General features: G+C 36.7%; 1 long non-coding RNA gene across 1 annotated transcript; it reads left to right on the forward strand.

Annotated features, from left to right (window-relative positions):
* Positions 1–2,370: 2,370 nt before the first annotated feature.
* Positions 2,371–38,919, forward strand: LOC139130523 (uncharacterized). The gene is made up of 5 exons (XR_011551892.1): positions 2,371–3,407; positions 12,345–12,476; positions 13,122–13,253; positions 36,932–37,036; positions 37,507–38,919. It is a non-coding gene; the product is annotated as an uncharacterized lncRNA (long non-coding RNA).
* The last annotated feature ends 33,170 nt before the right edge of the window (positions 38,920–72,089 follow it).

Below are 72,089 nucleotides of genomic sequence, written 5' to 3' on the forward strand. Positions count from 1 at the left end.
ACATACATACATACATACATACATACATACATACATACATACTAGCTCTGCATGGCAGGGCTCACTGTGTTACCAGCGTTATGTGGCCTCCCACCACAGCCTGTGGTGGGAGGCCGTATAACGACGGTAACACACAGCCCTGCCATGCACAGCTAACATACATACATACATACATACATACATACATACATACATACTAGCTCTGCATAGCAGGGCTGTGTGTTACCGGCATTATGTGGCCTCCCACCACAGCCTGTGGTGGGAGGCCGTACCGGTATAACGCCGGTAACACACAGCCCTGCCATGCACAGCTAAACATACATACACACATACATACTACATACATACATACATACATACATACTACACACATACATACATACATACATACATACATACATACATACATACATACATACATACATACATACATACATACATACACACATACACACACACATACATACATACATACATACATACATACATACATATATACATACATACACATGCATGCATACATACATACATACATACATACATACATACATACATACATACATACATACATACATACATACATACATCGCATCCCACCACAGCCTGTGGTGGGAGGCCGTATAACGCTGGTAACACACAGCCCTGCCATGCACAGCTAACTAACATACATACATACATACATACATACATACATACATACATTTAGTTGTGCATGGTAGGGCTGTGTGTTACCGGCATTATGTGGCCTCCCACCACAGCCTGTGGTGGGAGGCCGTATAACGCCTGTAACACACAGCCCTGCCATGCACAGCTTACATACATACATACATACATACATACATACATACATACCCCCTGGTACATACATAGTAGCTCTGCATGGCAGGGCTGTGTGTTACCGGCGTTATGTGGCCTCCCACCATAGCCTGTGGTCGGAGGTCGTATAATGCTGGTAACACACAGCCCTGCCATGCACAGCTAACATACATACATACATACTACTACATACATACATACATACATACATACATACATACATACATGTATACATACTACATACATACATACATACATACATACATACATAGTTCATCGATCAAATGCGAGGTGTTTGCCGGGAAAAAGAGTCCCTGCACATACCGGTATGTCATTATCCATAATCGCTGCCATTAACATAGTATATTTCCCAAGGGACACACGGCGACACGCGTATGCATGCAGGTCTGTAAGCGCATATACGCGTGGCCATTTCGACGCGAGCACAGTAATCAAGATATGAAAATTCTTTCAGGTTAAGTTTTTTTATTTCTCTATTTAATGGCGAAATTTTAGTGTCCTTGAGTTCATTTGGGAATTTAAAACAACTGTTGGTTTCAGAATTTTGAATTTCGGCACTCGCGTTATAAAAACAACCATCTTTTCTACAGTTGGTGAAATCGATGTGTAATCTGCCATAGCCGTCAATGGGGTAGCAATATTCATTGACTGCACGGCGAAAACGGAAATTTCAGCCTGACTTGATTTCAACAAAAGTTATCAATAGTGATTGAAATTATAGTTGTAAGGATCAGAAATTATCAAACAACAATCGTATGATTTTAAAATTTTGAATCATGGCATAAAACTATCAATTTTAAACGGTTTTCTTGGGAAGGTGGTTGTTGCTATGAAGTTAGCGCTTGCCTGGTAACCGGCAATAGCAGTGAGAAATAGTGACATTTGGCAACCTGCCGAATCGAATATTGCCAGATTGTCAAGGGAAAGTACATGTAGTTAACAAACTCTTTGAAGTATCAATGTAAATATACATACCTGGCTTCAATAATTATAAACACTCACAACAATCGGAGTCGTTTTGCTTCCGCTGCACGACAAGTGTGGCCTAATTAATATTCATGAGCCAGAAAATAGGGGGATGTTACATTGGACAAAGAGGGTGCCTCCTGGGCCAACGTGGCTCCTTCTAACTTGAAGTTTATTTTTGGAAGAATATTTCTGTGAAATCCATCAAGAAATGTAAATACTCAAAACTCCTTGGTTTAGATATGCTTTGTTTCAAATTGAAGTAAATTTGTGTGATTGTATTTTTGGGTCATTTTCTCCCATTTTTGAGCAAACATCTCTGAATCCTATTGACTGATTTTTAATGCAGTTCACCATGGGCTATGTGACCAGTGCCACAGTTATTATACAACAACTCTGATCATATGGGAGTGACACCGTCTTATTGGCGGTATTTTTTAAATGTCCTCTAGGGGAGGCTGTTACCCAATACAGTCATTTCCACCAACTTTGAATCATAGGGTTCCGTAAAATCATAAAAAACGAATGCTTTTGCTGGGCTTCTTAAACGTCCTGTAAAATTGAATCATGGGAAAATGGCTCCATTGAGCATGTCACAGGTCTAAACCATTATATAATCTTGCAGGTAAAAACACTGAAGACCTTGTGACAGTTCAATGACCAAATGCCAAAGGAAAAAAACTAAAGACACAGGTCCTATTAACTGTAATGTGTATTAAGCGGACCCTCAATGCAAACAAAAGATATACAAATACACAGTGTTCAGCTTGTGAATTCAAAGTGTATGTGTGTAGAATGCATTGTTACTGTTTACATTTTAATTTTAGTCCGGACTAAAATTTATTTATCAATAACAATGTTCATTATACACATATGAGCTGTGCTGATAAGCTATATAGTGGACATTTCTACATGATTTATACGTTTAACAATAAACTAGTTCAGTAAATACCGGTATACAGAACAAAAATGCTGAAAATCACCAAAAGTTATAGCTACTGTGGCTGTAAATCTGTTTCATGGCTGAAAGGCATTTCTTTTGCCAAAAAAATAGCACTGTGTCTGACCGTTCACCAATGTGCAGTTTTCTGGGTACAGAAACAATGTGAGTTATAAGTTGGTTTCCTTGGGATTCTCTGACAAAATGTAAGCACCACACTAGCCTTTTTGGAAGAATCTGAATAGAATGATATCATCCAGGGCTCCAATAATGTACAAAGTTTAATAGAGAAGTATTGTTGTGATGAATGCTGTATATTTACCTGAGATATCTCCCCGATATGGATGGGGATAATTACAGTCACCAGAAACTTCATTTGGACAATCTCACATCTGATAGAATTACATGTGTTGTGAATTTGAATAATTCTGTGTATGTTGTAGTCTATTCAGTTTCTGTTTTTCCAACCACGCTAATTCAGCTACCCACTTAGGCCAGTACTTTCTCACTGATTTTGCTTTTTTCTCGGGAAGGCTATTCGCAACCTTCCTGTGCAGGTTGACAGTGTAGACACTGTATTGGATGATGTCTCCTTGTCTGAATCCAGTGTAGTTATCATCCGGTTATTACAATTTGTCATCCCGATACTCCGTTCAGAATTAAGGTATGTATAAATGTTTAATTTGATTGTGTTAATTAATGAGTACAATGAAATGAAGGTAAAGTGATATCTTAAAAAAACTCGCATGATTTAGTTAGATCAAAATTTTTTGGAATAAACACATGTTTGTTAAAAGGTATAATTTTATGTCATTGTTGTGAATAATAGTAGTGACAACTACAGCGACACATAAATAATATTTCTATCTCACTGGAGTTTCCTCATATAATTAAACAACTAACAGTTATATGTATAAAAACACCATGTAGGGTTTAGGGTTAATTGAATATGTATGTAGGCCTGGTGTGATGTTCAGTACTGTATGGTCACACACATCTTGACTTACACAGCATATAGAGATAATGAGATTTGTGTAGGCCTGGTGTGATGTCCTATGTGGACACACATTTGACCCCCACATTAAACATGTAGAGATTAAATTAGATTTGCGTAGGCCAGGTGTGATGTCCTATGTGGATACACATCTTGATTACACAGTATACATGTTCAGATAATTAATAATATTGTGTAGGCCAGGTGTGATGTCCAATGTGGACACACATCTTGATTACACAATAAACATGAAAGATAATTAATGTTGTGAAGGTTAAGTGTGATGTCCTGTGTGGCCACACATCTTGACCCTCACATTAAACATGTAGAGATTAAATTAGATTTGTGTAGGCCAGGTGTGATGTCCTATGTGGATACACATCTTGATAACACAGTATACATGTACAGATAATAAATAATATTGTGTAGGCCAGGTGTGACGTCCTATGTTGAAACACATCTTTACTCACATAATAAACATGTATAGATACTTAATATAATGCTGTGTAGGCCAGGTGTGATGTCCTATGTGGACACACATCTTGACTCACACAATTAATAAACATGTAAAAATAGTTAATGTTGTAGGCTAGGTGTGATTTCCTATGTAGACACACATCTTGATTACACAGTTACCATAATTGATGTTGTGTAGGCGTGGTGTGACTTCCTATGTGGACACCCCTTTACTAACATTATAAACATATAGATATAACTACATTTGTGTGTAGGCTTGGTGTGATGTCCTTTGTGGTCACACATTTTGACTCGCACTGTAAACATGTACACATTCCTTTTGTGTTGGCCAGGTGTGATGTCCTATGTGGACACACATCTTGATTCACACAGTAAACATGTATCTAGAAAATTACATTTGTGTAGGCCTGGTGTGTTGTTCTATGTGGATACACACATTTTACTCACACAATAAACATTTACAGATGGTCAGATTTGTGTAGGCTTGAGTTGATATCTATAACCATGACTGCAAATTCAAAATACAGGACAGCTGGAGAGATTGTAGTGTTCATTAGATAGTTGTGTCAATAAGTGCATATATGAGAGACCATGACTGCATATTCAAAATATGGGATAGTGGAGTGATTGTCGTGTGCATGTGGATAGTCATGTCAATAAGTGTAGATGAGAGACCATGACTGTACATTCAAAATATGGGATAGTGGAGTGATTGTTGTGTGCATGTAGATAGTTATGTCGATAAGTGTAGATGAGAGACCATTACTGTACATTCAAAATATGGGATAGTGGAGTGATTGTTGTGTGCAGGTTGATAGTTATGTCTCATAAGTGTAGATGGAGAGACCATTACTGTACATTTAAAAATGGGATAGTGGAGTGATTGTTGTGTGCATGCAGATAGTTATGTCAATAAATGTAGTTGAGAGACCATTACTGTACATTCAAATTATTGGATAGTTTGAGAGATTGTAGTTTTGTCAATAAATGTAGTTTAGGGACCATTACTGTAAATTCAAAATATGGGATAGTGGAGAGATTGTCGTGTGCATGTAGATAGTTATTTCAATAAGTTTAGATGAGAGACAATTACTGTACATTCAAAATATGGGATAGTGGAGTGATTGTTGTGTGCATGTAGATAGTTGTGTCAATAAGTGTAGATGAGAGACCATGACTGTACATTCAAAATATGGGATAGTGGAGAGATTGTAGTGTGTATGTGGATAGTTCTTTCAATAAGTGTAGATGAGAGACCATATCAGCACATGCAAAATATCCGATAGTGGAGTGATTGTAGTGTGCATATAGATAGTTATTTAATAAGTGTAGATGAGAGACCATGACTGTACATTCTAAATATTGGATAGTTAGATTGATTGTTGTGTACATGTAGACAGTTATGTCAATAAGTTTAGATAAGGGACCATGACTGTACATTCAAAATATGAGATAGTTGGATAGATTGTAACGTGCATGTGGATAGTCATGTCAATAAGTGTAGATGAGAGACCATGACTGTATGTTCCAAATATTAGTTAGTTGGATAGATTGTAGCGTGTATATGGATAGTTATGTCAATGAGTGTAGATGAGGACCATGACTGCACATTCAAACTATGGTATAGTTGGGGTGATTGTCATGAGTATGTGGATAGTTATTGTCAATAAGTGTAGATGAGAGACCATGACTGTACATTCAAAATATGGGATAATGGAGCGATTGTTGTGTACATGTAGATAGTTATGTCAATAAGTGTAGTTGAGAGACCATTACTTGACATTTAAAAATGGGATAGTGAAGTGATTGTTGTGTGCGTAAATATAGTTATGTCAATAAGTGTAGATGAGAGACCATGACTGCACATTCAAAATATTGGATAGTGGGATGATTGTTGTGTCAATAAGTGTAGATGAGAGACCATGACTGTACATTCAAAATATTAGATAGTGGAGTGATTGTTGTGTGCATGTAGATAGTTATGTCAATAAGTGTAGATACTGTACATTTAAAATATGGGATAGTGAAGTGATTGTTTAGTGCATGAAGATAGTTGTGTCAATAAGTGTAGTTGAGAGACCATTACTGAACATTCAAAATATGGGATAGTGGAGTGATGTTGTGAAGATGTAGATAGTTGTGTCAATAAGTGTAGATGAGAGACCATGACTGTACATACAAAATATGGGAACGTTGGAGTGATGTACCGGTAGTGTGTATGTATATAGTTTTGTCAATAATTGTAGATGAGAGACCATGACTGTACATTCAAAATATTAGATAATTGGATAGATTGTAACGTGCATGTGGATAGTCATGTCAATAAGTGTAGATCTACTAGATGAGAGACTGTGACTGTACATTCAAAATATTAGATAGTTGGATAGATTGTAGCCAGTATGTGGATAGTTATGTCAATAAGTGTAGATGAGGGACCATGACTGCACATTCAAACTATGGGTGGTTGGAGTGATTGTCGTGTGTAGGTGGATAATTATGTCAATAAGTGTAGATGGAGAGACCATGACTGCACATTCAAAATATTGGATTATGGAGTGATTGTTGTATGCATGTAGATAGTTATGTCAATAAGTGTAGATGAGAGACCATTACTGTACATTCAAAATATGGGATAGTGGAGTGATTGTTGTGTAGGTGTAGATAGTTGTGTCAATAAGTGTAGATGAGAGACCATGACTGTACATACAAATATGGGATTGTTGGAGTGATGTACCGGTAGTGTGTATGTATATAGTTTTTTCAATAATTGTAGATGAGAGACCATGACTGTACATTCAAAATATGGGATAGTGGAAAGATTGTAGTATGTAGGTGGATAGTTATTTCATAAGTGTAGATGAGTGCATATCAGCACATGCAAAATATCTGATAGTGGAATGATTGTAGTGTGCATGTAGATAGTTATTTAATAAGTGTAGATGAGAGACAATGACTGTACATTCAAAATATGGTATAGTCTGATTGTTGTGTGATGTAGACAGTTATGTCATAAGTTTAGATAAGGGACCATGACTGTACTTTCAAAATATTAGATAGTTGGATAGATTATAGTGTGTATGTAGATAGTTGTATCAATAAGTGTAGATGAGAGACCATGACTGTAAATTCAAAATATGGGATAGTGGAGTGATTGTCGTGTGCATGTAGATAGTTATTTAATTAGTGTAGATGAGAAACCATGACTGTTCATTCAAAATATGGGATAGTGGAGTGATTGTTGTGTGCATGTAGACAGTTATGTCAATAAGTGTAGATGAGGGACCATGACTGCACATTCAAAATATTAGATAGTTGGATAGATTATAGTGTGTATGTAGATAGCTATGTCTCATAAGTGTAGTTGAGAGACCATGACTGCACATTCAAAGTATGGGATGGTTGAGTGATTGTAGTGTGCATGTAGATAGTTATGTCATTAAGTGTAGATGAGAGACCATGACTGTACTTTCAAAATATTAGATAGTTGGATAGATTGTAGTGTGTATGTAGATAGTTATGTCAATAAGTGTAGGTGAGAGACCATGACTGTAAATTCAAAATATAGGATAGTGGAGTGATTGTCGTGTGCATGTAGATAGTTATTTAATAAGTGTAGATGAGAGACCATGACTGTTCATTCAAAATATGGGATAGTGGAGTGATTGTTGGGTGCATGTAGACAGTTATGTCAATAAGTGTAGATGAGGGACCATGACTGTACATTCAAAATATAAGATAGTTGGATAAATTATAGTGTGTATGTAGATAGTTATATCTCATAAGTGTAGTTGGGAGACCATGACTGCACATTCAAAATATGGGATAGTGGAGTGATTGTTGTGTGCATGTAGACAGTTATTTCAATAAGTTTAGATAAGGGACCATGACTGTACATTCAAAATATTAGATAGTTGGATAGATTGTAACGTGCATGTGGATAGTCCTGTCAATAAATGTAGATCTACTAGATGAGAGACCGTGACTGTACATTCAAAATATTCGATAGTTGGATAGATTGTAGCCAGTATGTGGATAGTTATGTCAATAAGTGTAGATGAGGGACCATGACTGCACATTCTAACTATGGGATAGTTGGAGTGATTGTCGTGTGTAGGTGGATAATTATGTCAATAAGTGTAGATGGAGAGACCATGACTGCACATTCAAACTATTGGATTATAGAGTGATTGTTGGGTGCATGTAGATAGTTATGTCAATAAGTGTAGATGAGAGACCATGACTGCACATTCAAAATATTGGATAGTGGAGTGATTGTTGTGTGCATGTAGATGGTTATGTCAATAAGTGTAGATGAGAGACCATGACTGCACATTCAAAATATTGGATAGTGGAGTGATTGTTGTGTGCATGTAGACAGTTATGTCAATAAGTGTAGATGAGGGACCATGACTGTACATTCAAAATATAAGATAGTTGGATAAATTATAGTGTGTATGTAGATAGTTATATCTCATAAGTGTAGTTGGGAGACCATGACTGCACATTCAAAATATGGGATAGTTGAGTGATTGTTGTGTGCATGTAGACAGTTATTTCAATAAGTTTAGATAAGGGACCATGACTGTACATTCAAAATATTAGATAGTTGGATAGATTGTAACGTGCATGTGGATAGTCCTGTCAATAAATGTAGATCTACTAGATGAGAGACCGTGACTGTACATTCAAAATATTCGATAGTTGGATAGATTGTAGCCAGTATGTGGATAGTTATGTCAATAAGTGTAGATGAGGGACCATGACTGCACATTCTAACTATGGGATAGTTGGAGTGATTGTCGTGTGTAGGTGGATAATTATGTCAATAAGTGTAGATGGAGAGACCATGACTGCACATTCAAACTATTGGATTATGGAGTGATTGTTGGGTGCATGTAGATAGTTATGTCAATAAGTGTAGATGAGAGACCATGACTGCACATTCAAAATATTGGATAGTGGAGTGATTGTTGTGTGCATGTAGATAGTTATGTCAATAAGTGTAGATGAGAGACCATGACTGCACATTCAAAATATGGGATAGTGGAGTGATTGTCGTGTGCATGTAGATAGTTATGTCAATAAGTGTAGATGAGAGACCATGACTGCACATTCAAAATATGGGATAGTGGAGTGATTTTCGTGTGCATGTAGATAGTTATGTCAATAAGTGTAGATGAGAGACCATGACTGTACATTCAAAATATGGGATAGTGGAGTGATTGTTGTGTGCATGTAGATAGTTAGGTCAATAAGTGTAGATGAGAGACCATGACTGTACATTCAAAATATGGGATAGCCGAGTGATTGTTGTGTGCATGTAGACAGTTATTTCAATAAGTTTAGATAAGGGACCATGACTGTACATTCAAAATATTAGATAGTTGGATAGATTGTAACGTGCATGTGGATAGTCCTGTCAATAAATGTAGATCTACTAGATGAGAGACCGTGACTGTACATTCAAAATATTCGATAGTTGGATAGATTGTAGCCAGTATGTGGATAGTTATGTCAATAAGTGTAGATGAGGGACCATGACTGCACATTCTAACTATGGGATAGTTGGAGTGATTGTCGTGTGTAGGTGGATAATTATGTCAATAAGTGTAGATGGAGAGACCATGACTGCACATTCAAACTATTGGATTATGGAGTGATTGTTGGGTGCATGTAGATAGTTATGTCAATAAGTGTAGATGAGAGACCATGACTGCACATTCAAAATATTGGATAGTGGAGTGATTGTTGTGTGCATGTAGATAGTTATGTCAATAAGTGTAGATGAGAGACCATGACTGTACATTCAAAATATGGGATAGCCGAGTGATTGTTGTGTGCATGTAGACAGTTATTTCAATAAGTTTAGATAAGGGACCATGACTGTACATTCAAAATATTAGATAGTTGGATAGATTGTAACGTGCATGTGGATAGTCATGTCAATAAGTGTAGATCTACTAGATGAGAGACCGTGACTGTACATTCAAAATATTAGATAGTTGGATAGATTGTAGCCAGTATGTTGATAGTTATGTCAATAAGTGTAGATGAGGGACCATGACTGCACATTCTAACTATGGGATAGTCGGAGTGTGATTGTCGTGTGTAGGTGGATAATTATGTCAATAAGTGTAGATGGAGAGACCATGACTGCACATTCAAACTATTGGATTATGGAGTGATTGTTGTGTGCATGTAGATAGTTATGTCAATAAGTGTAGATGAGAGACCATGACTGCACATTTAAAATATTGGATAGTGGAGTGATTGTTGTGTGCATGTAGATAGTTATGTCAATAAGTGTAGTTGAGAGACCATTACTGTACATTCAAAATATGGGATAGTGGAGTGATTGTTGTGTAGATGTAGATAGTTGTGTCAATAAGTGTAGATGAGAGACCATGACTGTACATACAAAATATGGGAACGTTGGAGTGATGTACTGGTAATTTGTATGTATATAGTTTTGTCAATAATTGTAGATGAGAGACCATGACTGTACATTCAAAATATGGGATAGTGGAGAGATTGTAGCGTGTATGTCGATAGTTATTTCAATAAGTGTAGATGAGTCCATATCAGCACATGCAAAATATCTGATTGTGGAATGATTGTAGTGTGCATGTAGATAGTTATTAATAAGTGTAGATGAGAGACAATGACTGTACATTCAAAATATGGGATAGTCTGATTGTTGTGTGATGTAGACAGTTATGTCAATAAGTTTATATAAGGGACCATGACTGTACTTTCAAAATATTAGATAGTTGGATAGATTGTAGTGTGTATGTAGATAGTTATGTCAATAAGTGTAGATGAGAGACCATGGCTGTAAATTCAAAATATGGGATAGTGGAGTGATTGTCGTGTGCATGTAGATAGTTATTTAATAAGTGTAGATGAGAGACCATGACTGTTCATTCAAAATATGGGATAGTGGAGTGATTGTTGTGTGCATGTAGACAGTTATGTCAATAAGTGTAGATGAGGGACCATGACTGTACATTCACATATTAGATAGCTATTAGATAGTTGGTTAGATTGTAGTGTGTATGTAGATAGTTATGTCTCATAAGTGTAGTTGAGAGACCATGACTGCACATTCAAAATATGGGATGGTGGAGTGATTGTAGTGTGCATGTAGATAGTTATGTCAATAAGTGTAGATGAGAGACCATGACTGTACATTCAAAATATTGGATAGTTAGATTGATTGTAGTGTGCATGTAGATACTTTTCAATAAGTGTAGATGAGAGACCATGACTGTACATTCAAAATATGGGATAGTGGAGTGATTGTCGTGTGCATGTAGATACATGTAGTTATGTCAATAAGTTTAGATGAGGGACCATGACTGTACATTCAAAATATCAGATAGTTGGATGGATTGTAGAGTGTATGTGGATAGTTAAATCAATGTGTAGATGAGAGACCATGACTGCACATTCAAAATATTAGATATTTGGATAGATTGTAGTGTGCATGTAGATAGTTATTTCAATAAGTATAGATGAGAGACCATAACTGCACATTCAAAATATGGGATAGTGGAGTGATTGTAGTGTGCATGTAGATCTATAGTTATGTCAATAAGTGTAGATAAGAGACCATGACTGTACATTCAAAGTACAGGATAGTTGGAGTGATTGTAGTACAGTATTTGCTTTACTCATGCAGTGATTTATTTTGTTTTATCAACATTATCGGTTAAGTGAGACTTGATTTTTTAGATAGGTATTGTTCCATTCATCAGGCAAAAAGTCAGAGCCATTTGTTCATGCATAAATTGGCAAGTTACACTGTTTATCAGTTGCTCATCTTAGGCCCCAAGCCAAAAGTACCATTCATTTAAAACTTGCTATATAGGTATCTAAAGATAATGTCAGTCCGATAAGAGGAAATGTTGTTGAAATTTGGATAATTGTAATTTTTGCTCAATTTCCCTGTTTTTGGTTAAAAAAAGCCTTTTTTCTCTGAAACCGCAAGTCCAAATTCCAATTCATTTGAAATGTGGTATCACAGTTCATAGGGGTGATCTCAGTCTGATTTGTCAAAATTGTTGTGAAATTTACAGCTACCCACTTAGGCCAGTACATTCTCACTGATTTTGCTTTGTTCTCGGGAAGGCTATTCGCAAGCTTTCCAGTGCAGGTTGACAGTGTAGATACTGTATTGGATGATGTCTCCTTGTCTGAATCCAGTGTAGTTATCATCCGGTTATTACAATTTGTCATCCCAATACTCCGTTCAGAATTAAGGTATGTATAAATGTTTAATTTGATTGTTTAATTAATGAGTACAATGAAATGAAGGTAAAGTGATATCTTTCAAAAAATCACATGATTTTGTTAGATCAAAATTTTTTGGAATAACACATGTTTGTTAAAAGGTATAATTTTATGTCATTGTTGTGTATAAATAGTAGTGACAACTACAGCGACACATAAATAATATTTCTATCTCACTGGAGTTTCATCATGTAATTAAACACTAACAGTTATGTGTATAAAAACACCATGTAGGGTTAATTAAATGTGTATATGTAGGCCTGGTGTGATGTTCAGTACTGTATGGTCACACTGTTTATCAGTTGCTCATCTCAGGCCCCAAGCCAAAAGTCCCATTCATTAAAAACTTGCTATGGAGGTATCTAAAGATAATGTCAGTCAGATAAGAGGAAATATTGTTGAAATTTGGATAATTGTAATTTTTGCTCAATTTTCCCTGTTTTTGGTAAAAAAGCCTTTTTCTCTGAAACCGCAAGTCCAAATTCCAATTCATTTGAAATGTGGTATCACAGTTCATAGGGGTGATCTCAGTCTGATTTGTCAAATTGTTGTGAAATTTACAGCTACCCACTTAGGCCAGTACATTCTCACTGATTTTGCTTTGTTCTCGGGAAGGCTATTCGCAACCTTTCCTGTGCAGGTTGACAGTGTAGATACTGTATTGGATGATGTCTCCTTGTCTGAATCCAGTGTAGTTATCATCCGGTTATTACAATTTGTCATCCCAATACTCCGTTCAGAATTAAGGTATGTATAAATGTTTAATTTGATTGTGTTAATTAATGAGTACAATGAAATGAAGGTAAAGTGATATCTTTCAAAAACTCGCATGATTTTGTTAGATCAAAATTTTTTGGAATAACACATGTTTGTTAAAAGGTATAATTTTATGTCATTGTTGTGTATAAATAGTAGTGACAACTACAGCGACACATAAATAATATTTCTATCTCACTGGAGTTTCATCATGTAATTAAACAACTAAAAGTTATGTGTATAAAAACACCATGTAGGGTTAATTAAATGTGTATATGTAGGCCTGGTGTGATGTTCAGTACTGTATGGTCACACTGTTTATCAGTTGCTCATCTCAGGCCCCAAGCCAAAAGTCTTATTCATTTAAAACTTGCTATGGAGGTATCTAAAGATAATGTCAGTCAGATAAGAGGAAATGTTGTTGAAATTTGTATAATTGTAATTTTGCTCAATTTTCCCTGTTTTTTGGTAAAAAAGCCTTTTTCTCTGAAACCGCAAGTCCAAATTCCAATTCATTTGAAATGTGGTATCACAGTTCATAGGGGTGATCTCAGTCTGATTTGTCAACATTGTTGTGAAATTTACATAATTGTGTTTTTGAGGCAATTTTTTGCCACTTTTGGTCAAAAAATTGTTTTCCCTTAAACCACAAGTCCAGTTCATTTGAAGCTAGGTATAGAGGTTCCCAGGTGTGATATCAGTCAGATTGCCTGAAATTATGGTGAAATGGTTTTTTCTTGATTTGGTAAAAAGTCTTTTTCTCTGAAAGTGCAAGTCCAATTCATTTAAAACTTGGTAATGTGGACCTAGGGGTGATCTCAGTAGGATTTGTCAAAATTGTAGTGAAATTTATATAAATTATAAAGTTACACAATAACATAATGGCAAATGTACATAATTTTCATGAATTTTCATTCAAGATCTTGTTTGCTATTCGCATCTTACATTTCTAATTCATAACACTCGTGAAAAAATGTTCAAAACAAATGTGGGAACAGTGTCCATGACGCTATTTTTTAAAAATACACTTTAAAATTACTCTAAAGCTTCAGCTTTCGATGCAAAAAATTTCACCAGCAAGTTGAAAGATTGTGTTCTATCTGAACTCGCGGCTTGCAGCATTTGCCCTTGTTATCTGAACACCAAAGTTAGTAATTACTTAGCAACTTGGCAGAGCATTCAGCTTTATACCAAGACATTTGCCAAAACAAAGTCTAGTGTGTGGGTGTGGGAAGTCTGATACAACTCAGTAGGCAGCCCCTCTGAGTAAACTGATCTATTTATGTTGGTCAAACCATTTTTGACTGGCAATATTACAAATGTAAATGGAAGAATTTTTGAAGGGGGAAGTAAATACTGTGAGTAAAACAATAATTTGTGGTTACTTTGAGAATACATCATCCAATGCTCAACTGTGTTTGGACTGTGTAAGTGGTAAATGGTTTATAGCAACAGCCGCTTATCAGTTGACTCAGTAGGGCTACCTGCTGAGTTGTCTAAAACTCTGAAGCAGTAAAACAGACTTTGGTTTAGGGAACTCTGCTGCATATTGCTAAGTGCTCAGCCAAGTTTCAGGGTATTTTGGTGTTCAGATTCAACTGTAACAATTTAAAATTCAAAAGCTACCTAATCTCTGCTAACATTGTAGCACTTTTGACTTGGTTTCTAGTGAGGATTATCGGGATTTGAACAGCTAATACCTTTCATATAATACCTTTTTTGTTGATGAGAGCATCACACTGCATGCCCTTGGCGGTATATTTTTTTCTGTACGTAGCATAAACCAGTTTCTTGTTCTGCTCCCTGAAGCAGACTTGAAGGCATATTAGTCTTCAAGCCCAAGCAATGCCAACTTTTTGCTATTTTCTCAGTATTTTTCTTACATGTCTCAACTCCATTTTCTTGTTCTACTATTGATACCTTACAAAAGCTTCAATCATAAGTTTCTTAAGAAAGCCTGTACATGAGTAATGGCCACTATTATTATTGACAAATGAATTTAGTCTATAGACTTTAATTCATTTTAGATCTTGTAATGTCATGCGTCCGTCCGTTCACACAGATATCTCAGACATGCCATGGTCAATTTCTTTCAAACTTTGCACAAGGATATTACCCTACCCCATACAGATGCACGTCAATTAATTTGTTTCACAATGGAATTAAATTTGGCCGTGTTAGAGGACTCTTTAGTTTACTCTCCATAGACTTCCATTTATCAGGCAGTTCTCCATAGACTCCTATGTATAAGACAGTTCTCCGTAGACTTCCTTGTATAAGGGCCACAAAAAATAAAAATTTACTTTCTCATCGTATTCATATTGGAAAAATGATGCAGTGACACAGTTTTATTACCTCAATTTTAGAGCAAATAAGGCTAGAGTGCTAATTTTTGGTACACATTGCGAAGCATGGTGTCAAAACATTTCGCCACCATGTCAACTGAGGTCAAAGGTCATTGGCCTTAAATATCACACAAATGTGAATTAGCAGATAACTTAAAGGGCCAGATAGTTCATATTTGGTAGGTTACAGCACCTAATGGTTAACTATCTCATACCTTATTAAAGGGACATTATTTGCATCTTTGACCTCATATTGTTGCAAACAAGCAGTAGCCGACCACAGACAACTTCCATCCCATTTGCGTACACCTTTAAAAAAACCCTTGGGTCTGAGGTTTATGGAGGTTACTGTTAACCTCAGAGTTGGCAGGTTGACCTGCGATCAGTAACCACACTGCAAACTGCTATCTGGGCCACTGTAAGCATCCGCGTGTAAAAAAAATAAACCACACGAAGTGAAAGTCAAAAGTGCAGTATTGCAGTTTCGGGATTCCCTATTACTAATCCAGTTTGCTCAGTTACATTTTGACGGTCAGTTTTTGATGGAGATCTTGACGGCCAATCCTGCTCTTAGATACACCATTCTTTACTGCTACAGAGCACATTTTAGAATGGGCATTTCAAATGCCTACCAGTACCAGCTGACAACGACAAGGTCTATAATTGCGGATCTTTTTCATCTCGTTTGTTCCTCCATATGCATATGTAGACTTGCCCAAAGCCTTTGTGCATAGAAATGTGAAAACAGAGTAAAATGACGGGATATTTAACTTCAGTAGACAGTCATGTTATTGTCGAGGTGATTGCGAAATTGAGCAATGTACCGGTACTTTGGCGACTGACACTTACATTATGTACCGGTACATTGTTGGGTGAAAGCTAACTCTGCGTGGCAGGGCTGTGCCAAACCGCTGGCAGCACCTCGGTTGCGGCGTGCAGTTTTCTCCACCAAAAACAACCCATTTTAATCCAAAACTTGCATTGAGTTTGTTTTCAAGCACACCCACCTCGCCTGGGTGCACGATTAGCCCTGCGTACAGGTCTGTGTTCCCAGCGTTATAGGGCGTGGAGGCCGTACGGAGGGCTTTACTCATGTAGGTACATGATGTGCTCAGCTGCGCTTCTTACGTAAAGTCCACTTTTGGGAGTGGGTCGGAGGCACAGAGGCCGTAAGCGAATGGGTCTAGGCAACTGTAACTGTGATGTACTCACTTTTGGTTCGAAATGCGATTCAACTGATACAAATAATTACACGATGCACAGAGAATAACAACTTTCAAACAGATCTTGTGTGTCGAGAGGTGACTCCAATCGCGAGCAGTATCAATGACAGTACTCGCCCGGCGCGGTGTCACAATGTCACCGATGCTACACACCGTGCAGTGTTCAGTCCGAGTGTGATGTTTCCAGGTTCAACAAGTGATCATGTCGTGTTTGTAAAACGAACCAACGTATTGACAAGAAAATGTCTAAAAATCTTAAAAATTGACGAAGTTTTGCTAATGATCAAATGCACAGGAAATGCATTACATTGTACCTGTTTCACTATTACCACAGCAATCTGACATCGATCGTTTTAGTTTTACCATTGAACCAATTGCGTCTATGGTTTCATTTGTTCCACAGTCCGTGTCATCGATACTAAAATGAAACTTAAAAGCAAATGCCCTGCTTAGTTTCACTATTTGACAGTAGTTTGTGATACGTGCATTTGTTTATGCACCGTGTGCTCCTCGATATCCATTGTGCTGAAGTTAGTATGTAGGTCACAGGCCTTTTATGTTCCAGCTGTACTTTGATGGTTGACGTATGCGTAGTAATATTGGTTATGTGCAGGGGTTCAATCATGGCGGTTGGTTCAAATCGTGCTGACACCCTTACCAACATTGAACCTTGCCGTAAAGAGCAAGAATGTGGTTTTACATATCCTTGAAGCCATCCATAGTCACAATTTAGGTCTTCCATTGATTTGACAGTTGATTTCAGTCATCGAAAAAATGAAAAAAAAGTCAAAAGATACAAATAATGTCCCTTTAATTATTATGCATATATCTAATTCTAGGCTAACCAATAAGGCTACAGTGCTTATTTTTGGTACACAGTGCGAAGCACGGGATCAAACCATTTCGCCGACATGTCAACTGGGGTCAAAGGTCAATGACCTAAATATCACAAAAATGCGAATTACTAGGTAACTTAAGATATACTGTCACCTGTTCCAATTGTGCAATAGTTACTATGCAAAGAGAAAATCTAACCAACCACAGAGTTTAAGCGGGTGGCCACTTTTTAAAAACAGCGCCCTCACATGGGCATTTTGAATACCAAGGAATGCCCTGACCATACATGGGGATATTTAGATTACAGGTGGTTGTATACCTTTAAAGGGCTAGATGGTTAATATTTCATAGGTTACAGCACCTATTGCAAATTAACATATACCTCATAGATTATGTACATACCTAATTCTAGGCTAACCAATAAGGCTAGTGCACTAATTTTTGGTGCACATGCAGACACTCTCGAATCTGGGTCCGAAATTTGCATATTTCTAAACTATGCAAATAATATGTTAATGAGGTTGGTCATCCGCAGGTACAATCCAAGCATTAGGGGAACGCTCCATTAACTTAGAAGTACCCGACTAACCCGAGCTTGTTATCAGAGGATTAATCTCTATGTCAACATATGCGAACAGATTACCTTTTAGTGTAAACAAAACATTAGCACTGCCTGAACTACTTTTAGCATGGCCAATGCCAGTCGGCGCCTGACTTGATGATGGCTCCCTTGTCCGGCATTCTGGATTTCCGACCAGCGTTAAAAGTGCCGTCTAGCACTTGCTGTTACTTTGAGGTCATCATTTAGTTCATAAAATTGCATGAAGAGTTTACAAAAACAATGGTACTATAGAATCCCTTTCAATAAAATGCTGTTAATTAATGTACGCTGATTTTGCATATAGAAAGCTATTTTAGCTGGTTGAGGGTACGTTCACAAAGATCATTGCCCTTTGAGCTAAAGTTTTCCTGTCGCACAATATCTCTGTACGATCGAAAGGAGACAACTGAAGATTTTTTGCTTTGTATGAATGTTTATTACCCTATAAAAGAAAGTACGGTAGCGAAAATCAGCACAACAAAACAGGACTTTTACTAAAACGTACTCTTTCAATTTCAGTTCAGACTCAATGAGTGGTATTGCGGAAAGGTGCATGCAATGCAATGAAAGTCACGAGCAAACTTTGGTGTCAACGGATCCAGTCTTTGAATTATCAATGAACACTCACTTATTTTTCTGGTCAAAGAGCCAAAGGCTACTTGTCCATCGCAACAAGCCCCTCTGTTTGCAGCGTGTTCACTTTTAGCCAGATGCCGGCCAAATTGACCGGCTACTTCCGTATTTTGGCCAGCTACTTTTCAGCGATGTTTCGCTCTCTAGCCCCGAAATTCTGGTTTTGATGATAATATTTTGATATTTTTGTTGTCTTGCAAGCCGGAGATAACATTTCAGAAGTGCCGATGTGGCTATATGTAGTCTAGCAATTTACGCCCACGAATAGCGGACCATTGCCGAATAAAGTCGACATTTGTTTCTCTCAAATGCGAAAGAGAAGAACGAGTCTCAAACGCGGAAGAGAAAGTCGACGCTTGAGAGCTTTGGTTTTCTGCGTAAGAGTAGGGCCTTGTCTGATGGGTTTGGTAGGTTTTTGATCAAAAGTAAAGCGACCAAACGTTACTGAGTCTCATTTTTATGTAAAACTGTGAAAGAGGCTCCCCACCTAACTATCCAACTATCTTGTGAATTTTGCGTACGGTCTCTCGCTGCTGCCTCAGCTGAACTCGGCTACATACTCGGGTATGTAAATTTGGTTTTATCCCCAAGTAAATCGTCTTGTGCAGAGTTCATAGTTTGTATACATATTCATAGTGTATATCTGCATTCTGATTGGAAGTTTGAATGCTTTCTGACCTTGCCAACGAAAACGACGCAGTGTTTAATGCTGGCGTGCAGCACTGAGTAGGGGCAAATGCGGAAGTAACTTGTCTACGAGTATTTGCTCTAGCGACTGTTTATTTGAAGATACCAGGCTATCATTCTTCACAATGATACTTGTTTTGCTATTTACTTCCTTGGTAGGAAGTATTAGTGAATTTATGTCATGAAACCCGTTTTTATACCATTTGTGCACGGCAACATCGCCGAGGGAAGTGTACGCCGTACAGCATGTACTGTGTGGGTTTCACACTGTGTTGTATACCGTACCGGACTATCGGCTCCATGCGTGAATACGTGATGACATACCTATTAGACATATGAATTTATTAAGCTTAGAAGCAGTCATTTTTCAGTCTAAATTAAAATGTTTAAATTCAATGAGAACGCAGTTGAACTTTATGTATATACACATGTGTATCATTTGTTTTAATGATCAGCCACCTTGGTGTTAGTAGTAACATGGATGTACATCCATGGTAGTAATTGTACAGACAACAGTTTGTGAATGACAGAAAATTGATCAGGATATACATCAGTCATCGGAACTGTCTCCATCTTCTTCTTCGTCATCTTCATCTGTGTATTCTACTACTTCAACCATGTTTTCTTCAGCAAGATCATTTGATATTGATCTCATCAATTTCTTTGATTTCCAATGCTTCTGTGGTTTGCCCTTTGTTGGTTTTGTCAAAAACAATGTCATCAATTAAGCTGTCACTCTGATCTCCAGTATTGGCACAATTTAAACAATTGCATGCACCCTGGGCCACAAGCATTATTTGACTTTGTACATTTGCAAAATTATTTTTGCACCCAGATTTTTAACATTACACCCTTTGGTATAGAATGCCATCCTTTCCTGTACTTGGGACAAATTTTCTGGTGAATCCCATATGGGTGATAACTTGTTACCATTGACAACATAGCCAGAGTTGTCATATCCACGTAAGACAATCTGGCCCCTTTCTGACTGTGACCATGAATCAGAGATGAAACAAGTTCTGAGCCAATGGTATTTTAAAGCTGTTGGGTTTGGAATTAGATCCTCCTCCCTCTGAATTCTAACTTGGATGGTATTTCTGATTTTTTCAAGCCACTGAATATGTAATTCCAATTCAGTGTCAAATGTTTCATCTCATTTCATGGCTTTAAACTGGTCATATGGGCTGTCATGTTGTGATTCAAACTCACTGTGATGTTTCTGGTAGTAAATAGTTCCAATTAAAAGAAAGAGAGATAGGCCTTTCTCCCAGATGCCACTCTCTGTGTCTGCAAGAGTGCCTGAGGTCGCGGTGGCAATTCCACCAGAAACAAATTCTGAATATTGGAAAAATTCTTTCTGAAATGCTGCTTTTCCACAGCCAACAAAAATGACAAAAAAGTCACAACCAGATGTGATATAGAGAGTTTGGAGACATTTTGCTCTTATGTCTTGATCAATTTAAGCAAGATCTGGATCATTTGCTAAGGCTTTAATTAATTTATTTAAATGTACATATGACTGATCATCTGCACATGCACTGAGCTGTATAAAGATGTTTCTGTCTGATAGCTCAGATGCCATCAGAGGTAATCCGATGTGGTAAACATCTGTATCTGGCGAGTATATAAGTATGTTCTTTTTTACTGAAACAGGGACATGGCGCCATATACGTGTATCAGTTTCTTCATGATTTGAAAAATATGCAGGGTATTCATGAGAAGGGTAATTTCCACTCACAATTATTGCTTTGTCTTTCTTTTGCCCATCAAAACCCCCCTGCAATGACAAACTCCTTGTCAACTCCAAGGTAGGGCTTCAGAAAGTCTGGAATTTCTTCACACAGAAAATTCACCAATAACCGCTTAGTTTTTCGTCACCAAAAAAACATCCAATTTTCTTTTGGAAGTACTGTTTGCAGGTCAATTGATTCATATATGCTGTACATTTTTTTGCTTTACCATCTCTACGCGCTCTTTCCAAGTCTTTAGGACTTGGTAAAGTTTCAAAAAATATAATATTACAAATTGATCGGATCTTCAACGTTCAAAATTTAGTTGGGGATTTACAACACACGGCAAAATAGATGGACACCAGCAAGGGATGTCAGCAAATTTTTTTATTTGCTTCTGCTTGTGACAAGAACAAGTCTAGATATGGATGTCAGCCTTACCTAAGAATACTTTCAATGATGTGTCAGTCACATTTGACCAGCATGGGTAAAACTAATCTTGTAGACAAAATCTGGATAATTCTATGCTATAGATAAGTACTTTTAATAAAAGGGAAACCCTGATTTCTCTGCCTACACAATATGCATTTTGATTGTTATGATAATGGTTTAATATACTGTTTAACTCTTACACTGTTTAAACTTAGTAAACCAATCACCAGATAAATGAGTACTGGTATTCTTATTTCCATTTTGGTAGGGGCGGATTGTTCTGGGGAACACCATAGGAAACACTCTATGATTAAATTAATTCATTGTTTGATTTACTGCACAAGTTTGATGAAATTCTCAATTTTCCATGTTGTCAGCACACTTGTAAATGTGGAACAAACCACAAAAAAAAAACAGTTTAAGACTTCACTGGACACAAATAATGACACCACTGCTCAAGTGTCATCAGGCTAGGCTGACAAACTGAATCAATACAGAGCATATCATGCTAAAATACAGCAGCTAATACTGAAAAATTCTGAAATCTTATGCATTTATGTAACTCAGAACTGCAAAGTAAACAACAAAACCAACATCTTGTCCACACCATTGTTAAAAATAACAGTGACTGACAGGCAAAAATAACAAAACAGCAAACATGGAATTTTATCCATTTTCATATTGGCCATTAAAGGGACAAAGTCACTCATTTTTGACCAAATTTTGGTCCTTTTAATTTCTGTTGTATATATGCTTTTCTGCTGCTCACTGAAATAGGCTAAACTGCAATCTCTGGTTGTCACAGCTCAACTCATATGCATGCATGGAAGGTATTTACCAAAAATTTTAACATAGTTAATTTCACATGTTAATGTGTCTTATTAAAGATGAAAATTGAATTGCAATAACCAGAGAGTGAGCATATTTCAGTGAGAATAATCCATCAAAAGAAATTTAAATGGCAAAATAATGTCAAAAATGAGCAACTTTGTCCCTTTAACTTGGAACATATCTAGTACAGATTCTTGTAATTCAAGTGTCAAGCAGCATGACCATTACACTATTGAAGTATTAAAATGGTGGCAATGAATATTTTTTTAAAATTGGTGCATTGACAGACAGTACTGTAAAATGTTGACAAAAATAGCTTTGTCCAAAGTATCATAATATTAGCCATTTCTGAACAGGATGTAAGATTACACCACCATGTGAACTCACAAATATTTTCAATGAAAGTGCAGTCCTCTGATGAGTGACGCCGAATCATGTACCAGTATGTTGTACACCATGGAGGCAGACACCAAGCATAGCATTATGTGAAAAAATTTAAAGTCTTTGTACTAGATCATGACTGCTTAACAAGATTGGCAGTCTGCTTGTTTCAAAGCTATTTAAAAGCTTTCTTCTGGGCCTATTTGATATCATACTTGACCCTCTGGACTTGACCTGCAAGCTTGGTACGTACATTGTATTCTGGAAAATGCCAGTAACTTTTACATTATTTTAAGTCAGAGATTCGTCATACAAGTCATTAATTTCACTCAATTATTTCTGTCTGTTCTTCCTGACTGTCAAAATTGATTGAGGGTCTAAGTATTGAAAGTACTTAATTTAATGATGATTTTCATAAATATGTTTCACTTACAACTGGACTAAATTGTCACAACTTCCAAGTGTGACTGTGAACATCATTCTGTATATATATACAAATAACTTCAACGCATTCAAGTTTGTTTACAAGTGTCGCGCTGTACCAAGAAGTTCTCTGGACGTACACTGTACATTTTAGCCTATCATTTTCAGGAAATAAAGGTCTGTATGTTTAAATGATTGACTTCTTGGTTTATGAAAAATATATTAAGGATCAAGTTGTGTGTTCGGCGTTATACAGCCTCCTACCACAGGCCGTATATTGGACTTTATTTCCTCTCCCGCAGCAGCTTCATCCAGTGTTTGGTGAGTTTTGCAATTTCTGCTTTACCACACTCCTTAAGTGTGTTGTTGAGCAATAAAGTAAAGTATAACGCTGGTAATTAACGCACAGCCCTGCCAAGCAAAGCTAGGAGCTACCACACTCTTTTGGTAGTACCGTGGTATCAAATATTGCCTTACGTAGCTGCAGTTTCGAAGCTGAAGGTTTTGCCTTTTTTCAAATTTAAGCTTTTAGTTTTTAGGATTGATCAAGTTGACGTCCTACCTAAACACCAGTCCAAATATTGAGGTACAACAGCAATATTGCCCTATGCTAGGAGGATACAGTTGTACCGTATGTGCACCACTGTCGCTACGCGAAGGCTACATGTACTTACCCAGAAGAGCTCTCCCTACTGGGTGCATAGGCCTTTACGTTGCGATTGTGGTTGCACCTGTGTGTGATGAGTATGCCATTGTTGGAGGCAATCAAAGCAGCCAATAGCTGAATACTCTAACCATTCTCCTAGGGCTTAGACTGCTACACCAAGTCAATGGCATATATCATGTAAAGTAGGCAGTAAATATGTGCCCTTTCACTTTGGCTTTGAAGTGCAGATGTGGAATGCTGTGATTCAATAGGCTGTCCAACAATTCATATAATGAATGCCCAAATTGGCTTATAATGGAGTAGAGCACACTTATACTCCACTAAGAATGATTGTAATAAATAATGTTCTTCAAATGTTTTCTTTTATATTAATGCACAATTGTGCCTGCCATTTTTCTTATGAATTATAATTTAACATTTATCAAAATATTAGTGAAATTCATAATTTTGGAATGTATCACGTTGACCATTGAGGGAATACTGCAGAAACACGATGTGACATATTGATCTCCACAGCAATATAATTTGTTCAATGTACAATATATTGAGCAGTTTAATCTCTACGTGGGGAGGAAATAATGGAAAGTATGTTTAAAATGTATTCCTGGTACAGATATACAACTACATGTGTGTGCATGACCCCATTATTCACTGAATTTATTATATTTCCAATAGACCTGTGTAGTCAGAGAACTGAAAATACATGTACATGTGCTCATTGCACTCATATCAAATCCAATTTTACAAAATGTACTATGTGTTCGAGTAGACAATGAAAGTTTTGTTCATGTTGCCCTGTTTGTGGGAAAGGTCAACAGAAAGGCTATTCCTATTCATGCAATATTTTAAGCAAACAATTCAAAGTATCGTAATAGATTGAATGCTATAGTGTGAAATTATGATGTTTTAACATTGAAAATACTTTGTCAATTTTTTGTGCCTCATTTCTTTGCATTTTAAACATATCACAGAAAGCACAGCCTAGATAAGAGAGGATAGACTGATCCTGATTTGACACAGAAGTGGCAAACACTATTTCATGATAATCAAGTCTTCTTTTGTCAATTTTTTGTGCCTCGTTTCTTTGCATTTTAAACATATCACGGAGAGCAGCCTAGATAAGAGAGGATTAGACTGATCCTGATTTGACACAGAAGTGGCAAACACTATTTCATGATCAATCAAGTCTCCATATTCTGAAATGACATTGGGATTTCACATATTTAACCAAGTTCAATCTGAATAGTGATCAACATGGCTAATTCACTGTATAAATTACCCACATTAAATTTCAACAAATGTCATATATCCTGCCATCAACAACACAAATGAACACTATCCATTCCAAAGATAGTACCCACGTAGTAAAGCCAATATAAACTTGAAAAATGCCACAAGTAGCCATACCAATCAGATGACTGTACCTAAATATTTAATTTTACTAAAATCATTTTTCTAGAATCAAAATTATCAATTATCACACCAAAGCTTGCTCTTAATTTCAAACGATAGTATCTCTAAAAACTAAAATTCATGTACCTAAAAAGTGACTGATGCAGGGTGGAGCTTGGCCTTAAACTTTAAAGGGAAGTGACTTATGCAAGAGAGGGAACTTTGTTGATCAACAAAAAGTGGAATGAGAAATAATATTGTCAAATAGAGGTTCAAGATTGACTACATCAGTAGAACAATGTAAGATATTGTGGTAATATCCAGCAGTGTTTTTGTTAAGGGCGGTACCTATAGGTAAATGTTACCAGGGTTCCCCAGTCATTTTACCAGGGTTAGCCTTGGTATATCTGTGCAGTCTTACTAGAGGACAACAGAAATTTATCCAGGGTTCCCATTGTTCCCCAACCTTAGCAAAAACACTGTCCAGTGTTTATTAACAAACCCACTACAGGTACAATGTGCAGCCAGAATGCCATGAATCATAATATCCTTTTAATATGGTGGGTCAGCTGTGAAACAATAGATTGGATTTGCTATAAACTTAATGGCGATAAGAATGGCAACAAGAGAGACAATCCTGTTTAAGATAATGGTGGGGAAGAGATACACAGCGAGTTGGGAATGAGCACTTAATAAAAAGTAAGAGGCAGTGTGTGAGTGATGTCATGTGACCATAATTGCCTACACAAACAATTTTTTTTTCTTCTTTAGTGCACCGACAACAAGCCCAAAAATTTGTGTCCCCCCCTTAGAGGATTCAAAAAATTGTGACCCTCCCCCAGGCTCAAAAATTTGTGACCCTCCCCCAAATCCCCCTGGCCCTCCTCCCTGCTAATTTACGTCCAGTCCCTTATGGTATAGATTAAGTAGTCTTTGAATGTTTGATGATGGGATCTTACAGTGTTTTTGTTAAGGCTGGTACCCCAGTAAATGTTACCGGGGTTCCCCAGCCATTTTACCAGGGTTCCTCTTGGTATCAATGCAATCAGATCAGGGGACACAGAATTGCTACCGGGGTTCCCAAATCATTTACCTCTTTTCCCAACCTTAGCAAAAACACTGTCTTATTGGCGCACACTGAATCAAAACATACCTTCAAGTATTACCATTTCAGCTGTCCAATTCTCAGGCAGTGCCTCACTTATGATGCTGCATGTGTCATATCTTTTTTGTAATACTTAAGTTGTGTTTGATTTTGAGCTTTGATGGTGCATAGACCCATCTGCATCACAGATTGCACGTGGGAGGGGAATAAATTGCACAAAGCCTTCTATGGCACACCAGATTTTATTGAGTGAGCAATTTGCCTTTTTAAACAGGCGTCAACTATTTTTTTTGTCAGCATCAGCTGTACGTGTTCTCCTTTTTACTACAACCTTCCCTGAAAATGTTTTTAATTTTCTCCTCCTCACAGGAGCTTCTGTACTAGGTTTATGTAAAAGCCTAGTAGAGATGTAGTCTGCTAGAGCTCTTTGACCTACTTCATAAAATGTCATCAAGTCTTCCTGAACAACTTTTCCAAGATTTTTTTCAGGGGTTGCAGCAAAAACAGAGCTCTCACAGATTTTTTAGCTCCGCTGTCAGCGACGCAGAGCTTATCAAATAGGTTGATTTTCCGTCGTCGTCCGTCTCCATCGTCGTCGTCCGTCGTCGTCGTCCGTCAACAATTGCCTTCTCCTCTGAAACTGCAAGTCCAATCGCTTTGAAATTTTATATGCAGTTCACTTGGGGTGACCACACTTAAGTTTGTTCAAATCGTGGTGAAATTTGCATATTTGTATTTCTGGGGCAATTTTTGGTGTTTTTGGTAAAAAAATATTCTTCTCTGAAAGCGTTTTTCCGATTGCTTTGAAATTTGATATGCAGTTTACTTAGGGTGACTTCAGTCAGATTTGTTCAAATAGTGGTGAAATTTGCATATTTGTATTTAAAGGCCATTTTTGTCATTTTTGTTAAAAAATCTTTAAAAATCTTCTCCTTCAAAACTACCAGTCAGATAGCTTTGATATTTGGTACATATGTCCCTAGGGATGATCTATTTCAGATTTGTTCAAATTGTGCAGAAATATGCAAAATTGCATTTTTAAGGCAATTTTTGCCATTTTTGGTCAAAAAATGTATTTCTCAAAAAGTACTGGTCTAATACTTTTGAAATTTGGTATACACTTTTGTATAGATGAACTGAGTAATATATATTGAATTTCTGATGAAATCTGAAATTTTGTATTTTTGGGGCAATTTTTGCAATTTTTGGTCAAAAAATGTGTATTTCCAAAACTATTTATTTGATAGCTTTGAAATTTGGTATACAGGTTCCTACAGATAAACTACATGATATTTATTGAAATTGTGATGAAATCTGCAATTTTGTATTTTTGGGGCAATTTTTGCCATTTTTGGTCAAAAATGTGTATTTCCAAAAACTACTCATCTGATAGCTTTGCAATTTGGTATACAGGTTTTACAGATCACCTTAATGATATTTGTTGAAATTATGATGAAATCTGCAATTTGTAATTTTGGGGCAATTTTTGCCATTTTTGGTCAAAAAATGTGTTTCTCAAAAATTACTGGTCTGATAGCTTTGAAATTTGGTATACAGGTTTCTACAGATGAGTTCAGTAATATATAATGAATTTCTGATGAAATCTGTAATTTTGTATTTTGGGGGCAATTTTTGCCATTTTTGGTCAAAACGTGTATTTCCAAAACTACTCATCCGATAGCTTTGAAATTTGGTATACAGGTTTCTATAGATGAACTAAATGATATTTATTAAAAAATAATGATGAAATCTGCAATTTTGATTTTTTGGGGCAATTTTTTCCGTTTTTGGTCAAAAAATGTGTTTCTCACAAAAAGTACTGGTCTAACAGCTTTGAAATTTGGTATACAGGTTTCTATAGATAAAGTTATGAACTAAATTTGATCTCTTGAAATTATGATGAAATCTGCAATTTCATTTTTTGGGGCAATTGTTGCCATTTTTGGTCAGAAAATTTTATTCTCAAAAAACTACTCATCAGATAGCTTTGGTTGACATGTTCTTAGGGATGATCCGATGTGATATATTCAAAGTATGATTAAATCTTCAATTGTATATTTTTGCAGCTTATTTTAGCCACTTTTTTCTGGCCTCTGCATTGAGCTATCAAAGATTTCCACCTTCCTCATCAACATGTGTAAAAAATAGTTATTCTCTACATAAACACAGCGGAGCTATATCGGCCGCTAGGTCGCTTGTTTATAATACACTCGGCACAACCCTTCATCAGTCTCCCTCATTCCCTTCTGCATTTATCTGTATCTGTACACTTTTGCCACTCTTTTCGGGGGTTATTTCAGAATGCAGATTTTTAAGGCATGAAGCCCTGAAAGGCAAATACTTTGCCATGTTGTCAAGCAATTCAGGAGAGGGCTTATGAACTGCAGTTTTGACACTTAAATTGATAAGTTGTTCATGGGCTTCATCAAGTGCAAGCTCTCTCCAGCTGAAGCCAGTTATGCTTGTTGTAAATCCCCCAGACTGCAGGTGATCTAGGATGCAAGATGGTGCTTGCAGCAAATCATGGAGATGCCTGGTAGGAGACGAAGATACTAGGTTGACCAATCAAAAGCATGATACAAAGGGGCTAGCTGCTTGATTGATGCCATTCTCAGTTGCCAATTACTGCTACGGAAAGCCATGTAAAGAGAGATATAAGCAAAACAACCTCTGTGCTCGGGAAACAATATCTCACACAAAAAGATCTCATTCATTTTACTTTGTATCACCTGCAGTCCAGCCAATCTGGCATTAGCCTGATACCATGGATTTAAGGGCATATTTTCATTGTCAAGGTCACAGAGGTCCTAGTCACTATCAAGCCATTCTGTGTGTAAAAGCAATGAATACAGACCATCCCCTTGTCAAATGATTCGAAAAGGTTCAACATTCTGATACTTTGAGCCAAATGTGTACAATAGCATTTTGTCATGGGTATATATATCTGAACAGGACATTTCAGGGCATAGCATAGACAGAGCAGCTCTGCGTAATCACCAGGTACTGTACTGAGTTTGACCTTTTGTGACCTTTCAAAAAGTAAAAAAAATCAATGGTCAACAAGATGTTTTGTTCATCGCTTGGCAATATTTTCTCAAAATACGTGTCTCATCACTAGCTGCCAAGCAAGACAGCAGTATAATTTCTTATCACAAGTTCTAGCTATTTCAACACAGCTAGACTTGTAGGATCTTGCTTTAAACTGCCCTGATGGGCTAGTTTTCTGAGTACAGGATGTGCAGCTATTGCAAAACACTAAAACAGTGAAGTGGACTGACATTGGGTTGACCTACATCAATATTTTCAAGACTTGTTATGACAAAACTATCTGGGGTGAAGCAACCGGCAAAGTTTTCCTTGTGGGGTACTCAAAAACTGTCCTATTCATGGTATCTCTGGCCTTAGACTTTGAACAAATCATGCCAAAAGAGTTGCGTAGGGTAATTAGGGAGCCGTCATATTTATGGCCCGGGGGGGGAGGTCGGAGGAATCTGAGATGGGTTCACTCAAAAAATCGTAAGTTACAAGGGTAGGGAAAGACACTAAGGGTTGTCCGATTGCCCAGGGCAAGGGAAAGTCACGTTCGGGCAATTGAACCTCCGATGCCAATTGCCCTACGGGACAAGTGGAAAAAAGTAATTACCTAGAAATCGAATTCACGAGAGCGATTTTCTAGCGAGGAACACGGTATCATATTATGTCATTGTGAACATTTCCATAAGATTTTTTCGTAAAATTGCATGAAGAATTGATGAAAAGAATCATATAATCACTTCCAATAAAATGCAATTCAAACAATACCACCGGTTAAATACCGTACGCTGATTTTGCATATGAAAAAGCTGTTCAGCTGGTGGAGCGTACGTTCACCATAGTTCATTGCATTGACTGTGAGTTACGGTGTCTCACAATATGTCGATACGGTAAAAAAAAGAAACACACAGCAGTTTTTGTGCTTTGTATGAGCGTTTATAATAAGGTAAAAATAAAGTGCAGTGGTGAAAAATCACCACAAAAATGGGACTTTTACTAAGACGTACTCTTCAATGTTAACTTGTTGAGTGACAGTGGATGGCATCGTGGCAAGACCGCATGCAATGAAAGTCATGAGCAAGCTTAGATGTCAACGGGTCCAGTCTTTGAATTTTCAATGAACACTGACTTAATTTTCAGGTCAATAAGCCAAAAGTTACTTGTCCGTGGCGACCATTGTAACCTCTCTGTTTGTGAATTTTCCCATTCTAAAATGACTGTCAAGAAGCAATGGGAGCGAGATTGACATCGACAAATTCAGCTTCCAAAATACATTGAAAAAACCGACGCCTTAGGTTGCTGGTTTAAATTCTATTTAGTCTCTGTATGAGCATTAAAGACCACCGAGGTTATAAGAAAAACATAGCCTCTAGCCTCTTGAAGAAGGACAGACTCTTTTCTAATAATTTTAGCGCAATAAAAAGTGACATTTTGTTCAGGGCTATATCAGTGATATCAGTTGTATTTTTGATACTGGAGGCAATGTCTTCAATGACTTGCTAAAGGTCATTATAAGTCTTGAGAGATTGCACTTGATGTTTTTTTCATTTTTTCAACAATATGGTAAAGTTGCATGTAACATTTTCCACACAGTTGACTTTTTCCATCAAAACTAAAATTCATGTAGTCACCATGATCATGGGAGAAGCCATTGATTAAGTCAACATTTGAACGGAAACCGCACATTCGATGTAATGCGCTTTCTACAATCTGGCATGCTGCAGTATTTTCAGTTTTTTTCCATCCATGTATTGAAGTGTTCTGGACAAAGACACACTATGTCAGGAACGGAAGTATCGATATCACTGGAGTAGAGATTAAACTGTGTGAGAAAGAGGTTTTTGTCATCAACATCAGTGGAGTGTAAACCTGGGCCAGTTAAAGTACAGATTAAACAATAGGCCAAACCCGGAATTCGAATCGACCACGGTACAAACAAAGCCATGTGCGCAAACGCGCACAGACGTACGTGTATTTCTATACGCGTTCAGTACACATGTGGGTTTGTTTGTACCGGCATCACGTGATTATTTGGGCGTTCTGAGTATGTAGAATGGCGTATGCATCGCGTCCTTTTTATTCCGGAGTAGAACCATGGCCTCTGTGACATCAATTATTGGTGCTTTCTCATCATCCCCTCCATCTCTTCCAGAAAATTCTTTATCTATATAAAGCTAGGCGACACGCATTGCAGAAACAATACTGTTCATTCATGCCCCTAGATTTTAACCAGCTCGGACATATTCCTCTGGTTTTCCCACAACATGGTACCATCTGTTTTTGTTTTTTATCCCACATTTACCACATGGACCACACTTATTCTTATCTGGATGAGTTTTTGCTTTATGTGACCTCACATCTCCAAGTCCAGAGATATTGATCAAAAGCACTTTCTTGTGCAATGTGTGTGACTTGAAACAGCAATACAATGGCTGGTCTTCTGAGAATAACTTAAAACTATGGTAGTCTCCTGTAAACCGAGACTGTGGGCCACCTCTTTCTGAATATCACATGAAAGCGATGATTTTAAAGGAAGAATAAATTCTTTGCCTTCTAGCACAACAGTTACATGGTGCTTTTCAAATTTGTGGCATCTTTTTAGCACATACTGGCCAAGTCTGGACAACCGTATTTCAATATCAGAGAGCAGGCCAATGTTACTTTTACTTTCCATGACATAACTGCATCAATCCTTTTTCAACAGTATCATTTCTTTGACAATGAATGTGTTTTTTGTGCACTGAGCATCCTGTTTCAAACTTAAAACCCTCGACTATGGAGTTTCTGACAATGTGAAACAGCTTTTGAAATCTTGACCCAGGCTCTGTGTACACTGTTTAGATTTCCCAGGCTCTGTGTACACTGTTTAGATGTTTTTTCAGGGACAAAGAAATATTCACATGGTTCAACCTTTGTGCTGTTGCATATTGCAGTCTTTGAGTCACAAAATTGGCAAAAAATTTAATATGCCACTTTTGCGATTGGCCTGTAATATTATTAAGTTGCCCTCCATTAAGAAGACTTGCTGCCGCAAGTTTTACTTCTGTCAGGGGCAACCTTCCATGCTCTGTGGCATATGGCATACCGTAGTTTATGCAACTTCTCAATAAAGCATCCTTACTTGCACTGCTTGATATGGCTAAGGATCCAAACACTCTCCTTTTTTCAACAAAATAGATTTCTTTCAAACATTTAATTCTTATTTTTCAAAACTATGACAAATGATTTCAAAGTACGTGAATTTCTTGTGGCCAAACGTTACCATAAACTCAAACTGTTAGTAAACATAGATACAGGTACAAAATACCGGTGAATATTGTAAGCCATGTGCCATTGCCAGAACGGGCTGTGGTAGGTTATCAGCCACAGTATATCTGCAACAAAATGTAAAGACACATGTATTTCGGTAAGTGGATCATACTTAAACAAACAAAACCATCATTATATATATTCTTGATCACAAATTTTGCTCAAAAAATAAAAGATTACAACAACTGGGATACTGAAAATACGCAATGATATGTGATACCAACGCGTCTCAAGCTGTTTGCGTGTGCATGGCCACCATATTTATTGGATTTAACGGTATTCAACACCGAACAGACCTCATTCAAAGGCGTGTTAAATTCATATTTGTCCGTTTTGAACACCAAAACTTTGCAGAAAATCATAGTCATGAGATTCAAATCCGACCAAACCTGGTTGCAAATTAAATTAAATGTCTTGCCAACGCAAGCGACGAAGTGCTGTATAAGGCGAGGTCAACATGTCTACAAAAATCGTATCTGGTGATTTCTACAAAAGATTTGCCCTGATTGTTGAAAAATTTACATAGGTCACGACTGGAGGCAATATAAATGGCAAGGATATGGAAAATTTCCATAAATACTAACCTTTTGCAGTGTTTTTTGCCGATTTTTCTAGCCGTGAAACATGGTGTAACGGTCATCGAAACTAAAGAGAGGGCGCCCTTCATTTGAAGGAAATCCCTTATTATGCATGAAATGAAGGCCCAACTTCGAGAGTGCGGAAACGTTGGATCAAACCATTTCGCCAATATGTCAACTGGGGTTGAAGGTCATTGACCGTAAATATCACATAAATATGAATTACTAGGTAATTTAAACGGCTAGATGGTTCATATTTGGTAGGTTATAGCACCTTATGATGAACTGTCATACACCTCATCAATTATGCTGGGGTCAAAGGTCATTACCCTTATATCACATAAATGTGAATAATTAAATAACTAAAAGGACTAAATGGTTCATATACCGGTATGGCAGGTTAAGGCACCTAATGGCACACTATCATATACCTCATTAATTAGTCCCCACAAACGAACTCCAGGGACTTATAGATTGAGTTCCGTCTGTAAGTCCGCGCACATGCATGCCTTCCCCTGTTCACGCAGATATCTCAGACAAGGCTTGGTCAATTTCTTTCAAACTTTGCACAAGTATAGCACCAGACTCCATACAGATGTACGTTGATTTAATAGTTTCACAATATGACCCAAGATGGCCACCTAGCAGCTAGTTTTTTACAAGTTTTTCATGTCTTGAGCCGTAACCAAGACATGTGTCAACTGATGTCTTTCAAATTTGGTGCAAGGACATTAACCTATGTCGTACATATGCTTGTAGATTTTTCTTCTGATACAATCCAATATGGCCGCCAGTGGCCATTTCATTACAATTTTTTCATGTCTTGAGCCATAACCAGTGTGTCTCAACTGATATCTTTCAAAATTGGTACAGGGACATGGACCTATGTCATACATATGCATCTCTTTTTGTTAAAATACAATCCAATATGCCCTCCAGGCAGCCATTTTGTTACGATTTTTTCATGTTTCCAGCCGTAACCCACAGCGTAACCCAAACATGTCTCAACTGATTTCTTTGAAGTTGGTACAACGACATAGACCTATGTTATACATGTTCATGTTGATATTTATTGTGATACGACCCAATAGAGTTACCAGGCAGCCATTTTGTTACGATTTTTTCATGTCAGAACCCTTTTCCTGCCAAGTCCATATTTCACCATCAGGTCAAGATGGTTAAAATTAATGAAACACAACATATGGCGTATTTTAACATAATACTGTACATCAATTGAAAGCTGTTGAAAACATCAATACTATAAACTTTATTTTTTTTACTAAAGATGCTATAACAGACCAAGCCAAGTGTGTGAAAATACTTCATGTTTTTGGCTCAATACCCTTTTTACTGACTTGGCTGATGGGGAAGTAATATTTAGTCTTAATACTGTCTGGCAGGAAAAGGGTTAAGCCATAACTCAGACATGCCTCAACTGATTTCTTCCAAATATGGTACAAGGACATAAACCTTTGTAATACATGTACCTCTCAATTTTGTTGTCATATGATGCAATTGATAGCTGCCAGCTGGCCATTTGTTATGATTTGTTTATGCCTTTAGCCATAACTCAATACGTCTCAACTGATTTCTTTCAAAATTGGTACAAGGATATTAACCTGTGTCATACATTTTTATGATACAATCCAATCACACTTATTTATTGATGCCTCGACATGAAAACAATCACTGGATTCACAGTACAATAGCCGCTATTGAACCACTCTTTTTTGGGAGTGGAGATTTAGCCGACTGGTTCTGTCTCAGGCCTCTCAGCTAGGCGACTGATGCCGTATGTTGTGGGTTCGCATCCGATTGAAAACTATCCGTATTTTCTATCCTGGGTCGTAACACTGCTGGTGGACAGAATTGTCCCCGAGGTTATTGTTCGCCCAGTTAAAGCGATGAAATTTGTTTCTTAGCTTCGATAAAGTGTGTATGTGCGATGTATGATAGTGAGCATGCGAGCGTGAGTGCTTCACGAACTCTACAACGTGTTGAAAGGTCTCAGTCAGAAAAATGTAACAACTTAGCCGGCTATTGAACCACTCTTTTTTGGGAGTGGAGATTTAGCCGACTGGTTCTGTCTCAGGCCTCTCAGCTAGGCGACTGATGCCGTATGTTGTGGGTTCGCATCCGATTGAAAACTATCCGTATTTTCTATCCTGGGTCGGTAACACTGCTGGTGGACAGAATTGTCCCCGAGGTTATTGTTCGCCCAGTTAAAGCGATGAAATTTGTTTCTTGGCTTCGATAAAGTGTGTATGTGCGATGTATGATAGTGAGCATGCGAGCGTGAGTGCTTCACGAACTCTACAACGTGTTGAAAGGTCTCAGTCAGAAAAAATGTAACAACTTAGCCGGCTATTGAACCACTCTTTTTTGGGAGTGGAGATTTAGCCGACTGGTTCTGTCTCAGGCCTCTCAGCTAGGCGACTGATGCCGTATGTTGTGGGTTCGCATCCGATTGAAAACTATCCGTATATTATACAGACTTCATTTGAATGCTCTATGAAGACTGATGTCACAATTCTGAATGGGGACTATGTCATTGACAATGACTTCAACAATAACAATGGTGATTACTACAGAATGGTGTGTTGATAATTACATCAAGCAATTGTTTGCAGAATACAACGAGGGCCACTGTTATAATACACACAAAACTGAGACAATACACCTTGAAAGTTTTTCAAGAGTTACTGGGGCTTTAATCTTCTTGACACAGATCAGGTCTGAAAAATTATCATTCCAGATTTGATGGCATTTGTAAATGAGAACAACGAAACTAATATATTGACACAACATATGTTGACTTGTAAAAAACTGGGTATGTTGGAATTCACTATGGAGAGCAAGAAAATGGCATTGCCACACACACCCACAAAAACTGAAAATACCAAGCAATTAAAGGTAGTGGCCTGCCTGTTAACTTTGATAAAAAAATAAGTGCTGCCCTGTGCTCTACTTTGTGAGGACTAGGTGCCATCTGCTTCCAATGGTAACAGAATTCACGTATTTTAACTTCAGTGCCTTCAAAAATAACAGTGTAATTGATTCTAGCACTTATAAATTGCTTTGATTGATTGATTGGTTGATTGATAGATTGATTGATTGATTGACATATCAATTGACAGCTAAATACTTCCATAAAATACAGGGATATACAGAATCTGTGGCAGTCATATAATTGGAAATTATTTGTGACAGCATGATTTATCTCTCTCACATATTATGATTACTGTCGGAAAGATGGCAATAAGAAATTAAGATTTCATCTTGAATATCCTTTGTATACGGCTAGTTTTCAATCGGGTCCGAACCCACAACATACGGCATCAGTCACCTAGCAGAGAGGCCACAGAGAGAGCCGCTCGCTAGTGCAAATTATCTGCAAAAAGCAAGTTCAGTATTATGTGTTGCATGGTCTTACATGATGGTGCTCTTTCCTATGATTATTAGTTGCGAGTGAGAATATGCAAAGGAACACTATCCACCCAGGGAGTCATATGGAGTCCTCTGCAGAAAAGAACAAGAAGCAATGTGAACATGATGAAACTTCTGAAGGTCAGTGATAGTCAATGATATACTGACATATATGTACCTGTAACCAGTAAACATCTATTGGATGACTTGCCATGAAGGTGACATCACAAATCTGTTCCTTGAGCATGTAACAGTAGATCAACAGAACATCATGTGCATAGCATAGAGTTTAATATTATTTGATTGTCTTCCTTGTGTAATACCTAGGGGGAAAATAGCTTTCCACATGAACCTGTGACCCCACAACTGTTAAATCAGCTAAAGACAAACAGATACTGGTGTGCAGCATATTGAGCTGCCTTGTGGGGTTTGTTTGTATTTATGTAGGGATTGCGTTAACCCCAAATTTTGCTTTGCAGACTCCCTATTTCGCACTAGGACCCCTACAACTTTTAGTGAGGAAGGGTCCCATTCTTCAGAGAAATACAGATATTTGAATTTTGTTAAGGCCTGATTTTATGAACCATTTTCTCTATATTTCCTCACTATAGTTCGAAAAAAGCCTGTTGGCCAGTAAGTACCGTGAACTGAAGCAGAAGGAGCCGCCATTGACAGCTATTTCATGTCTCACATCAGAGATAATTAAACAGTCACAAAGGCCGAAGCTGAACAGTATGCTTAGCAAATGAGAAAGTTCTCAGCAACAGAAATTTGAAATTGCTGCAACGGCATGTAAAAAGCAGAGCAATAGCATATGAGAGGAAAGCAAAGAAAAAATTGTAGAAGACGTATAATGATAGCTGTTTTGCTTTCAGATTGTTAGATTACCTTGACACTGAGTTTCTGTATGTAAAATGTTTTTCAGAGTTAATATTGTGGAGTTACCCCATGAGGTTAACCACATGGTAAATTCCTAGCTCCGTTGCTTTCGGTGTGTTCGAAGACAAACGAGACATTTTTCTGATATAAAAAGTGAAGATATGGTACCATATATATTTTTCTTTTCGAAATTAGCCTTTTTGGAGTTTCCTCATGAAGGTTCTTTTTGGCCTTATCAAGAACCCAACAAAATTTGGAATTTGACATGCAATGACTCTCATAAGGTAACTCCAAAAGTGTAACTTTGAAAAAAAAATATATTAAATACCATATTCTTCACTTCTTTTCTTTCAAAAATATGCAAATGGTTGTTTTAAGCACATCAAAACAAACAGTGTTAGGAATTTATCATCTGATGAATATCTTAAAGCAACTCCAAAATTTTAACTTTGAAAAAAATGTCAACATGAAGCACTATTAGTCTTCAACTTGTTATCTTCCAAATATTCCCAACAGTTTCTCTTTGAACACAGCAAAACCAACAAAGTTAGAAATTTTATATGTGATGAACCTAATGAGGTAATGAAAAAACTGTAACTTTGAAAAAAAAAGTATCTGAAGTGCCATACTCTTCACTTGTTATCTTTCAATAATGTCCAAACAGGTTGTCTTTGAACACAGCAAAACCAATAGAGTTGGGAATGATAGAATCTCACACCCCCAAGGACCTTGGATCAGATTTTGTCTCACACGAGCCGCAGGCTCGTGTGAGACAAAATATCCCCAACTGGTGTGAGAAATCTGATCCCAGGTCCTTGGTGTGTGAGATTCTTTTTCTCACATGACCACAAAATGCGTTAAATTCACATTGGACATGTACAACATTTTCCAAAATCGTGACAAGTCTATCATTTGCCACTGTACTTTGACCTGCTTACTTTGTAGTTCTGTCTGTGTGTTACTCGTCGTGCCATTGGATAACATTTTGCGCGTGGAACAAAACAGACTGTTTATCATCCAATCAGAGCTCGTGTAGTATTTACTGCAGAGTGTGGGACGGTTTCTGAGAGTGTGGGATCAATTTTTCCCACACTGTCGATCCCGCACTCCCAGCGGCCAGAAATGTGAGAATTTACCATGTGATGAACCTCTGAGGTAACTCCCATAATTTTAACTTGGAAAACTGTTAATTTTTTTTCTATCTTTTAATTTAACATGTCCAAACAGTGTGTATTTGAACACATCAAAACCAGCAGACATAGGAATTCATAATGTGATTATCTCATGTTGTAACTCCAAAATTATAATTTTTGGGGGTAAAAATACATGAAGTACCATATTCTTCATATACTACATTTGTTGGCTTTGAAAAATGTCCACTGTTTGTATTTAAACACATCAAAAGCAACAGAATTCAGAATTTACCATGTGAAGAACCTCATGAGGTAATGCCATAATATTAATTCTTGACAAAATGTTTACAACAGGTACCATTCTTTTCAACTGTTATTTTTCAAAATTTCAAAATCCACCACTTAGCCCTTGAACACAGCAAAACAACAGGGCTGGGAATTAATTACCAAGTGTTAGCCTCATTAGGTAACTCAATAATTAACTCTGAACTAAAATGTTTACATGAAGTACCATACTTTTTACTTGTCGTTTTTCTAAAATGTTACAAAAAGTTTGTCTTTGAAAACATCAAAACCAACTTATCTTTCATAATTTCAGAAGTTCAAATGGTTTGTCATTGAACACTGCAAAACCAACAGTGTTAGTAATTTACAACGTGATGAACCTCATGAGGTAATTCCAAAATTTTAACTGAAGCAGAAGAAGCCGCCATTGACAGCCATTTCATGTCACACATTAGAAAGAATAAAATAGTCACAAAGGCCGAAGCTGAAAAATGCTTAGCAAAATAAAAATGTTTTGAGCAACAGAACTTGAAATTGCTGAAATGGCACATGTTTAAAGCAGGGCAATAGCATATGAGAGGAGAGCAAAGAAACAGTTGTAGGAGATGTATAATGATAGCTGTTTTGCATTCAGATTGTTAGATTACCTTGACTCTGAGTTTCTGTGTGTACAATGTTTTTCAGAATTAATGTAATTGTGAAGTTACCCCCTGACGTTCAACACATGGTAAATTCCTACTTGGTCTGTTGCGTTTGGTGTGTTCGAAGACAAACTGGATATTTTTGAGATATAAAAAGTGAAGTTATGGTACCACATTTTTTTCAAAATTAGACCTTTTTGAGTTTCCTCATGAGGATTCTTTTGGCCATATCAAGAACCCAACAAAATTTGGAATTTGACATGCGATGACTCTCATAAGGTAACTCCAAAAGTGTAACTTTGAAAAAAGGATATGAAATACCATATTCTTCACTTCTTTTCTTTCAAAAATATGCAAACAGGTTGTCTTTGAACACTTCAAGACAAATAGTGTTAGGAATTTACCATGTGATGAATATCTTACAGCAACTCCAAAATTTTAATTTTGAAAAAAAATGTCAACATGAATCACTATTAGTCTTCAACTTGTTATCTTCCAAATATTCCCAACACTTTCTCTTTGAACACAGCAAAACCAACAAAGTTAGAAATTTTATATGTGATGAACCTAATGAGGTAATGACAAAACTGTAACTTTGAAAAAAAAGTATGTGAAGTGCCATACTCTTCACTTGTTATCTTTCAATAATGTCCAAACAGGTTGTCTTTAAACACAGCAAAACCAATAGAGTTGAGATTTACCATGTGGTGAACCTCTTGAGGTAACTCAATAATTTTTATTTGGAAAAATATGTTAATTTTTCACTTGCTATCTTTTAAACATGCCCAAACAGTTTGACTTTGAACATATCAAAACCAACAGGAGATAGGAATTCATAATGTGATTATCTCATGGTGTAACTCAAAAATTATTATTTTTCGGGTAAAAATACATGAAGTACCATATTCTTCGTATACTACATTTGTTAGCTTTCAAAAATGTCCACAGTTTGTCTTTAAACACATCAAAAGAGTTCATAATTTACCATGTGATTAACCTCATGAGGTAACGCCATAATATTAATTCTTGACAAAATGTTTACAGCAGATACCATACACTTCACCTGTTATTTTTCCAAATTTCAAAATCCCACCACTTTGTCTTTGAACACAGCAAAACAACTGAGTTAGGAATTTACCATGTGATAACCTTATTAGGTAACTCAATAATTTTAACTCTGAACTAAAATGTTTACATGAAGTACCATACTTTTCACTCGTTTTTTTTAAATGTTGTAAAAGTTTGTCGTTGAAAACATCAAAACCAACTTATCTTTTCAAATTTCAGAAGTTCAAATGATTTGTCATTGAACACTGCAAAACCAACAGTGTTAGTAATTTACAACGTGTTGAACCTCATGAGGTTATTCGAAATTTTAACTTTGAAAAGAAAATGTTTACCAGCGGCACTATAGTCTTCACTTGTTATCTTCCAAAAAATTACAAACAGTTTGTCTTTGAACACATCAAAACCAATAGAGTTAGGAATTTACCATCTGATATACCTCATGAGGTAACTCCACATCCTAAGTTTGAAAAACAAAATATGTGAATACCATCTTCTTCATATTCTACATTTATTATCTTTCAAACTGTCTGAACAGTTCTTCTTCCACAAAGCAAAACCAACAGAGTTAGGAATTAACCATGTGATGAACAAAATTAGGTAACTCCAAAATTTGAATTCTGATTAAATGTTTAAATTAAGTACTGTACTCTTCAATTTTTTCGCTCAAAATTGTTCAAACGCTTTGTCTTTTAACACAGCAAAACCAACGTTTTCAGGAATTTAGCATGTGATGAACCCTCATGTGGTAACTCGCAATTGATAACATAGACAAAAAATATATGATGTACCATACTCTTCACTTTTTTTTTCAAATAGGTTGTCTTTCACATGTAAAACAGTTTTGAGAGTTACATTTAGCCTTATCGAATTCTTGTTCCTTCATTTTTATGTATTAGAGTTCATGGAGTTGATGAAGATTTTATAGCTTACTTTTGCTTTACCAATGTGAGCTTATTGTATAGGCTGAAGTTGGCATCAGTATGTATGTATGTCATGTCTGTCCACTCAAATAATTTGAGAACCGTAGTACCTATAGACTTGATATTTGGAGTGTGAATGCAAGATGTGTAAACGCGCGGATGATATTTTCGTTTGGTGATTTCTTCAAAAATATGCAAATTAGATTTTAAAAATGCCATTTTGGTAAAAAAGATTCTTCTCTGTTATCGCAAGTCTGACTCATTTGAAACTTGGTATTGAGGTCCCTAGGGGTTACATCAGTCAGACTTGTTCAAATATTGTGATTAAATTGCATAATTGTATTTTTTGGGCAATGTTTCCCATTTTTGTTAAAAAAATCTTCTTACTGAAACCATAATTCCAATTTATTTGAAACTTGGTATGGAGGTTTCTTCGGGTGATCTTAAGTCGGAATTGATGACATTGTGATGAAATTTGCATATTTGTAGTTTTGGGGCAATTTTTCCCATTGTTGGTAAAAAAAAATCATCTCCTCTGAAACTGCACTCTAATTGGTTTTAAGCTTTGTATGTAGGTTCGTAGGGGTAACCTCTGTCATATTTGTTTGAAGTGTGATGAAATTTGCATAATTGTATGTTTGGGCAACTTTCCAATTTGTGGTTTTAAAAGTCTTCTTTGAAACCACTGGTCCAATTCATTTGAAACTTAGTATGGAGGTTCCTAGGGGTGTCATCATTTCAATTGTCCTATATATCACAAAGGGTCTATATTGGTCCCAAGGCCGCTTGTCCACTTAAGTATGTACACTGATAGTTGATAACACCTTCCAATGTGACGTGCCTCCCACGCCCAGTGCCAAGGATAAAAGATATTAAGCTTCTAGGCCAGATGTCATCTTTATCTTATTATAGATATTTATGAATAGTTCAAATCAAATAGTGAACGTTCATCAGTACCCACACTTTGATATGTCTGCAAGAACTTTTCAGGATACAAAAGCTAGGTTGCTGGTTTATATCACTCTCAAATGTACCAATTCAAAACATGTGAGCACAGTGTCCCTGACACTATTTTTTTAGTCCCCGCGGACTAAGTCCGGCTGGGACTTACAGATTGGGTCCCGTCCATGTGTGCGTCCGTCCGTCATCAACAGTTTCTCAGACACTGCTTAACCAATTTTGTTCAAACTTGGCACAAAGGCATAGCACTATGACCTACAGATGCACATTGATTTATTTTGCGATACAATCCAATATGGCCACCAGACGGCCATTTTATTAGAATTTTTTCATGTACAAAGCCATAACTCACACATGTTTCAACGGATTTTATTCAAAGTTGGTACAAGGACATTAACCAATGTCATAGATATGCACATCAATTTGTTTTGTGATACGATCCAATATGGCTGCCAGGCGGCCATTTTATTTACGATTTTCCATGTCCTGAACTAAACTAGACATGTATCAAGCAAATTTATTCAAAGTAGGTACAAGGACATTGACTTATAGTATACATATGTACTTCGATATAAATATGTACTTTGATTTGTTTCTCGATATGGTCCGATATGGCCACATGGTGGCAATTTTGTTATGGTTTTTTTCATGTCGAGAGCCATTGACTTTGGCAAGTCTCAACTGATTTTATTCAAAGTTTCTACCTGGACATTGACTTATGTCATACATATACGTGTTGATTTTTTAAACAGTAAGATCAAATATCGCTGCGTGGCGGTGGTTACGATTTTCTCATGTAGTGAGCCATAACTCAGACATATTTCCACCAGTATCATTCAAAGTTGGTACAAGGACATTGACATATTTCATACATGCTCGTCAATTTGTTTCACATCATGTAGCAGTATCATGTCAATTATTGAAGTTTCATAATTAGGCTGATATGTCAAGAAATACTGCATTAAAGTTCATGAAACTTTGTACAGATGTTAAGGTCACATTGCTTTAACAGTGAAAAAGACATTTATCAGTGTCATTTTAATTAGTTTGTAATTGCATATGTAATGAACTTTCCTAATTAGAGTGATATATCCACAGATACAACCTCAAATTAGATGAAACTTGATACAGATGTTGATCTCATAGTGTTGTAAATACTGCATTAAACTTTTATGAAATATGGTACGGTGATAATCTATTAGTGTTAGAATAGTATGAAAAAATGTTTTGCAACATCCTGTCAACTAATTCCCGGTGACTCATTTAATGACCTTTGGATAGTGGTCTTCATTGGTTTTATGTTTTTTCATTACCATGGAACTCATTCTTGGCCATTGAGTGCCATCTGTATCAAAGTATTTTTATCACAGGACCTGTAATCAAAGTACCCATTAACAAGTGGGGACTGTGTCATCAACGATGACTTGTTCCAAAACAGAAAAATTACGGCTGTGAAAATTTCTTTCTTCGTCGGCAATTTGCAGTAAAAATATATGATTAATAGTTATTCATGTTTATACCAGTATCCTGTTATTGTTTTTCAAGTACAGCCAAAAGAAAAGTTTGTTTCTCATCCTCATTCATGTCAATATAGATCTGCCAAGTGAACCTTTTATTTCTTCATCTCAAGAGGAAAATTTAAGTGAAAAAAGCTGTACAGATATCTCACTGTTATATTAAGCTGTCAAAATTATGCATTAGTGCACAAAAAATCAAACCACAGAACTGTTGCTGTGCAACAAAATCCCCTCAGGCATCACTGCTGTGCATATATTTCTGCATTCATTCCTATGTTGTTTTCATGCCTTTTGTACGTTCTTGTTGGTTGAAAAATAAAAAAAAGTTAGAAAACTATGTTGCTGCATCATTTTTTGCTCACGTGTTCACACGTGAGCATATGGTTTAGCTATGTCTGTCTGTGTGTATACATGATATCTCAAGAACGGCTGAAAAGATTTCAACCAAACTTGGTACACATGTTCAGAACCAAAATGGCTAAAAAGGTTTTGATGGGCGTGGTTTTCATGTTAATGAAGCTATCACAGTTTAATTTTTCTGATACGTGGTTGTGTATGGGAAGCATGATGACTATAGTGTTATACAGCATGATTTACTGCACCAATCACCTTGAAACTTACCATGCCAGCTATTATCTGAATAGCAATATAGCTCAAGAAGCATCATGCCAAATAAATTCTTATTGAGAAGTGAGACATTGGGCAGTACCATGTTAATTACAAGCTAATTTGCATATTTAATCAATTTAACAAATTAGCACTGTAAATCAGGAACTTGTACTCTAAACTCCACGAAACTTGCTGGTGCTATTGTTTGTGTACATTTCATAGTTTATAATTAACCTCAAGCTAATTTTCATATTTAATGGGATTATGTAATTAGCACTCAAAATCAAAAACCTCTGAACTCCATGAAGTTTGTTAGAGATATTATTTGTGTAAATATTAAACTGTAGCTAGAGACTTTGTTACAGGTTTTTATCAACTACAAGCTAATTTGCATATTAAATGGGTTTAAGCAATTACCACTTAAAACCAAGAACCTTTACTCCGAACTCCATTTAACTTGTTTGAGATATTATTTGTGTACTTATTAAACTGTATCAATAGACTTTTCACAGTTTTAATCAAAACCCTTGCTTCTGACGCCATGAACTTCCTGTCGATATTGTTTGTGTACATAGTTAACTATATGAGAGACCTTTCACATTGCAAATCAAGAAAACGCCAGAATATTGTTTGTACCTATCTAAAACTGTATGAAGAGACTCTCCAAAGTTTCCTATCAACAAATTTGATATTTTGTATTTGTGATCAAACGTGAGCATTTTCAGTTCATATCTGGTTGAAAGATGTCAAGGATGAAAACACCTTTTTTTCTGCCAAGATAACATATCAACTGATATCAAAAATAAGACCAACAAATCATTCATCATGTGTGTAGTTGGTTGCTGTCAGGTTGAAGTTACATTTTATTCTTAATCTGGTATGTTCTTGTTAAAACACACAACAAGATCTTACTTTGTACTATAAATACCATGAGTGTATAAATGGCCCCACCTTTCCTCTTACAGATACACACACATGGTCTTACTGTGTACTATAAATACCATGAGTGTATAAATGGCCCCACCTTTCCTCTTACAGATACACACACATGGTCTTACTGTGTACTATAAATACCATGAGTGTATAAATGGCCCCACCTTTCCTCTTACAGATACACACACATGGTCTTACTGTGTACTATAAATACCATGAGTGTATAAATGGCCCCACCTTTCCTCTTACAGATACACACACATGGTCTTACTGTGTACTATAAATACCATGAGTGTATAAATGGCCCTACTTTTCCTCTTCCAATACAACATATGGTCTTACTGTGTACTATAAATACCATGAGTGTATAAATGTCCCCACTTTTCCTCTTAAATTCGTTGCATATCACATTCAATTTTGAAATTATAAACTTTTCCTTTTTGTCAACCAATATACCATCATCTCCAGCTTATGATATATATATTTCATAACATCTTAGATACAGTAGAGCATTCAATGCATATGAAGACTTTTGAGTGAGACACGGACTGTTAGCACAAAAGTTAGTGAGGCAAGGATTCTCAGAAAGTAGATTGGTGAAATTGGTGATGTACATTGACTAGTCATTGCTGCAGTGCTTTCTTTTCATCTACGTCCCTATGTTCACTCTTCTGACTATATACACTGCATGAAAACGCAATAATACAGATAAATTCACATTGATGAGTTGACTGTATTATTGAATAATACACGTGAATTCACATGAATCCACGTGAATACAGGCTTGCTGAATACAAGCAATGGATTAATAACTGTATTCACCTGTATATGCACTCTTCAGCTAAAATACAGGCAATAATCCATGCAAATACAGTAAGTATTATTGGCTTTTCATGCAGTGATAGAGAAAGGCGGTACTAAGAGACTCCAGGAAAATGATAAAGTAAGAGAGTGGATGACCACCAATCAAGTTCCTAAATATTTTGCCAAGGAAATAGCAACAACAATGGAAGTTGATGTGGTTCTTGTCAAATTTGACATATGCAGAAAAATAAACTCTCAAAGGCCTTACTATGTACTATATTGTAAAATGGCCACACTTTTACTGCTTATGGGGTGCATATAAATCACACCCATCGGATCCATAATTCAGGTCAGCCCAGGATGGCTTCATAAGTCTACACTGCTACAGAAATGTCATTTATGCTTATTTCTAAAAACTTTTATGATTTATGTGTAGTCTGACTGGAATACTTTAGAATTATTTTGTTTTTGTGGTTCTAACACTAAAGCAACATAGGGGTCCCATAAGTGTCATTATAACTGGCGTCTCACAAGTCATAGTACACGTGTGTGTGTGTGTGTGTGTGTGTGTGTGAGAGAGAGAGAGTTTTCTTTCAATAAATGAGAAGCAATTTGATATTTTCTACTCGGCAAACTTACTGACGAACATCAACTCATATTCCTTAACTGTAAAATGAGCCTCTTAGGGTGGTCGGAACCGCGCTAGGGTCCTATGGGACCCATACCACCAGTATAAACACTGGAAGGTACATGGCCGAATGTTGAAAGATTTCCATGTTTGTCTACATATATATCGTAAAATGCACGTGCTGCAGCTATATATTGACTTGATGCATGTAGATATCGTGCATGAAATTTAAATAAGAACTTCGCACAGGCGCAGTTCCAACCGGACTCTTCCCTTTAAATTTTTAATCTTTCGAAAAACAGTGGTGGTTTTTAAATGTGAATTATAAACTCTTTATTTCCAAAGATAAATGTACTATATCATGTCTCAGATTTCGTCCTTTCATCAATCAACCATCATTTTACTTTCAATCAATCGATCGGATTGAACCCTGCAGCGCAAACGTGAACTAGACGGTTTGTTCATCTTTCAAGGAAGCACAATCTCTCCAATCAAAATCATGCCGTCTGCAGAAGTGAAGATTTGCATCCTGGTATGGTTTCTGTTTTGGCGCTGGCAAGAAGTCTCACTTTTCTGATCAACGTAACGTACACCTTACAGAAGCGTATCACAATACTTGAATGATCATCTGATCCTAAACAGGGAAGGACTTGCATTTGGTTTCATTTCGTGGTAATTTGTGACTCAGACGTAATCGTCATGATATTCGGACTCTCAAACTTTTACAATTCTTTTCTAATCTACCAATTGTGGGGGCTCATTCACAGAAGCTCTTGGAGAAAGAAAAACTTTCACTAGCTTAGGTTTTCGAAAATCTCGATATATTTTCGATTTGTAAAGTAAAATTGACTGGTCATGATCCTGTTCCGTGTAAGTTTCAGATACCATTTAAACAGGAACTTTCCCTATAAAACCCGGACTATCGTAAATCTAGATGCAAATGTAAAAAAACAAGCGACTCATCACGGACCAAGATCATGACCTGTGAGTCTTCGCTTTACAAATCGGAAATATAAATGTACACCTTTTCTGTCGCAAGTATTTTCAGTATTGTCGGATTTTTGTGACTCGATATGGCTGTACACAATATCATTCACTACCTAGATATTTAAACTCGTCAATAGGAAACTTGTTGTATAGCAATTCTGTCACCATGCACTCCCAAGAAAGTCAAACTTTCGGTTTGGTTGTTACAAGTTTAGTTCGATTTTGGCAAGCCTATTAATGAAAATATACGAGCAAAAGATGTAAATACCTTTGAAATGATTTATTTGTATACCGTATAAGAACGAGTTACGACGCTTCACAGTGTACTCACTTCACGTTTTCCCTAAACCTTTCACAAATTCCTTTCTAAGATGATAAATGCAGCATATTTGACGTCTAAGGACATATATAATTCTTGCAAATAAACTGAGTGTATGGTTACTACATCCACCTTTTATTCATAGATGTCGTAAAGCTGCTTGCTGTATGCTTTGAACTGTTCAAACTCGACCGAGCTTGGAATCGAACAGTAACGCCAGTATTTTGACTCGATTTTTGCGGGCCAAATAACTTTCGCGAAGGGATGATGAGGTTGTGATGCAAAAGACGGAAACACTCACTTTACACACTCCAGCGTATGTTTTACACCTATACGGCAATACTAAGCTTTAAGATTCTCGTTCGTAAAATTTTGAAAACTTGTGTCGACATCCTAATATGTCCATTGTTTGTATAAGTGTACCATAACCGCTCCTTTGAATTGGAATGGTCAAACAGCGAAATAATATCAACAAGTGATACGGTTACGATCGCTCTTTAGCTACCAACTTTTTTTGAGTCGCATCGAGGAGCAAGCAAGGTCGATTTCAGTCGATTTCGTCGCTAATTTCGGAACGTCCTTATGAAAACAGTCATAACCACAGTATGCATGTATGATTAAGGGCGCAACTCGTCAAAATACGGACACATCACTCGAATATGACGCGGTATCGCCCAAACTTCGTGTAATAACCCCTAATAAATTGACAGTTATGAAGTGTTGGTATACCATGTGTAAAGGCCGAGTTACACGAGGCAACTCGCCGAGCAACACAACGAGCAACGCGGTAGGCAACGCATCAAGCGACGCGACTGGAACAGTTACACGTGGCAACTCGTTAGGCAATTTGTCGCTAGTTTCATTGCAAAAGATTATGGTGCGTATGCTTGAAGAGCGGACTGTGTTTCGTTGCGGCCCATTATCAAAACGTTCTCTAGACCGTGGCAAACAGCAATATGACTCGACCACAAAATTAGTAATATTTCAAATCGCCGAATTAAAAGAAAATCCTACTAAATAATTTACAGATCGGATTAATGAAGGATATTTTCAATCGGATTAATGAAGGATATTTTCGAAAAATCTTAGAGATGTGTCGTGATAATCAACATATAAAAACTCCAACTAAATAATTGTACAGCTAGAACTATTTCGAATATTTTTATAGAGACATGATTGTTATGTCGAGATGGCTTCACGGGTATGCTTGATTGGTAACATAGGGTATAGGGACAGAATTAACAGAAGCAGGGTGGTACGATTGAAATATTAACTGGTTGCCTTGAAAATTGCTTGATTTTAATGCCAGAACATATATAAAAGTGATAATTATTATTTTCTAAGAATTATTAATAATTCAATATTAACGGGAAAATGGTTTTCCCCCTCCCGGACCATAATGGACGAAAGAAAACTTTGTACCAAATAATGTACGATACGAAGCCGAGTACACTATGGTCCTGGAGGGCGTACACTATTTCCGGTTAATAGTTTTATCATTGCCAGGGAATTTAGAAAACATCTGAGGCCACAATACGATACATTTGGATATTTTATCAGTAATTATCTGGGGAATAACGTCACAAAATGATGACAATGATTTGATTTAATTTTATCTAAAGATTAAAATTTTACGGCACAGTGAAACAGCAATAAGCTCAAACTAGAATGAGAAATTTCAAAATCAACTTTTCCGCGACGCTGAAAAAAAGGCTAGCTTTATGAGGAGAGTGGTCACGCCGGCCGCGGCCTCCCGTTGTAGAAACTTGAAAATTTGGCTATTGAAATGGTGTCATTTTGTAGCACTTTCGGTGAATTTCAGACATGTAAAAGCCATGAATATGAACCTACAGTATTAGCTTTTCTGCAACACAAAAAAGGATGGATACTTTATAACAGATCATGGTGCGATGCAACGGTGGAGTGTTTAGGGACGGGTGTCGTCAAATGCGTTCAATGACAGAATATCGGTCGGGTATCGATTAAAGCCAATCCTGGAGTATTCGTATCAGTCATCAGTAATGCACCAAATAACGATATATTTTTTAAATAAATAAAAAATAACCTAGATATTTTGAGGTTTGCCAAAAGTTCTTATGAACACGTAACCCGAAGTGACAATCGTTTGAATGATGGTATATGTTATTCTGGGGAACTTGGAAATACTCTCCGAATAAAATTTGAATTAATAAAAAATATATCAAATTATTAAAATGTAAATTATCAGCTCATGGTTAAGGTTAACGGGTACAAAACATTGTCGTAAAAGAGGCGATACGGTATGTTCATTATTCTAGCAATTTCGTTTATTTTTTCCATATATAATCACATTTTTATCTACTAATTACAGTTCAATACAGAGTTTAAAAAGAAAGGTTACAATCCGAGGCAATTGCAACCAAATATGTGCTTACCAAATAAATGGAAAGACGGTCCCAGAGACGGAAAGACGGTCTCCACTTATCTGCCTTGAAATAGGCAATTTTTGTTCTCTTTAGTAGTTATCCCTCATGGTGAGAATGACCTTGTGTAGGCGCAAGCATAATGACACTTGGTACATTCGTCGTTTCGCAAAACATCTCGCAAATTGTCCGTTTTGGTGTACAATATACTGGAGCCTGGCATGTCTATATGTGCTCGTCGGTAAATTAGGGATGAAATAATTTCGATTAATTGAATCGGGTTTAAGAAAATATATTGACATTTTTCTTTGATGTATAGGCCTAAGAGGAAAATACTTATATCACGATGACGTGGCGACGCTCGAGCATATTAGTCAGAAAGTTTTACTTCCACATTGTCTTTCGTCGGGCTGATTGTATTCTCTGTATCGTCCCGACCTGATCGATGCCTTCGATACGTTTAAATATCAGTCCATATATAAGGACAACAGAGAATATTGATGGCTCCTTAGAAGAAATTCTTATTCAGCAGTTGATCTAATATTGAAGCGGTTATTCACTAGTTTACCGAAGATTGAAGTAGAATTGATAGAGAGGGTGGATAATTTTGTGATTTGTCTATAGATTGATTGATTTATTGACATATTGATTGGTTGATTTCTTACAGTTTATAGTATATTTCCTGTTCGAGTTTAGTAAATTTAGTAAATCACTGTTCTGCGCATGAGTAGAGGTCAAAGGTTTCTTAAGGCGACGCGACGCAGTGTATACACGGGGCAACTCGTCCAAGCGACGCGTCGCCTGAAAAACCGACATGTCGGTTTTCTGGGTGACGCGACGATATCATACAAACGAAGCAACACGGCGGGCAACTCGCGTTGCCTGTCGTGTTGCTCGTAGCGTTGCTCAACGAGTTGCCTCGTGTAACTCGGCCTTAAAAGAAATATAGGTTTAATAAAATGAATATTAATGTAATATTATTAATATTAAAAGTATTTAAATGTCACGAATATTGATGAAGACGTCATATTATTACCTGGTAAAAGCTACATGCTTCCACTACCGTTAAATGAGTAGTTTGCTTTGCGCGACCCACATTACCTGGTTTGAACCCCTTCTCTCAAATCGACGACAGCTACATACAGGACCCAACTACAATCTTCCACAATCTATAGAATATGACGAAAGGAAGAACGGGATTCTTGCTGATATTTGCAATCGCATTCCTCTGTACATATGTCCTTTATATGATGTTGTTAAGCCAGACGAGCCAGCACCTTCCAGCTACACAACGGACATGGCTGAGAAAAGTTCCGTCAGCGCTCACGAGATGGATACCTGTGCACCACGTCATACAGTGGGATCAAATTGAGAACCGAGGTGAATACGACGAAAATCTTGACTGGTCCATCGTCGTCCTAACAATGAATCGGCCGGCAAGTCTACAAAGATTGCTGAATTCCCTGCAAGAAGCTGAATACGATGGCGACACCGTACAGTTAGTAATCTGGGTTGACTATCGCGACGGAGATTCACATGACGACACTCTTCGTATCGCGAACAGCTTCCATTTTCGACATGGGCCGAAGCTTATTTATGAGAGAAATGAAAATGCTGGCCTAGCAAGAGCATGGTTCGACGCGTGGGTACCTAAAAAGGATAGTGAATATGGATTGGTTATCGAGGACGATGGTGAAGTTTCGCCTTATTACTACAGATGGTTGAAACAAGCCTGGTCTGCCTACAAAACTTATCCTGGAGTAGGTGGCATTTCACTGAACCGACAAATAGTGAGGGCCACCTTCGAAGGCGGTTTTTTCAAGCCCATTATAAATGACTACAAACCCTTCCTTTACAGGCTGGTAGGAACCCCCGCGTTCTCGCCTCATCCTGTACATTGGAAACCGTTTGTAGAGTGGGTGAGGGAATCGTTTTACAAGATGGAACCGCTGGTTGAAGGCTTGAGAACAACTCACTGGTGGCTGACGATCAACAAAAATGAGAATATCTGGACGCAATGGTTTATCTACTACTGCTATCACCACGACCTATCCATCCTCTACATAGCATTGCCAAACAAACAGTCGCTGGTAGTTAATTACGTCGAACCCGGCGAGCATCATCCGAGTAAAAAAGCAGGAGGGAATAACTCTATCGCGGCTAATGAATGGAATGAATACCTTCAGAACTTTCCCAAAAAGTTAGTACATTACGATTGGGACACTTCGCCAATGGTTTGTCCTGAAGGTTCTGATTGCAAATACTGGGAAAATCCGACCTTCGTAACACAGTAATATAAAAATGACGCTTGCATCGGTGTCAGGTATATATATATATATGATATCATCTCTGTTGAAGCTTGGATCTTTGAACTAACGCTAGCTATGTAAACTACCAATCTCTTTTCGGCCGGTTCGAATATTGTACCAGTATCTTTGGAAAACCGCGGTCGCGACGTACAACATGGGGCCTGCGACTTTCAAAAGTTAGCGACCTGCGACCTGCGACTCTTAGATTATATCTAGATGCGAGTTGCAAATTGGAATCAAAACTCGTGATCGATCTCCGTTTCGAGCACGTACAACCTGTCTAGATACACAATGTGTTAAACTGTGCTCTAACACTAATGCAACGCTCACTTTTCTCTCTCAATGCGAGGGGAACACACATGAATGTTCATGAGATAGAACGATATTCACAATGGCGACTGATACGGACGGTCTCCTCGCATACAGAGAGAAAAGCGGGAAGTTCAAAAGCGTACTTCAGCAGATGGTGTATCTAGACAAGTTGAGCGTGGTCGAAAACGAAGATTGATCACGACTTTGGACTAACAATCAGCTGTTTTCGGCGGAGAAACTCTGCACTCCGAATCTGAGGAGAAACCAGCGGTTTTGCTTATTATGGCAGTCAGCAGGACTGTGGTGGTAGGCCTATAGCCGATAACACACAGCCCTGCCACGCAGAGCTAAAAGTATTGAAGTCAGGAAACCTAACATATAAATCGATTCGACACGATTTAAATACTAGATGCATGAACGAGGGTACTACGACCCAAGGTCACGGAAAAACATGGCAGAGGCGGGTTGCATGCAGGTCGCATGTCGTGACCGGGCTTCCATAAGTATCAGAGGCAAAAATTAAAAAACTGTACGTTCAACTTCATTCAGGTTTGAACATTGGCACGTGCAGAAGTATTTTCTTTGTTATTTTAAATGCACGTAACCGTATTTTCATAGATAAATCAGATTTGACGCTCCTTGTTGTCTACATAGCTCTTATTATTGTATAGTAGAGATAACACATACACACTGGAATTTGATCATACATAATTCCTTCATGGATACAAATGTTTCTCGATGAACAGTTACCTTACGTTAGCGAAGGATTGCGCTGCCTGTTGAATTAATACCGTAATAGTTACGGTTGAATGTGCCTAGATTGCAAATATTATGACCCTTAATTTTTCACAATACTTTCATAGTCTACCGCTTATAGGGTCTCATTTTGAAGCTTATGGAGTAAACACAATTTCACTGGCATATTTTTATGAAATAGAAAATCTATTTTCCCTACAGAGCAATACAGGGATAGTAGCTATTTTAAATTTGAAGCGGGAAAATAAGGGATTATTTTAATTTTGGTAACACAGTGTACCAAAATTTGCACGATGACCCACATTTTCATTAAAAGGAAAAATTGTTCAGGAAAGTTCGAGCACTAAGATTAAGTCTTTCGATTTCGAGGTGCGTTCTACCTTAACACAATTGTCTGGGTTTTTTTTCGATGCAAATAGCACAATAGAACGGAATCATATTCGTGCCATTTTTGTTGGAAAAAACCTAAAAATCTCGTGATAAAGGGTTTCTAAAACTTTTAATTACGAGTTTTTGATTCTCACAATTACAATTTTTTGATTCTCGTAATTACGAGTTTTTGGTTCGAGTTTGATCTATCATAACTACTGGTGTTGATTGTTTCAATTGCGAGATTTAATCTTTAATTATTGCTATATATTATTGTAGATCATTTAATTATTGTTATTTACTTTCTCATAATGATTCATTATCGTTCAACGAATAACAGGTGCTTGCATGAATCTTAATTTGATAAGGTGTATTAATCAAATGCAGTATACGCGTATATGAATAAGTGAATAAATGATCTTTGGACTGGTACACGGCTACATTTGTACCGATATTCAAACATTTATCCAGCAGTTCAAACTTCATATCAAGCGTCGCGGCTGAGTTTGTTTATTTGGAAACACATTTTTTTTATTGAAAAATACATTAGTATGCCATTACGCACATATAAACACATTTAAATTTATTACAGTCTTCTCCGACAGGCTTTCAAGCCTCTGAGATAATCTTCATATTACAAATGCATAGCACTGAGATGTTAGGTTTCACATTCAGCATACACTAGCAGTTTTTCTCATGAGGGTTTCGTTTAAAAGTTATAAGATTAGCATCTAATATCTCTTGAAATTCTTGAACTGTCTGTGTTTACGATTTTTATATACTTCTTCGTCAGCGTCCGCCAGTATGAAAATCGTAGCTCACACAGATTTCCAACCGTCCCATTTTTTCCATATTGCTTACAAAGATGAACACTATAAAAGCGCGTATATTGAGGCAGATAATGAGTAGAATTTTCTCCAGTGAATATCGTTGCAATGTTTAATATCACTATACAATGCAACAAGACAATTGAATTGTGTATGATCTTAAAATTGAGTACAGCCCCTTTCAACTTCCTTAGAAAAGAATAAAAATGGCAATACAAGCGGAAAGACTACTATTATTTTTTAAAGATTATTATTATAATTATTGATATCGTAGATATGATAAACTACTAATGAAGATCAAATCTCCAAGCGAAAATTAGACGAATGATCAAATCTCCAAGCGAAAATTAGATGGAATGACATGAATACGATGAAATTTTCACATGAGTCCCTAAATATTGACATTGATAGATCATCACTTTGTTCACATTCTGACTTTTATAAAACAAAGTTGAGATTTAGAAATTTACGCTAAGCTGAACAAACCTTGTGAATTCTAAAGTAATCAAATGCAACAATAATGAAATTTATTACGAGTTTTTAAATCTCGTAATTAGGAGGTTTTGATTCTCTTAATTACGAGTATTTTCATTCGTGTAATAATGACTATTTTATTCTCGAAATTAGGGGGTTTAAATCGCGTAATAACACGTTTTGATTTCTCACAATTACGAGTTTTAAAAACGAGTTTTTGAGACGTGGTTTTTTTGCTTTCATAATTAGCAAACTCAATAGCCTCATCGAATTTTAATTGCACATTGGCCTAAATTATGATGAAATCTTGGTCAATCAGGTGGCCAGGCATAAAGTTATCATCAGCATGAGAAATCTACACTTCTTCAGGAGGAAACATTTTAGTGATATTTGTGATGTTGCTGAGTTTATCTAGCTCCAGACCCAAGGATAAAATCAGTTGCCGGATTACAGATGGATATATTTAAAATGCATACAAAGTGGATTTGCTGTCACATTGGAAATGGTAAAAAATTTGCTTAGGCTTCTTGATCCTGTTGGAGTTGATCTTAGAAGACGACGCAATTTGAGGCCAAAGCAGTACTACAGTAAAGGACCAAACTTTATGTGGCATATTGATGGTTACGATAAACTCCCGTCATACGGCATGCGCATTAATGGGTGTATTGATTGGTTTTCTAGCTTACTTGTATGTCTAGAAGCATACACAATAACGAAGACACAACAATAGTATCAAGCTATTTTGTTGAAGCCGTGAAAATAAGGAAGGGGTGCCCCGCAGAATACGAACATATATGAATACATAAAATCGATACATTGAACAAATGCAAATTTGTTTGAGAGGATACCATAACAGACGCTCTGGCAGGTCACAAGAGTTTCATCTATGGATGTAGCACTGGCAACCTAAGACTAAAACACTTGTGCATGGAGTATACTGAAAAAGCAGAATACGCAGTTGTGGATTAATCTGTTCGAAAACATCAGAGATGATGGACTGTTTGATTAAAGTTTCCTTGATAAAAGTCTTATCCAGTTCTATTTTCTTAATTTTGTACAGGTGAGAGTAATACTGTTTGAACATAATAAACACGTCTTGACAGGATGTTATTTCTTTTCTGTCTTTATATCTTATCAAAGAAACTCACAAAATATGCAAATGAGCTAACAGTCAGCCACAAATCATTTGCATTACAGTGGACGGAATTTCATGTTTGATTTATGATCAAGATATTCAAAAGAAAAGACACATATAGAGTGGAGTATGTCACCATATCACAACATTCTTTTCAGAGCACCAGATTTCCTCTAGATTGTACTAAGCCTTACTTTGTCAATTTCAACATTCTTGACAAATTTCTATGATGTATGGTTTCGTTTGTTGACAGATATGCATCAAATTGCAAAAGATCATAAATGAATGAAAGATTGATTTATGCATATCTAACTACTGAGCAAGCCTTATCATAGCCTAACTGTGAACTAGCTGTCAGGATTTTACTTTGAAATTTTGATCACAGATATGGAACTCATTTGCTGTCAACTACCAATGAATTTGGATAATATTGTACTGCATATTACTGGAGGTTCAGAAAAATAAACTCATGACTACTCTATGTGAAAGTGCTTTCTGAAGCTTGTGATTCTCACCATAATTTGACTTTGCAAACCACATGTTTTAACACAACAATCAGAATACCTCTCTGCCCTTAATAATACCTTTGATGATTAATACGGATACGGCAAGCAGAGTCAGTATCATAGAGTGTTTGACAGAGATAACGATACACTACACTGTAAATTTAAAAGTGCTTAACTGAGATAAACACTTTGAAATGACAATATCGAATTGGTGTTTAAAACACCGTACTATACAGAAATGTAGACACTAAAGAAACAAAAAGGTGATTAAGTCATGAATCTGATTGTGGGGAGCTTTACAATTTAAGCAGTATTTGGTTACGAGAAAATAACACTTATAACAAACAAAATTAGAGATACAAAATTTGCATTCTTTCTTAGTGTCAATGAAAAAAACTGCCTTTGCTTCATCAACCTTTACACAATACCCATTTTCCCAAACCTGCAATTAAGACAGATTTGAATTCAGAACGGAAATGTTGGAAGTTTTCATATGATCTTGACAGCTCAAGCACACACCCACAGGTGTGAGCGAGTGGTCGCCGTGCCAACCCTCCCAAGTCAACAAACCGCACCGCATCTCTTGCTCAACGCTTTGGCAAGCACATGTAGTATGGCTATTATCTTCTGAGGACGATGCTTCTCATCTTGTCGGAAAAGACCCGTATATATAGGTGTCTATAGGAGTGAAGTATTTGCATAATAGCATACTTATGCATCTTTAACTCTAAATGTATTGGATATCTGGACAGACAGAATCTATAGGCCATGCATGGCATGATGCTTGGCGTGACTTTTGATCTCCTCGATAAGTTACTGAATATCTACAATTGTAAACCATGTAATAGTCCAAAGTTTGTTCATTCATTTATTCATGAACGAGTGTACTATACTTGCTTACTATGCCTCATCAAATCAACATTCACGCAAGCCTTGGTATTCGTCGAATAATGATCGCTAATATGAATAAAGAGCTGAAACACCAGAAAGAGTAAGAGTTATTATAGTTTAAATCTAATAAATAAGATAATCAAGCTTTCCAAGGCTCATACAGTCATCACAAGAATTGACTCGGAAATCTCGTAATTGCGAGAATAAAACCCACGTAATTAAGAGAATAAAATAAAAAACTCGTATTTACAAGATTTTAAAACTCGTAATTATGACAACAAAAAATGTTTAATTACGTATTTTTTTTATTTTTTCTTACGAAAATGGCACGAGTACGCTTCCTTACAATAGTACAAAAAACAGATAACAAGTGAGTTAAATTTTGCAAGCAATTGGCTACCTGGGAGACTTTTAAAAAAATTATGTTTACTTGTCACAGCCGGAAACTCCAGTGTGATTAATTTAAAACGATGGCCATTGTGTCAATAATCCGCCTGACTGATACCCCAGCAGTATCAGAAAATATCAGAAACGAATTATACGACTACTTTTAAAATTATACGACTGGATGGCTTTGTGTATTATCTTGCTTTTTGGCGTAAATGTAAATCACATACATATGGTACACGAATGGCCTCGCATAAAGAAGTCTGCATTTACGCAGTAATCGGAAGCGTAACCAGCGATTTTGCTTATGTCAGTCAGCCGGGCTGTGATGGCAGGTCTATAGCCGGTAACACATCCCTGCTACGCAGAGCCAAAATTATTATAGTCAGGAAATCTAACATATACATTTATATCTGCTCGACATGGTTTTAATACTTGATGCAAAAACGAGGGTATTACTTCCTAAGGTGAGACATGACCGAGGCGGGTTGCATGTGAACATAAGGCACGTGAGAAGTTTTTTTTGGTTATTTGAAAAGCACGTGTCATAAATATCAAAACCGTATTTTCACAGTTATTCTAGATATGACGCTACTTATTGTCTACATAGCTCTTAGTATTGAATAGTAGAGATAACATATACACACCGGACTTTGTTTATACATAATTCATTCATGGATACAAATATTTCCCGTCGTAAGTCTTCTTTTTCAGATGTTCTCTTGACCAAACAACGTCGATGAACAGTTGCGTTTAGAGATCGGTGCCTTACGTTAGCGAAGGATTGCGCCGCCTGTTGAATTAATACCGCACTAGTTACGGTTAAATGTGCCTAGATTGCAAATATTATGACCCTTAATTTTTCACAATACTTTCATAGTCTACCGCCTATAGGGTCTCATTTTGATACTCATAGAGTAGATTAAAGTGGCATATTTTTGTGATATCGAAAAACTAGTTTTCCTATAGAGCAATACAAGGATAGTGGCTATTTTGAATTTGAAGCGGGAAAAATATAGGATGACTTTAAAAGTTGGTAACACAGTAACAAAAGTTTGGACGAAGACCCCGAATTTCATTCTTAGTGTTGACAGGAAAAATTGTTCAGGAAAGTTTCAGCATTAAGATGATTCTTTCCATTTTAAGGTGCGTTCTACCTAAACACAATCGTCCGGGTTATTTTCGATGCACATAGCACAAAAGATACCAAAAATGGATAAAGTTTGCAAGCATTTCGCTACCTGGGTGATTTTTAGAATGATTATGTTTGCTTATCACAGCCGGAAAATCGAGTGCGATTAATTTGAAACGAGGGTCACCTGATGTCCATAATACGTCTCATTAATACCCCGGCAGTTACAACAAATAATATATACGAATTATACAACTGGCTTTGTATAGTTAATCGCACGAGTAGGTGTGCTGTTACAGTTGTAATCACCACACTTATGGTCAGGAACTTGTAAACATCACGAGGCCGAAGGCTGAGTGATGTTGACAAGTTCCTGACCATAAGTTAGGTGATTACAACTGTAACAGCTCACCTTCGAGGTGCGATTAACGACTTTTATACCACTCCAGGTCATGTGACCTATTGTTCTTGCCATCCATTTATCCCTGAAATCACGACTGCCAACTATTGTTCTTATTTAAATTAGTAATCAGTCACACTTTTATTCACATGTAAATAAGTAATCACCACATTTTAATGAAATAAATCATTATCATATCAATAAAAGTGTAGTGATTATTAAAAAAAAGTAAGCCCGATTACTAATTTGCATGAGAACAATAGGTCCAGACGAGATGCCTAAAGCATTCTCACACATTCAATAACACAATAAAGACAATTTTACAACTGATATGTTATAACATTACATTTTATAATTTAATTTTAACTTTCTTTGAACCATGCTCAATATAAGCAATATGATTTGTTGATGAAGATATGTCTATAGTTTTTGATTCGGCGTCTTCTTGGGTTGGACCAATCCTGTCTCTTTTGTTATGTTGTTTCGTAGCAACTTAAGAAACTGGTTTACTTACAGCTTCCTCTGATTTAACACTAGATGAAAATGGTACACGTATTCGACACATGCTTTTGTGGTGAGATCGACAAACATTTGAGGCAACTAAACCGTCATCTGATCTGTGACCTGTTTGTTCTTTGATAAGCTGCTCATCGAATCCTTGATGGTACAAGATGTTGCCACATTCACCTGAAATTATCAAACACAAAACATATGTCACAAATAGCATGGAAATAAGTACAGCCTTTTTATTTAATACGTTTGTGGAATAGAGGAAAGAAATTCTTTGATATTGCCACCCCGGGATTGCCACACACACAACATAATATTTTGATCAATAAATTTAATTTTATAACTTACAGAATTCGTTTTATGATTGTATAAATATCTTAGTAAAAGAATAAATTACCTTGCCAGAATGCCCAGTGTGATGGCCTTCTATCCAAGCCATCTCGCACATTTGCATATTTATGCAAAATTTGAACAAATCTGAAATAGGTCATCCCTAGGACCTATTTATCAAATATCAAAGCTATCTGACCTGTAATTTTGAAGAAGATTTTTTAACAAAAGACGACAAAATTGCCTTAAAATTACAAACTTGCATACTTTATCATAGTTTGAACAATTATAACTCACTAGTACAGCGACGGAGAAAAAGAAATCGTTACAAAACCAGTGCCCATGCGACCAAGACACCAAAGGTTGGCTGAACATATCATTGACAAACCTATTAAAACCAGATATGAACTGAATATGCTCACGTGTTTTACAACAGGTTCATTAATAGTAGTACGCTTCACAGAACAATAAGATATATGTTATCACTATATGAAGCAGGTTTTTTTTACAACATTGCACAGTACTCTCAGATTTTAATCACTAATTACAAAACTTTATTAAATATGTAAATGAGCTGTTAATTAACTTGACACTGCTCAATGCTTAATGGGACAATTAGATATCCATCAGATCAACATTTGTAGCACGTTTCATTTAATTTAATGCTGTAATTTTAGAGTAATGTCACTAATTACAAAGTTCATTAAATATGCAAATAATCCCTAAATTAACTTGACTCTATTCGATGATTCATAGCACGATTAAATATTTATCAAATCAATATCTGTAGCACGTTTAACAAAATTTGGTGCCGTAATTTCAGAGTTATATAGCTAATTACAAAAGTTTATTAAATATGCAAATGAACCCTTAATTAACTTTACACTACTTAATGCTTTACAACACAGTTAGATATCTGTCAGATCAGTAAATGCAACAGTTTTCGTCATATTTGGTGCAGTTATTTCGGAGTTATATGACTAATTATAAAACTTCATGAAATATGCAAATGAGCTAATTATTAACTTGACACTGTTCCATGCTTCTCAGTACAATTGGATATTTATCAGCTCAACATCTGTAGCAAGTTTCATCAAATTTAACGCTGTAATTTTGGAGTAATATCACTAATTACAAAGTTCATTAAATATGCAAATAAACCCTTAATTAACTTCACACAAGTAAATGCTCTACACCACAATTAGGTATCTGTCGGATCAGTATCTGCAGCAGCTTTCATCACATTTGGTGCAGTTATTTTGGAGTTATATAACTAATTACAAAACTTCATGAAATATGCGAATGACCTATTTGTTAACTTGACACTGCCAAATGCTTCTCTGTACAATTAGATATTTTATAAAAAAAAATATCTGTACTCAATTTCAAAGACTTGGGTGCCGTAATTTCAGAGTTATATACCTAATTACAAATTTCATTAAATATGCAAATGAACCCTTAATTAATTTCACACCACTTAATGCTTTACACTACTGTTAGTTATCAGTCGGATCAGTATCTGCAGCAGATTTCGTCATATTTGGTCAAGTTATATTGGAGTTATATGACTAATTACAAAACTTCATGAAATATGCAAATAACCTATTTATTAACTTGACACTGCCCAATGCTTCAAAGTATAATTAGATATATATCAGATCATATTTGTTGCAAGTATCATCAAGTTTGGTGCAGGAATTTCCGAGTTATCTCACTGATAACAAAAATTCATTAAACATGCAAATGAGAAGGTAATTGACATGACACTCACAGTACCATCATAATGTTCTGAGATTGTCATCTGTGAAAAGTTTCATGAAATTTTGTGCAGTATTTCTTGATATATGTCTTCACTGTCATTACCGTCTCCATAGGGAAACCATTGTACGTAAAAAACGATATTGCATAACTTCATTAATATGCAAGCCACACTAACCAAAATCTAATCAGTTCTTGCAAGTAGCATATGGTACCTGTGTACCAAATCTGACTTGAATCCGTTCAGGCGTTTTTGAGTTATCGTGTAAACAGACAGACAGACAGACACACACACACACTAACACAAACACACACACACGGACAGACAGACAGACATCGCTCTGACAATAGCCCACGTGTTTACACATGTGAGCTTATAATATAATCCATAACAAGAATGTGTCGCATTTTGACTCGTTGCAGCGCAGCTCGTCAAAATACGGACACATCACTCGAATAAACGCGGTATCGACCGAACTTTGTGTAATAACCCTCAAAACGCTTGCAATGAAAAATCAAGAGGACTTTTGAAAATGATAGTATTGAACTATTACACAATAATTGAAGGAGGAGGTAATCATACATACTTATAGTCAGTTCTTCATTCCGTTCAATTGTCAAACTTATTTATACACAGAAAATCAGACTTAAGTGAACGAACAAACAACTAACAGACAAACATTAAATAATTATAAGTAAGGAAAATACACACAGCTGCTTTAAAATAAGAGAACAACAAACTGTAGTAGTAGTAGTTGTGTATTATTGTGACTTGCAACTCTCTGAGTTGCCTAGCCCAATGGGCTTATAAGTCACCATTCAATTAAGTTTATTAAGTACGAACATTTGAAGGTGTCAAAGAAACATAAAAATATACAAATGAATGAGAGTGAGCACGAAAGTAAGGGCAGTACACATACAAAACTTCTTTTCGTCTATAAACAAACTGCCTAACAGGCTCAGAAAACAGGTGTTTTAGTTTATCTGTGATAGGATTATCCAAAAAGTGTGTCCAGAATTATTCCAATGTACATACGTCTTAGCTCTTGGTATTGTTGACATTCAAATACAAAGTGGCATTTTTAACATGTTGATCCATCGTGCTCTTTTTCTTCTCTGGTAGAATCGTGTTCCAGTCAGAATAAATGACAAAAGTACTAAATTTTGTAGGATCTCACTCAACACGATGGTCACTCCTTGAAAGCGCCCTCAACCTCCCTGTAAAACAAAAATGCATCCAGCAGTTTAAGAACCCATACACAACATGCACAAAATTTACGTTTCCTTGTGTCTACACTGATTCATTGTAGTTTCAATATGAGAACTTCATTGTTATTTAAATCCAGCCTGAGATCCTGTGAGGGTCGAGATTTTCATCAAACGATTAGGGTTCGTTACCCTCTTACGCAGCCCTTGCACCTGAAATCGTTAATGAGGTAAAGTGAGTCTCCCAGTTTTGCGTTAATTGCAAATATACTATGTCTAAAAATTCCTTTTATGCTAATTTTTGTGTTCCTTATTTTTTTCCTATTAAAGCTTATGAAAGAACTGTACAAATACGTTGTGCCATGTCTATCAGATGAGAGCTGTAGGTGAATGCCTTTAATCTAAGTTGTAACCTAATCAATGCACGTACAGGCAAAGGGCGATTTTGAGGACGACATGAGTCCCTAATGTCAATGTTGGAATTTCGATATCGTCATCTTTACGACCCTGGCGTCAGAATGAATGTTATGAAATTGCGGTGGCACTAAAATATCCAATGATTGTAAGTGCGATGAGGTGTAATCTGCATAGTCCGTTGCAAGGTTATAATCATATTTACCTTTTCGGTTCAGCTTCTGAATTTGATAAAATGAAAAGTACAACATTACCAACTTTGTAGAATAGAGAACTGGAATGTTCTAAACTTTAATTGACTGTGGTCATTGAAAAACGTCAATTTGGAAAGAGAAGGACGATTGCAAGTATGTTTCAACATTCTATTGTTTATCATGAAAGTCAGGACCACAATCCCCTAACCACAGGTTTCGTTTTTGCTTTGTTCTGCGTACTGTTCACATTAGTTTAGAGTAAATTCAAGTCAAATCTTTAACGTATCGGTCGCACATTTCAACCGTGTGACCGAATTCACTGGCGAGTGTGTAAACGAAGTGTTCGCTCACTAAATGTTGAAAAGCAACAGGTTTTCATTTGATATATGAGAATGTGATATTGGTTTAAATCTCGAAGGTAGTTGTGGTCTTGAGTTCACAATAAGTTAATGTTCATAAATAAAATCATGACATATTATCAACTTGCTTGCAAGTTCTTTTTCTTCTTGTTTGACTTCTGAAATGTTTTCATACGATACTATTTTTCCTACGATAATTCGATTTGTCATATGATCTGATACAAGCAGGTACTTGACATTGACCTTCGTAGCAAAGAGGACAACTTAGCAAGTACGTTCTTTTGAGACAAACTGTCAATAAATCCTGTTCAGTTGTAGCAATGAAAAGGAGGTTTCGTCGTCTGTTCATAATACACGTCTTCAAAAAAAACTTAAGTAAACATTTAAAACGTTTAAAATCAAGCCGTTACCACTAGACAAAAGCTCGTTTAAGTTCATCAATAAAATGTTTCGTCTTTACAGCGTATGTATAACCTGGACTTCTAAACACACTTGTTAGTAATCCCAACGTATATATATATATATATATATATATATATATATATATATATATATATATATATATATATATATATATATATATATATATATATATATATATATATATATAATATTTGTTTCATCGACAGAGAAAAATATCCAACATGGAATTTTAGGAATCAAGTCATTTCTGGCCATGCAAAAATTCTCATAAACTCTCTCTCTTCTCTGTCTCTCCCTCTTTCTCAATATCTCTTCCTCTCTCTCCTTCCTCTCTCTCTCTTCTCTCTCTCTCTCTCTCTCTCTCTGACGCCATCTCTCTCTCTCTTACGCCATAACAGGGCGTAAGTTGCTTCACGTTTTTGAAATGATATGCATATATATATATATATATATATATATATATATATATATATATATATATATATATATAATATATATATATATATATATATATATATATATATATATATATATATATTGATGTTAGCCCCCTTCGTTTTTTTCAATATACCCAGATTTTTTTCTGGATGTACCCACCTTTTTACTAACCCAAACGATTTTTTTCTCTTTATACCATAGAACCCTCTCCCATTGTATTTACCCCTAACGATTTTTTTTATCTTGGATGAACCCCCCCCATTCGTTTTTTTAACCCCAACTATTTTTTTCTGGATCCTTACAAATATTTAAAACAATTTTGAAACAATCGACGAGCCGTAAAAGTTTCCGGATTTACAAAATGTTTACAGCGCGCACTACTTACTTACCGGTTCTGGGGCCTCGTTGTCATTCGCATGGGAAATTTCGTACATTTTGACGGTTTTTGGGTTTCGTTGATAATATAATGGAAATAACAGACTCCGCGCTGACCATTAACATTTAATTATGGGCGCGGGCAAGAGGAAAGCCAAAATTCAAGGGCTTGGCAAGCCTCGCCCGTTAATTTTTGGCTTTCCTCTCGCCCTTGCCCATAAATAAACGTTAATGGTCAGCGCGTCGCCCGTTATTTCTATAGTGATACGGTTACCAGCACTCCTCAGCAATCAACTTTTCATGAGTCGCAGCAAGGAGCAAGCAAGGTCGATTTTAGTCGATTTCGTCGCGTATTTCGGAACGATCTTATGAAAACATGATATGTATGATAAAGGGCGAATTTCGTCAAAATACGGACACATCAGTCGAATGAGACGCCGTTTCGCCCAAACTTTGTGTAATAACCCTAATTAATTTACAGTTATGAAGTGAAGGTACCATGTATAACAGAATATAGGTTTAACGTAATGAATATTGATGCAATAACATTAATATTAATGGTATTTAAATGTCATGAATATTGATTAAGACGTAATGTTATTACATGGTACAAGTTACATGGTTCCACTACCGTTAAATGAGTAGGTTGCTTTGCGCGACCCACATTATCTGATTTGAACCCCTCTTTCAAATCGACGACAGCTACATACAGGACCCATACCATCTTCCACTATCTATAGAATATGACGAAAGGAAGAACGGGATTCTTGCTGATATTTGCAATCGGATTCCTCTGTACATATGTCCTTTATATGATGTTGTTAAGCCAGACGAGCCAGCACCTTCCAGCTACACACCGGACGTGGCTGAGAAAAGTTCCGTCAGCGCTCACGAGATGGATACCTGTGCACCACGTCATACAGTGGGATCAGATTGACATCCGAGGTAAATACGACAAACATCTTGACTGGTCCATCGAAGTCCTAACCATGAACCGGCCAGCAAGTCTACAAAGATTGCTGAATTCCCTGCAAGAAGCTGAATACGACGGCGACACTGTACAGTTAGTGATCTGGGTTGACTATCGCGACGGAGATGCACATGACGAAAATCTTCGCATCGCGAAAACCTTCCATTTTCGACATGGGCCGAAGCTCATTTATGAGAGAAAGGAAAATGCTGGCCTGGCTAGAGCATGGTTCGACGCGTGGATACCAAAAAGGGATAGTGAATATGGATTGGTTATCGAGGACGATGGTGAAGTTTCGCCCTATTACTACAGATGGTTAAAACAAGCCTGGGCTGCCTACAAAACTTATCCTGGAATAGGTGGCATTTCGCTTAACCGGCAAGTAGTGAGGGCCACCTCCAAAGAAGGCCCAAGTAACCCAATTATAAATGACTACAAACCCTTCCTTTACAGGCTGGTAGGAACCCCCGCGTTCTCGCCTCATCCTGTACATTGGAAACCGTTTGTAGAGTGGGTGAGGGAATCGTTTTATAAGATGGAACCGCTGGTTGATGGCTTGAGAACGACTCACTGGTGGCTGACGATCAACAAAAATGAGAATATCTGGACGCAATGGTTTATCTACTACTGCTATCACCACGACCTATCCGTACTCTACATAGCATTGCCAAACAAACAGTCGCTGGTAGTTAATTACGTCGAACCCGGCGAGCATCATCCGGGTAAAAAAGCAGGAGGGAATAACTCTATCGCGGCTAATGAATGGAATGAACACCTTCTGAACTTTCCTAAAAAGTTGGTACATTACGATTGGGACACTTCGCCAATGGTTTGTCCTGAAGGTTCTGATTGCAAATACTGGGAAAACCCAACCTTCGTAACACAGTAATATAACAATGCCGCTTGCATCGGTGTCAGGTGGATATATGATATCATCTCTGTTGAAGCTTGGATCTTTGAACTAACGCTAGCTATGTAAATTACCTATCTCTTTTCGGTTCGAATATTCTACCAGTATCTTTGGAAAGTCGGCCGCGACGTACAACATGCGACCTGCGACTTTCAAAATTGAGCGACCTGCGACTCTTATATTATAGCTAGATGCGAGTTGTAAAATGGAATCAAATCTCGTGATCGATCTCCGTTTCGAGCACGTACAACCTGTCTAGATACACGATGTGTTAAACTGTGCTCTATCACTAATGCAACGCTCACTTTTCTCTCTCAATGCGAGGGGACCCCACATAAATGTTCTTGGAAAGAACGAGATTTGCAATGGCGGCAGATACGGACGGTCTCCTCGCATACAGAGAGAAAAGCGGGACGTTCGAAAGCGTACTTTAGCACATGGTGTATCTAGACAAGTTGAGCGTGGTCGAAAACGAAGATTGATCACGATTTTGGACTAACAATCAGCTGTTTTCGGTGGAGAATCTGTGCGCTCCCAATCGCAGGAGAAACCAGCGGTTTTGCTTTTATGGCAGTCAGCAGGGCCATGGTGGTAGGCCTTTAGCCGGTAACACACAGCCCTGCCTCGCAGAGCTAAACTTATTGAAGTCAGGAAACCTAACATATAAATCGATTCGACACGGTTTAAATACTAGATGCATGAACGAGGGTACTATGACCCTCACGGAAAAGCATGGCAGAGGCGTGTTGCATGCAGGTCGCATGTCGTGACCGGGTTTCCATAAGTATCAGAGGCAAAAATTAAAAAAAGTGTACGTTCAACTTTATTCAGGTGTAAACATTGGCACGTGCAGAAGTATTTTCGTTATTACTTTAAATGCGCCACGTAACCGTATTTTCATAGATAAATCAGATTTGACGCTCCTTGTTGTCTACATAGCTCTTATTATTGTATAGTAGAGATAACACATACACACTGGACTTTGTTCATACATAATTTCTTCATGGATGCAAATGTTTTTCGTTGAACAGTAACCTTACGTTAGCGAAGGATTGCGCTGCTTGTTGAATTAATACCGTTATAGTTACGGTTGAATGCGCCTAGATTGCACATATTATGAGCCTTAATTTTTCACAATACTTTTATAGTCTACCGCTCATAGGGTCTGATTTTGAAGCTTATGGAGTAAACATAATTTCGCTGGCATATTTTTATGAAATAGAAAATCTATTTTCCCTACAGGGCAATACAGGGATAGTGGCTTTTTTAAATTTGAAGCAAGGAAATATAGAATGACTTTTACTTTTGGTAACACAGTGTACCAACATTTTGCACGATGACCCCAATTTTCATTTTTGGTGTTGAAAGGAAAAATTGTTCAGGAAAGTTTGAGCATTAATATCAAGTCTTTCGATTTCGAGGTGTGTTCTACCTTGACGCAATTGTCCGGGTTTATTTTCGATGTACGTAGCACAATAGTACGGAAGTGTATTCGTGCCATTCCATTTTTGTAGCAAAAAATCTAAAAAATCTCATAAATGCGAGTTTTTAAAACTTGTAATTACGAGTTTTTGATTCTCAGAATTACAATTTTTTGACTCTCGTATTTACGAGTTTGTTGTTCGAGTTTTGATCTATCATAACTACGGTTGTTGATCGTTTCAATTGCGAGATTTAGTCTTTAATTATTGCAATATATCATTGTAGATTATTTAATTATCGTTATTTACTTTCTCATAATTATTCATTATCGTTCAACGGATAACAGGTGCTTGCATGAATCTTAATTTGATAAGGTGTATTAATCAAATGCAGTATACTCGTATATGAATAAGTGAATAAATGATCTTTGGACTGGTACACGGCTACATTTGTACAGATATTCAAACATTCATCCAGCAGTTCAAACTTCATACCAAGCGTCGCGGTAGAGTTTGTTTATTTGGAAACACATTGTTTTATTGAAAAATACATTAGTATGCCATTACGCACATATAAACACATTTAAATTTATTACAGTCTTCTCCGACAGGCTTTCAAGCCTCTGAGATAATCTTCATATTACAAATGCATAGCACTGAGATGTTAGGCTTCACATTCAGCGTACACTAGCAGTTTTTCTCATGAGGGTTTCGTTTAAAAGTTATGAGATTATGCATCCAATATCTCTTGAAATTCTTGAACTGTCTGTGTTTACGATTTCTATATACTTCTTCGTCAGCGTCCTCCTGTAAGAAAATCGTAGCTTACACAGATTTCCAACCTTCCCATTTCTTCGATATTGCTTACAAAGATAGACACTATAAAAGCGTATATTGAGGCAGATAATGAGTAGAATGTTCTCCAGTGAATATCGTTGCAATGTTTAATATCACTATACAATGTAACAAGACGATTGAATTGTGTATGATCTTATAATTGAGTACAGCCCCTTTCAACTTCCTCAGACAAGAATAGAAATGGCAATACAAGCGGAAAGACTGTAATTATTTTTAAAGATTATTATTATAATTATTGATATCGTAGATATGATTAACTACTAATGAAAATGAAATTTCCAAGAGAAAATTAGACGGAATGACATGAATACGATTAAATTTTTACATGAGTCCCTAAATAATGACATCGCTAGATCATCATTTTGTACACAATCTGACTTTTATAAAACAAATTTGAGATTTAGAAATTTACTATAAGCTGAACAAACCTTTTGAATTACTAGTAATCAAATGCAAAAATAATGAAATCTAGTATGGCTTTTTAAATCTCGTAAATAGGAGGTTTTGATTCTCTTAATTACGAGTCTTTTCCGGAAACTCCAGTGTGATTAATTTAAAACGAGGGCCATAATGTCAATAATCCTCCTGATGAAAACCCCAGCAGTGTCAGAAAATATCAGAAACGAATTATACGACTACTTATAAAATTATACGACTGGCTTTGTGTATTATCTGGCTTTTTTGCGTAAATGTAAATCACATACATATGGTACACGAATGGCCTTGCATAAAGAAGTCTGCATTTACGCAGTAATCGGAAGCGTAATCAGCGATTTTGCTTATGTCCGTCAGCCGGGCTGTGATGGCAGGTCTATAGCCGGTAACACATCCCTGCCACGCAGAGCCAAAATTATCATAGTCAGGAAATCTAGTATATACATTTATATCTGCTCGACACGCTTTTAATACTTGGTGCAAAAACGAGGGTACTACTTCCTAAGGTGAGACATGACCGAGGCGGGTTGCACGCAGGTCGTATGTCGAATGTCGTGACGTGTCTTCCTTAGGTATCAGAGGCAAAAGTATAAAAAGTGTATGTTCAATATACGGCTAGTTTTCAATCGGGTTCGAACTCACAGCATACGGCATCAGTCGCCTAGCGGAGAGGCCACAGAGAGAACCGCTCGGCTAAATCCCCACTCTCAATAAAGAGTGGTTCAACTTTATTCAGGTGTGAACATAAGGCACGTGAAAAATGTTTTTGGTCATTTTAAATGCACGTGTCATAAATATCAAAACCGTATTTTCACAGTTATTCTAGATATGACGCTACTTATTGTCTACATGATCTTATAATTGAGTACAGCCCCTTTCAACTTCCTCAGACAAGAATAGAAATGGCAATACAAGCGGAAAGACTGTAATTATTTTTAAAGATTATTATTATAATTATTGATATCGTAGATATGATTTACTACTAATGAAAATGAAATTCCCAAGAGAAA

This window comes from Ptychodera flava, chromosome 1, assembly GCF_041260155.1.
Source record: "Ptychodera flava strain L36383 chromosome 1, AS_Pfla_20210202, whole genome shotgun sequence".
NCBI classification, from domain to species: domain Eukaryota; kingdom Metazoa; phylum Hemichordata; class Enteropneusta; family Ptychoderidae; genus Ptychodera; species Ptychodera flava.